The following is a 72089-nucleotide window of genomic DNA, read 5'->3' on the forward strand; positions in this document are numbered from 1 at the left end:
AATCTACTTTGACAACAACTTATAGGCAAGCTCAAATAAAGCTATCAGCTGAAATGCATGCTGACAACTTGACGTTGAAGAGTGATCAATTTAAATTGGTTGGATGAGCAACAAATCCATGTCCCTTGCAGAGGGGGGGGGGGAAATCAAGGATTATTTGTGAACGACTCAAAGAACCAGAGTGTAAGAAAAAAAGATGGAAATAAATTTAGAACCTTCTTCCCAGTAATGAGGGCAGATTAATTCAAAGCCATGTGTTGCCACTAAGGTCCTTAATTAACTGCTTCTGTGTGGAGACAAAGTTATGAGCTTGACTGCATTTTCCCCCTTCGTGTCCTGCCTTATTTTTCTGTTGATCTACACATTAAAACACAAGCTCTGTTCCAAGAAACATCTGAGAGAATTTAAAGAATGTAATATGAAATAATTCAGTAACAGGTGGAATTGTGGCTTTCAGATACAGAATGGGGACAGCCTTTTGTTCTCAGTCATGTCATTATTCTCACTTTAACTTCAAAAACATATGAAGACTTGGAGTTCTAAGACTTTACAGAGAGAGATAAAAAAAAAGACACACAAAGAATATGAAGATGGCCAAGCATTTCTTAGTTAGTAAGCCAGGCAGTTTAGGAACTAAAGCTTCAGTTTAAAACGTTTGGTTAACTGTATTGTTTTATTTCTTTCAATTTCTAATTAGCTCCTGACCATCTAGGCAAAAAAGTTCAATACAGTAAAGCAAATCACCAATGGTGGAGGAATTATATCAGACAAACTTTGTCCTAATCTTGGTGCTAATGACTGGTCTGATTAGTCTTTTCATTCACCTGCCTATCTCTACCCAGTTCTCATTGCCATTCATCTAATCCACCTGCTTCTGCTTCTATTTAACCAGTCTTCAACCAGTCTTCAGTGCCAGACTGTTCAAGCCTTTGGTGAGAGATCTCTCGCATATTTTAGTGTTTCTTATTGCCTGATTCTGACCCTTTCTGCCTCTGTACCTCTGGGCCTGCCTGTTCCTGTTTTGATCTGTATGACTGACCTGTCTCAGAACTCCTGCAGGATTCTGCCTGTGTACCAAACCTGGAACTGACTCCTGACACTGTCCTAGATTTCCCTTCGGTACCTCTTTGAATCTCTGATCTCCTGGCTCTGACTCTTAAGCACGTCCTCTATACCAGCTTTGGCTTCTCCTTCTGGATTCCTTCATCTGTAGGGTTCTGATCTTCTGTCTGTCCTTCGACCTCCCAAACTTCAGTATTTGGGACTCTCTGACCGGCGCCTGCCATGTCTTGATGGCAGCTGACTGGCTGGAACCAACCTCATCCTCTGGGCACGGACTGAACTATAAGACCAGGTTAGTGACTAGGGGTGTAAATCACATCCATCATGGCGATTCGATTCAGTATCGATTTCCTGACCCAACGATTCGATTATTTCCGATACTTAAGAATACACCACGATTCGATTCGATTCGATTAATCGATTAATCGGTTAATTTTTTTTTTATTATTATTATTTTTTTTTTTTTTTACACCTTACAGGCTAAACAAAGTTTCAAGTTTGAAATAAATCAATGAAAGCTGTAATATCATTATGCATTTTCTTTAGAAACAACAGCAAATAACAGAAGTAGAAAAGTTGCATCAAAAAATACTGCAAAAATACTGCACAATATCAGTGTAATGAGTTCAATGCAATACCTCGGCTCCAGAGAAACTGTCCAACATATTTTTTTAGAATGTAATAAATATATTCAGGAAAGAGAGATGTTGTGTAGAGAGTTAGACAGGAATAAAAATAAACTAGATATAAGGGAATTGTTTCAAAGGTCATCTGGGGATGTAGTTTTTGGGGGTATTTTTAATTTTCTAAGAAGAACGGGTATTTTAGGGAGAATATAATAGTTTGTCTGGTCCATACTCAATTCTGGAAGGTGGCGGTAATGCACCTATAAGTTGTTTGCCAACCGCCATTAAAAAAAAAGAAGAAGAAGAAGGCTCCAGAGTGTTGACGTCACCGCCCCTTGAGAGACGCTCCGCTGCTCCTCTCCCAGATTGTAGCTGACCGCAAACAGTGCACCAGACAGGAGGCCGGCTAGTTTTGTTTTTATGACCGAAATTGCGGAAAATAACTCGTGAAGTTTGACCCGCTAGAAGAGCGAGGTGCGCGAGAACGCTGGGAGCCTTTTTCCAGCTGAATCTCCGCTCTTTTTGCCCCATTGTCCCTCCGTCGTCGGACTAAACTCGCCCCCACTTCCTCATCGCCTCGGCCGTATCTAGACCCACAGTGTGTAGCTCAGACCACGCTTCAATACTGAGCATAATTTAAAAATATCTGTGTGAAGCTTGCTGCAACAAACTGCTGTAAGAGTATAACCAGGAAGCGCGGTAGGAGGGGAAAATAGGTTTAGCGGCACCGCAGCACGGGAGGAAGAATTACGCCCAGGAGCAAATGGATAAAAATAGACCGGAGGGGAAAAAAAAAACATTAATCGATAATCTTGTGGACGTGTCGATGCATCGGATCGTCGGCTTTTGGATCGATGCATCGATACAAAACGATTATTATTTACACCCCTATTAGTGACTCACACATTCATTATCATCGTCCACCAGATAGGTCACTAACCTCTATTCTCCTCCTGCAGAGGTCCCTGCCTTACGCTGTCGCTGTTCTCTACAGTTCTGTCTTTAATAAACATTTTGTGAAACCTAACTGTCTCTCTGCCTAGAAAACTGGGTCCTTATGTTTTGAGTTTGACAGGCTTAAGCCAATCCCAATACAACCCCTAGCCCTACTTTTAAGCCCCTAAATTTTGCACATTCCCATGAAGGTAGTGGTGTCCCAAATCCTCTTTGCATATATAACTAGTGCTGACTTGCCGGGGAAGGGCTGGAGACAATTTCACAGAAAACATGGTGGACAAGAAATTCATAGAGCAAATCACAGTTACTTCCCTTACTTTTGAAAGCCAAACAAAGCCGTTGGCATCTGGGTTTTGGGCTCACCCGATTCTCCCGGACAACAGAGGTTGAGGAAGTGTTGAGAAAGTAGAGAACGTGTTTTGGAACTCAGAAAGCAGCAACAGGGAATCAGTAGGTGAACACCGTAAGAGAGCACCAGAAACGGAAAGAAGCTGCCAGCTGTTCCCATCCCTCCACTAAGGAACCAAAGCAGGAGATTGGAGAAGCCTGCCGGGGAAACAGCACACCAGAGTGGTGAAAGAAGGCAGCGGCTGGTAGCTAGTTTTTTCAACTTCACTTTCATGTAATCTGTGAGAAATTACTTTAATTACGCTGCAGAATCCAGAAAAAAAGAATGGTGATTCATTTTTGTAGAGGAAGGTATTCATGCTGCAGCCCTGCCGCTATGGAGGCAGTGTAAATGCTCTCTTTGGTTATAATGAGTTCGTATTAACTATGAAGTTTGTTCTGATGCAGAACTGCAAGCAGAGTAACTTGAGGGTTTCTGGGATTAATTAATGCCCTGCCTGATTGCAGTCATTTGCACACAAGACACTTTATTTAATTGTATGATGAGATACTTTAGTCAACTGTTATAGTTAAATTTTTATTCACATTATCTTTTATGCAAATTGGATATATCTGCTCCTACCATTATTTTATTCTTACTTTCTTGACTTTGTCTGCATCTTTTTCTTATTTTTTCTTATTATATTGTACAGAATAATTTTCCTTTGCAGATTAATAAAATGATCTTCAGTCTTGATTTGACAAGTGAATACATTTTCACCAGTGCAGAGAGAACGTCTGCATAGTATAAGGAGAACAATGTTATAATAAGGTCATCGCTATATTTGATAAGAAAATGAGTGAAGATTTTTCAGTAGTTGTTGTTATTAATTATTTTCATTAAGAGAAAGGATTTCAGCCTCTTGTACTGCAACCACGACATGGAACTTAAACTTCATATTACCATCAGGTATTTATATAGTTATTATTTACATTGTTTTCATGCAGGTTGGAAATTACAACTTTTTTAATGTTTGCAATAGCTGCCCCTTTGTCCTCAAACTAAGAATGAGAAATCCAAAAATTCAGATGCAATTTTGGCCTTATGCCACTGGCTTTCTAATCGCTGCTGGACAGATTTAATAGTATATTTATTGTGTATATAACCTAAAATGGGTTTGCTTCTATTTACAGTCATGTGTGCCACTAGATGCTGTTTAATGTCTCAATAATCAAACAGAAGAACAGGAGTGACTTTGCTTTTGCTGTGCAGATGAAAAACCTGTGAACAAGTTATTTTTTTGGGGGGGGGGGGATTTCAAGCACTAGTGGCTTGTTTTTCGGACAGTAGGCTGACAGGAAAGTGGTATAAGAGAGAGAGCATGCCCAAAATGAGACACTTTTAAAAACAGGATGAGTAATCTGTATTTTCCTACCTCAAAGGCTGTTTGGCTCGACATGTCTTAACAACTGCTTCATAAATAAACTGATATCTGAAATTTACAGGACATTTTGGGATTTCACAACAATATAACAGTCGGTTCTTTGTTTAGATTTTAGGTAAATACATATATATTGAAAATCATGAAAGGTTTTTCTCTTAACTGTTTGATAACTGAGAATCTTTCATCAAACCGTGTAGAATATGTTTTTTATTTTTTTTCCACTGTTGCAAATGGAACACATTAATGCTCCCAATTGGATAGAACTGAAATGCATAAAGGAAACTGTTTGGTGAAAACTTATAGTTAGAATGAACATAGAAAACAGTAAAAACAGACATCAGAGTCAGAAAAAAAACTTATGACAACAAGAATAAAAGGGATTATGGAGAAACCCAGAGGGATCAGTATGTTAATGTTCAGGTAAGATAAACAAAGAATTATGTCTTTGTATAAAATGGCTAAGCGTGATCAAGACCTGTGCACAGACAATATATATCATGCTAAATACAATTTTCTGATGTGTGCTTTTACATGCAAATGAAAGTTTCACAGATGATTAACATCATATTCCTTTGCTTCTTTATTTAGCTTCCTTTTCTTTTTGTTTTTGCCTTGATCCTAACTTGATGGAGTGTTTAAAACCTATGGGTGAAAACATCTCTGAATGTATTTTTGCTTCCAGTTGCTAGTTTTGATCTGTGCAAAACTTGGTACCATCATAGTAAAAGTTTGACTTATAATGCAGTGTACCATGACAAGGTGCCTTTTTAATGTATTACCATAATTGTCATTCTTTTTATTTTATTTAGATGCTTACTTCCCCCGACAGAAACATTGAATCAGATCTCAGACTTATACTCCAATCAGCGTTAAATAGTAGAAACAGAAACATTCTACTTGGTTTAGACTAAAGCTGTAATGATTTGACACATCATTCAGGTTAAAAATAAACATTAATAACCTCTGCTATCTTTCTTTGAAAACATTTACATATCTACATATTTGAAGTCACAAATATTAAACCTAATTTTATTATCTTTATAGCTTTTGTTTGGCAGTCATTTTTTTTTTTTTAGCTTTGAAACTGTGTCATGTTAAAATCTTTTGTAATCTGTGTAATCCTTTGGATTAGTATGTTTAATTATTACTGCGTTAGACAGTTTTTTGTTTTTATAAAATCCAGATCTGTGTGTATATGTATCGTCCTGGAATTAAATGTAAACCCTTCCAGGGTGTACAGTTCCTCACCGCTGCACAATTGGAGATAGTTACCAGCCGTGTGTGATCATGCAAGGATGAAGGGTTTTAAAAGGTGGACAGTAGTCAATACTGGAAAATAGTCTTTTAAATATACTTGTCTATAATTTACTAAGCTTTCAAAGTGATATTTAATTTAAGTTTAGATCTAAAAATCTAAAAAGGTCTCTTTTAAAATATTTACATGTTGGTTATTTTTAAAGTCAGCCAATTATTTGCGATATAGTAACTAACTTAAACATATGGATTTCAAAAAGATAGGATGTTCTATTTTATCCTTGACCATGTTGCCCCAAACACACATTTTTTCAAATGTATTTTGCAGGTAGGGTTATACCTGATAACATCATGCGGGGCAACTTATGTTAGGTACCCAGTTTTGATACTGTACATTGGAAAGTTTGCCACAAAGTAAAAAACACACAAAACTATAGCCAAATGTACTTTATAAGTAACTGTACTCTACCTACTTTGCAATTTCCATATAATCTGTAAAACTCCCAGCATAAGTATAATAAAGCTATTTATATGCATAAATCAGGCGGAACACTATGGCGATAGCCGTAATGCTCCGCTTGTGAAAGCAAAATCTGTTGGGCTCTTTTTGACATCAACATTGCCAGACAGGACACTTAAAAAAAAAAGAAAAAAGTAACTCTATGTCAAATGACAAGCTCATTAGTTTTTATATCATCATCATTTAGTAGCAATATTTTTGCTCAATTAAATTTTTGATATGCTGTCCCAGCTGTTTTTGTTTATTATTTAACTTCTATCAAAAAACTGTCAATCACCTGTAATAGATAGTCTTTTGATAGATACAAGATAATTGTTTTTTTAAATGACACGTGTCAACTTTGATATTTAGACAGAATGTTAGCAGCTCATATGAGCTATTGTAGCTCATTATTGCTAATAAAAAAAAAAAAATAAAAAAAAAACAAAAAAAAAAACAACAAATATGGTCCCTTTCAGAATTGAGTTAACTTTTTTCTGCTTCCCTTATTGGCTCTATTGGCTCAGTCCATGATATAATTTAAATGATCCTTCTCATGCATAGAGCCTTTATAATCCATTATAAGTCAAAGATCCTTATGTTCTTAATGGAGCACATGTTTCTCAAACTGCAAGTTAATTAGTGGTTCCAAAGGTTTGAAAAGTAGAATGGGAGGCAGATATTTTACTTATCAGCCTCTCCTGTAGAATCAACTTCCTCCTTTAATCTGTGAGACAGACATGGTACCTACTTTTAGGGTAACTTTCTTTTCCCACCATAAATCTCATAGTGCCCTAGGTTATCAGGGGGTGCCTTTGTGCCATAAGCTTAGGCTGCTGCAGGACATAAAGACCACTTTGACCTTTCGGAAATATTAAATATAAATATTCTGCTTTATTCAACTTCTATGCTCCAATTCTGCATTATTTGTCATGTTAACATTTGACTCAATGGCATTTGATATTTTTTTTAGCTACATCTGACCTGGCATTTATTAGATCTGCTGAACCGCTCTGTAAGGAGTAATCATCTGGGTTGTCAACATTAATGTTATAGATAAGACTTGTTCCTGTCTTTTAGTGTTACGTCTTGTTTTTATCCCAGAGAAAAATCATTGTGGAGTTCCGTAAAAATTCAAAAAATATCCACTGGACTTGGTTTTCAAAGTTTTGAAGACGTTTCCCCACCTCTCCAGGAAGCTTTCTCAATTCAAATGTCTGGATCCGCAGTGAGTTTGAGTCTTATATGGACAAGGCCTTGTATTGCTTGGAAACATGCAATGGTAACCGATGAATGGGTCGTTTAGTTCCATCGTTAGCCTGTAATATCTGAACCTGTCTATGATTTCTAGGGGTTGGTCGTTAAAGGGGGGATTGCCATTAAGGGGGGGATTGTCTCCTGTAGTACCTGAAAACTGTCTATGATTGTTAAGGGTCGGTCGTTAAGGAGGTATTGTTCACCGGCTGGGGCGGGTAGGTCCCTCGTTCCTCTGTGATGGGGTGGGGGGTTTGGTGATATCTGGAAGAGATCATGTCTATGATTGAATTGTATGTTTTTGGAAGCTGGAATCTGAGTCCACCACCTCTGTTTAAAGTTGGTTTTTCTCTCTTAACATAGATGGCTTCCTTCACACCCCTCTCAAACCAAAGTCTCAAACGTCTTCAAATCTTGAAAACCAAGTCCAGTGGATATTTTTTGAATTTTTACGGAATGACTATGACCTGGATGACTGATAACCTTCATCAGCATACATCATTGTGGAGCTTTGCTGTAACTAACAGCATCTTCTCTCTTTAATTCTCATAAACTAAAAAATGGCCTCGAAGCTCATATTTTTTTTTGTGTCTTTCCCAGACAAAAGAAGCAAGTGTTAACAAATAGTAGCAAATGCTAGTTTAGCATTTACTTCATTTAGAGTCTATTATGCCCCATTTACACTAACTCTCTAAAACCAATCCGTGCAGACTTTGGACCGAGCTTGGATCAGTCAACCGTGTCGAGCTTGGTTCCTGACGACCATTTACACATCAGCTCCCAAGGTGGGAATTATGCAAATAAAAATGGCAGCGTCCATACGTTTCAGGAGCTTATGTGCCTGGATAGCATCCTCCACCCAAATTTCAGAGAGGGTCTCGCCATCATCCCAGGTCACATCAGGCACTTTTGATGCCATTTATTGTTAATATGCTGATAATAAGTTTGTGTTGTGAACAGGTGACAAGATCTGTGAACTGCAAAGCCGCACACATCGGATAACCTGCAAAATCAGTCATCCTACTGTAAAGAGGAGATGACGCGGTCTGCTCATATGCTCACAGAATCAAACCAAAGATGAACCGTACCGAGCCCTACTTTTGAACTAGTACTAAATTTTAGCGCGGTTCGGTTGTGTCCGGCATGGTCCAGCTTAGTTGCGTTCCATTTGCACTCAACACTTATCTCAGTTACCAAGCTTGGACTGTTCTCTAAAGGGTTCAAAAGGGTAGTGTAAATGGGGCTTTAAAGAAAGTACTCCTACATAAGTGCTTCTGTACTCTTTTTTTTTTTTATCTCTGCTCTGGAATTCACACTGTAACCAGTTCTGCTGGAGTTTTTCTCTCGACTATAATTATATGCAAGCTCGATAAGAGAGACTGCTGCATAGTCAACCAATTACTGTGTCCAGTATCATATTCATTTAGCAGAACTCAAGGGCCTGATGCAATCTGCAGGATTTCTTTTCATAGAAAACATTGGGAAAAAAAATCTATCGGAATGATTGAATTGAATTGACTAAAATGCATTTAGAAAACAAGCGCTGTGAATTGGTGATATATGAAAAAACTTAAATTGAACTGAAACCCCTGTAACAGGTAGAGAGTGAAGTATCAGGTCCTATTCTTCAGTCTATGGAGTCACTGCTGCCCATGTATATGATATGTTGTCATAAATTGTGGGATAAGGATTGGTGCTGTAAAATCGAGGCGGCATCTCTTTGTAATCCACACCTCTATTTTCTTGTCAAATCTTGGCACCTACATTACCCACAATGCATCTTGAGTGCTGACAGATCGACTGGGGATTCCTGTGTGCATGTGTGTGTGTTTGCAGTGGCTATGAGCCTGCCTGGCTCCCTCTTACTAACTCTTACACTTTTTTTTTTTATTTTCAAACAACTGACAACGACTCAGGGGACATTGCCTCTGGCGTTGTATCAGCTTTTCAACCGCTTCAGCCTTTTTTGCATATGTTGAGGTGTGACTGTATTCCTCTGCACTGTCAAATAACAGCAGAGAGCCAAATCTAAAAAAAACTTGCAATGTAGGAAAAAGAGGAAAAACAAATTTTAGTTTATTTAGCTTCACTTTTCATGATGCACTTCAACCGTATGCTGCATCAATAAATTTGTCAGAAAGCCTGTGGGATATGTCAGGCCTTCAAAGATGCACGCATGCATATGTAAACTACAATTATATCCAGATACCTTCATGAATAATTTAGCAGCATTAGTACAAGAACATGCATGCTCACAAGCGCATGCAGTGAAAAAAGCTTAGAATAAACTGTATATTGCATAATACTAACAGCTCTGAGCTCAGATTTTTACTTTAGTACACTATTTGTACTACAAACTGTGGATCTAGAAAATAAGTATAAATTAAGGGTTACAAAAAGCTGGATTTATAACAAATATTCATCCTTTCCAATACCCAAGCATGTGCACAGTGAAAACCAGATATTTATAAACCCTGTTCAGAACCATTTTTTCAAATCCCATTTAAAACAGAAGTTGAGGCAAAGGAGAGTCCTGAGTTTGTATAGACTGGTACTGCTGTAAGAAACCTGACCCCCTGAGATCAGCCATTATTGATCTCATTTTAAAATGCCTAAATAGTATGTGATGCATGTTTATAAATCCCTGTAATACAAATACACTTCATATTACTCAACGGTTTTAATAACATTATGAAGCAATGACTCAAAGATAAGCTGCAACAAAATTTAGATGTAGAATGTTTTTAAGAGACAATATAACAACATTTTCTTAGATTCTGGTCTTTTTCCGGTTATCAGTTTTATTTTAGTTAGTTATTTTAATAGCGGAAAATAATTGGACGGAGGAAGAGATGCGTGACACGGAGAAAGCGGGGCTGCAGAGGGGGCCTAACTATGAAGCTAAAGAGAGATCCCCACAGACCACCGCTTCCATCAATCCTGCTCTCCAACCTCTGCTTGTTGGAAAACAAAATGGACAATATCCAACTCAAACTCTTTTCAAAATAGGAGATATATAACTGCTGCACCATCATTATGACGGGGTCTTGGCTGTGTCCAGCAGTACCGCATTGTCCTGTTGGCCTTGGGGGGCTGATGCTATACCACATCAATAGAAACAAAGAGCTCTGTGTGAATGGAGGCTCCTCTGGGACTGTTCCCAGGCAATCTTCAGCATCTAGAGGGGAAGCACAGCCCTCTGCAGGTGAAAATGGGGAGAGCATTCTAGATGCTTCCCTGCCAAATGCTGAGACATCCCCAGCCGGCTCCTCCAGCTTCCACACCTTCTCCAGCATCATCTGTCGCTGCTAAACCTGCTGATGGCACCACTGCTGCTTCAACCACATCAGCCTCTTCAACCCAGTAGGCTACCACCCTCACAGCGTCGTCATCATCGTCCTCTTCCTCCCCTGAGCCAGGAGAAGCGAGTGCTTCAGGAGCTGGAGGCAGTAGTAGCAGCTCAACAACAACTGCTGCTTACCTTATAAAGGCTGCACTTTAAAAAATGAAATTGTCTTTTTGTCTACACTTGTGTAGTTGTGTGTCTAAGTCACTAATGGTACATTATTGATCAATTGCTATAGTTCATTTAATGCTGCATCTTTAAACAACCCAGAGCTCTATATTTAGAATCTGCACAGGAACAATGGAGGAGATAAGTCCATTTGCTCCCTCTTCCTTATAATGACCTGTTGGTGCATGTTAGAGTAAACCTGTATATCTGATAAAGGTTTTTGAGTATTTTCATTTGGCTGTGCTTTATTGGAGAAATCCATGTTTGTCAAAGAACACTACTGCCCCCTACTGGTTTGTGACCTCACGGTGCGGTATCGGCTGTTGAGCAAGTCCCAGTGAGCTATTTTCCAAGTCCTCTTGAAAACATTCTTCTTCGAAATGTTGGCTACATATTACGTGTTTTTTCTCTGTTCAGAAGTTCAATAGCAAATCCTCCCTCTTCAACGACCAGGATCAAAATAACCCGTCCATGGTGGATCATGAATTGGAAAGGTAAAATCAATTTTTTTTCTCTTTTACCCGATGTATTACAACATCCAACTGCCATGCATGTGGGCATTATTAGTTTAACTGTAGCTAATTTTCATGGTGAAGTCCTCTCAAAGTCATAAATAACTCAGTGATCGCAATGAAAATTATTGTTTTCATTTTTTTGACTGATTAATGCTAAATTCATTAAATCACCAGAAACATATTCATTTTATGTTTAGATAATGACGCATTGATCATACCTTGCTGACGGGACTTTTCCTTTAAACCCACAACAGTCGGCTTTTAGTGACAGTAGGAAAAGCTCGTTGACCCGCAAATGACTTGGTAGAGGTTAAAAACTCAGGGGGTAAAAGAAAGCTCAGCTCCGATTGACTTACAGTGCTAACACCAGGCCGTCTGATCCAACATGCCAAACAAATGATTGCAAAAAAAGTAAAGAACATTGACTTCACTCTTGCTCCCATCTATGTTGCTCTGCATTTTTTTTTTCAGATTTCTGTTGAACTGATGACATCATTGCCAAAGCATGATGGCGTCACCAGAAACGCAGCAGTGGGGGGGACAGAAGCCACGCAGCTTGCCAACAGGGGATGAAACCCAGCTTTCTTTTTTACCTAATGGGAAAACAGCCAAATGCCATTTGTTTGCAGGTCGACCCATGTTTGAAAAAACAATGTTGACTCGTTAATTTCAGTGGGAAAGCAACAGAAGTGAATAGTTGTAAATTACAATCGCCCGATTTTGTGTCGGGCCAATCTTCAGGTTTGACTCTTATTTTCAGCTTGGGTTATATCCCTTCCAGCAGTTCCTGTGGGCAAACTCTACTCTGAAGTAGGCTGTATTCACGTTTGGGTAATGAATAAAGCAGGCTGATATTCTGGGGCTGCCAAGGCTGCCTCCGCATCAACATTTCAGAGTTTGTTTGTTCTGATGTCAGTTTTATATTTTTGTTTACAACATATAGTAAATATTTCAGACAAACATGTTTTATGAGGTGCTTTGGTCAAAAATATTAAACAATTGCTCTTTCAAAGCTGTTTGTTTGCATCTCTTTATTATTTTTTGCAGCAGCTGGAGAAACCTATCTAAAGTACACTATAAATGTTATGTAATCATTGCTATTATTATTTTCATTCTTTCTCTTTATTAGCCCTATTTATTTTGCCCAAAAGCTTTTTTTTTTTGTTTTGTTTTATGATTTGATTGAGAAATCTTCGTAGATCACCTGCAACATGCCCACTTATTGCATGTGTAAAATATTCTTTTGCTAACACAAATTTTCCCTTGGTCCTTGGAATCATTGAAGATCACACTCATACTGTTTTGCATTTAAACCAAAAGGTTGTTTTTGATGTTGTCTGATTGGAGCACATCTCCCATGTGTTGATGTGTTTTTTGGAGCATACTGAAAATGGGACTTCTTCTACTTTTTTTCCAACAAAGGCTTCCTTCTCGACAGTCTTGCATAAAGATGTCATGGTCTGCAGCTGTTCTGTTTCTGTTAACTGTACCCATCTGTCTTCCATGTAGTTCCTTTTCATCTGAGGTTCCTTTTCTATTGAGGTTTTTTGTCGCTGCTGCCACTTCAGTAATTTGCAAGCAAACACATTGACAAAAGGAATACAGTTGGCAGTCATTCAGTTTAATAACATGAAGTTGCCAATAGCTGCTCAATAAAGTGCTCCGTTAATAGAATAAAACACAAACCAAAAAGGTTATGTATGAGTACTACACTTCTAAAGCAGTTTTTACTAGAATACCTTTTGTTTTCTGAGAAACAGCTTCTTTTAAGTAAAACTAGTATTTAGAGCCCTAGTTGAGCTGGATATTAGTGTAATCGGGTAAATCAAGATATCCAGCTGTCAGAGCTAAAAGAACGGTGACAGACAAAGATAATGAGAGTCTCCTTTAGCGTTTCTGGCTCTGTAGTGGAGACCACTCTATTGATTACAGCGCTGTGGGAGAGCATTGATTTTTATCTCAGAGTGAGTGAGTAAGGGGACTGATTCCACTCAGCACAGGGTGGGGCGCTTCAAATTCAACAGAAATGGAACAATTGAGCTTTAATAGGGTCATGCTTGAGAAAGTGAGTGAGTAAACTACTTTATTTTCCTTGTCGAGTCATAGAAGGCCTTTTTGTAAGCATGAATGTACTTTTTTTAGTTCTATTTCTTAAGTTGAACATTTTCATGCTACACATCTTTTTCTTCTTCCTGGAAACATCGTGTGTCATGAGTAAGAAGAACAGTTTTCAAATCAAATAATACATCAGTAGATCTTCTACATAAAAGCTTCACTCCTCTATCTCTGCGTGATAAATGATTCAATATGCACCTAGATGCATGCCCATCCCGCAAAAATTGGTTGAAAAGACATTGACAAGTCAACATGATTTACTTTGAGACAATGTCTAGATTTGGTTGAAAAGTGAAAGTTGAAAGGATGTTGAAAACTGTGTTTGCAAACGTCTTTTCAAAATCAGACCAACCAAATGCAGCCTTATTTTTTACAACTATTTCTCGACTAAATCAAGAGTATGACAGACTGACCGGACTTAAAAATTGGCCTAAAATTCAGTGTTCACGTCTGTTGTTTGGGGAACAGGTTACAACTAGATTCTAAATAACAGTTAATACTACTTTATTCTAAAGTTAATCTGTTGTAAATATTCTTAAAATATACAAGCAAACTCTTTGAAAGAGACAGTATATGTTTTTAAGAGACGTATCCCCAAGCATTGTTATGACAACAAATAAACAATTACCGTAAGTCCAGTGATTTTATTCTTAGACATGGACAAATACATAAATCTGGATAAAAAAAAAAAAAAACTGGTGCTTTTAGACCTGAGAAAGGTAATCTAAACCAAAGTTCTGTTCTATATTTAAACTTTCATATGTGGGTTATGACTAATGTGAAAGATCACAATCATTATTTATTTTACCTCACACGCACTAGGAGCTCAATACCAGTATGCATGTGCATTGACTGTGGTTTTATTCATCCTCCTCGTCTTCAGTTTTTTTGCAGGGCATATTTTTCTTGAGGAAAATCAACTGATCCACCTTTTCAAGTTTGAGTAGACTGCACTTTGTCAGTTTTTCTGCATGGCAACGGATCACGCTCTCTGTAACATTTGACTTCTTTACTGGCCTTGTCTCTTACAGATGCAGCTGCTATCCTCACTACAAACAACTGGTCTAAGACTGACATTTTCTTCTTTTTGACAAGAGGGTCAGCTTCTGAAATAGAAAACAATGACTGTGCCTTACTGGCTCTGTTAGTTATGCTTTAGTAGCTCCTTTTTAATATCTGAATTATAATCCCATGTATCTAGATCTGACTTTCAGAATAAATTACAACACATACTGTATAGAAAAGTTGTATTATCATTATTATTAAGTATTTGTTTTGCTGTTTCCCTTGTGTTGTTGTAGCATGGTAGTATTTTATAGCTGCAGAATAAGCTTAAGCCAGTGTTAACTTTTACTTGCTCACATAAACCGTCTGGCTTCTGGGTACATTAATGCTTATGTCTGATCTTGCAGGGCAGGTTCAGTCTGACATGGATTTGTTTCCATTTGGGCCTCTCTGGACTGGATCCCCTGTTCTCAATTCCTAGAAATAATAATAATAAAAAAAACAATAATAGTCTGTAGTGTACAACATCAATTACACTGTAACAGCAGTCATAATAAATGTAATGACAATAGCCTAAAAGGATGCAGTCTAACATTTTTTGAGTAAATGCTGTGTTGGGTGATTTACCTTGTTATGCTGGGATGTAGCTTAAGCTTGTGAATGTTCACTCAGCTGCATGGTCAGTTAGGGAGGGTAGAGTCTTGGAGGGAGGGCAGAGACAGTGGATCCAGTGCTGCTAGAGTGTAGAAGATATCATCTAGGCCTGTGTAGCACCTCTAAAAGACATTTCTGAATGCTTGTTTCATCTTTATCAGCAGCTAGAGTTTTGCAGAAAATCCAGTGCTCACGTTATTTAGAGGAGCAAGCATGTGATTTTTTAATGCCATCAACCCATTCCAAGTGCTGTGATAGCCTATCCAGAACCCTACAACTGATTTATCTGGGAATTCTTGGCTAGTTTACTATCAAATAAGGAGGCTGCAACCAATGTTACCAGATACTCCTTTGTTAAACCGGTTGCACCAGTTGCAACCAGATATCCATTTCCATTGGTTTATTGTTCACAACCTTAGGTACAACAGATGAAACCCTGATCATACATTCACGCAACAGTTGCTTTCTAGGGAGGAGAACCAGGAGAGCTGGATTGGTGAGTCTACAGAACGAGTTGCTAAGTTTCTCCAGTTGCATGGGCTTAACCTGAACAGTAAGCAAATGAAGCCTGCTACCTTGCTGACAATACACTCTAAAGGCTGATTTATACTCAGGAACCAGGTCGTCTGGATGTGTGTCGCAGTTAACACTAATATGCCTGCCCCTTCCGCAGACATGCTGGTGCACCTCTCCAAATTTGTAGGCGACTGCAGACAGTGCTGCAGACAGGAGGTCTCTGATTGGTCAATTCTACATCTGCTCTACACTATGCATATTTCCTGTTTGGTACCTCACTGGCTCGTTTGGTTTGTATGACCGCCATCATGGAAAAACGAGTTGTGAAGTTGGATCAGCTAGAAGAGCGAAGTGCGCGAGAGCGCTGGGACTCTTTCTCCACCTGGACCCCCGCTCTTTTTCGCCCTCATGTCCCTCCGTTGTCGCACAAACTTCCTCATCGCCTCGGCCTTATCTAGACCCACAGCTAGTTCATAATAATCAATAATCATAATAATAAAATTGGGCCTAAATCAAAAGTATAACCAGACCTTCAGGATCAACACCAGATAATCATGAGGTGTGTTAAAAACATAAAAGAGCTCTGCTAAATTAAGGAAGCAGGCTGAGGGGAACCAGTATGTACATTAATTAACACCTTACCAAGAGGAACGGCAACATCGCCAGGCAGAACAGGTTCCTGCAAAAAAGCAGAGGAAAATCTAGGCGGCATCTCTTTTTATTAAGCTGAATGCATCAACAGAATTTGTTTAGAAGTAAGTTTTATCTGATATTTACTCCAATCCTTGTTGGATGTTGCATCACATGACTGATTTCATTACATTTCATTTCATTGTGTGGGACATTCCTGATTGATATACTGGTGATTTTATTTTGGTTGAGGCTGATCCTGCCAACAATCACATGTTCCCATCTAATTTAATCTTTTTAGTCCTCCTTATTTGAATTCAGTTGCTTTCCCCTTTTCTAAAGCTGATTGTGTTGTACAAGATGACCAGAAGATTAGGAATATATTAAATAACTAGAACTGGAGTTTATAGTTGATTAACAGGTTTTTCAAATTGTGTGTAAAACACATTAATTATTATTAGTTGAATCATAACAAGTGTAATTTGCTTACTACACAGTGTTCTTAGTGGTTTACATGAAATATTGGACTCCTGGACCGGCTGATTAAATCTGTTGCCTTCAACAATTTAGTAATTGAGACTATGGCTACAGGCAGGGTTTTTAAATCAACAACCAAAGAAATCTGTCTCTGTTCATTTGGATGTTATTGAAAGAAGTGTGAATCAAGCCTGAGTTTTAAATCGCAAATTATAAATTTGCAAACACTAAACGCTACTGAAAATAAGCCAAAGTAGATAAATCATATAAGGGGAAAATAGGGTTAAAAGTCCGTTCAAGAGTGGGCATGTGCAAGTTTTGTCCTTTAAAATGGCAGCAGATAAATGTGAATAAACCCTGATGCAGTGATATTAAATTTAATTTGTATTTGTTTTACAGTAATAATATGAACAATAACTCGGGTATGCATTAAACTTTGATGTGATGAAGCGTGTGAAAGTGAAAGGGTTAGCTTAGCTAGACCCAGGAGGTCCGGCTCGGGCAGGTCCAGCTGAAACAAAGGAGAAGTTAGAGCGCTCTACAATGTTGCTGGACATGATGTAGCTGGGAGCTAACAATGCTCGCCGGTCCACTGTTGCAGTCCCTATAGACGCATATTTTAACACCAAGTTGTTTGTTCATTCGGCTCAGTGAGCAATAGCATTCAGTTCAGAACTTTTAAAACCATCAGCGGTTCAATCAGAAAGCTATAAAACAGAAGCAAGTTCATCCAAGCAAAACACCTATTGAGCATTTGATGAAAAGATGGATGTTATTGTTTTGGCTCGGTGGAATGGAAGGGACTTTTCGGCTCAGTTCGGTCCAGCTGGTGACCCCCGTCCTGGATTCAGTCCATTCGTCCCACAGCAGCTCCGAAAGAGATTTGTTTGAATCCGATGCAATATCAAAAGGCAAGTTTGCAGGGCTTAATTTTGTAACTCCCAGTAGCCTTAAATGGGATGTCTCCCTTTAGCAATTGTAATAAAAATGAAATAGAAAATGGAGGGCACATGTAATCATTAAAGACTATATGCAGAAGGAAATATTTTTTTCCTGGTTGAAATTTAGTACTTAAATCTATATTTTCTGTTTTATATTAACCTACAATTTATCACTGTTGTACTATCCTTAATAAACAGTTTGTGTTCTAACATCAGCCGTTTTATTCTGGCAATATGGGATGAAATAAAACCTGCTATAATCTGATCCCCCTGTCTAAATCAGACAAAAAAGGTCCCAGCTTTTTCATTTTTGGCTTATAAGCATCTTTTATGATGACAATTCATTCCTGAAACTTTGGAGTTGATTGACCTTTGTTTCTTAAAGTTACAAGGGGGGAACAAATTATAGCAGGCCACCTGCTGTAAAGGGCAATTTTGCAGGCAACTACCTACTATGTAGCATTGTCAGTTTGTTCTGCCCTGAAATAAATTGGCACTTTGAAACATATCTTTGTTGCTTGTATATAGAATTGCTTAGCAGAGTTTCATGATGCAAATGCATGTTAAGTTCTTCAACAGATGGTATTATTCTCCAGTGCAATAACATTTATGAAATGAAGGCTATAAGGGCATAATGTGAACCTTTAAAAAAATAAGTAACTAAATAGTTACTTTTCACAGTAACGCATTACCTTGTGGTGTAAGTAACTGAGTTAGTAACTAAGTTACTTTTAAAATGAAGTAACTAGTAACACAAACTAGTTACTGCTTTTCAGTAACTAGCACAACACTGTATATATATATATATATATATATATATATATATATATATATATATATATATATATATATATATATATATATATATATATATATATATATATATATATATAAATATATATATATATATATATATATATATATATATATATATATATATATATATATATATATATATATATATATATATATATATATAAAAGCTATTCATTCATTCGAATTTGGGCAGAGCCTATAAGTGCTATACATAGCATAGCATTGAGGATACATATTAGATATGCATACACTCACCGGCCACTTTATTAGGTACCCCATGCTAGTAACGGTTTGGACCCCCTTTTGCCTTCAGAACTGCCTCAATTCTTCATGGCATAGATTCAACAAGGTGCTGGAAGCATTCATCAGGATTTTGGTCCATACATCATGTCCATATTGACATGATGGCATCACTCAGTTGATGCAGATTTGTCGGCTGCACATCCATGATGCGAATCTCCCGTTCCACCACATCCCAAAGATGCTCTATTGGATTGAGATCTGGTGACTGTGGAGGCCATTTGAGTACAGTGAACTCATTGTCATGTTCAAGAAACCAGTCTGAGATGATTCCAACTTTATGACATGGCGCATTATCCTGCTGAAAGTAGCCATCAGAAGTTGGGTACATTGTGGTCATAAAGGGATGGACATGGTCAGCAACAATACTCAGGTAGGCTGTGGCGTTGCAACAATGCTCAATTGGTACCAAGGGGCCCAAAGAGTGCTAAGAAAATATTCCCCACACCATGACACCACCACCACCAGCCTGAACCGTTGATACAAGGCAGGATGGATCCATGCTTTCATGTTGTAGACGCCAAAATCTGACCCTACCATCCGAATGTCGCAGCAGAAATCGAGACTCATCAGACCAGGCAACGTTTTTCCAATCTTCTATTGTCCAATTTCGATGAGCTTGTGCAAATTGTAGCCTCAGTTTCCTGTTCTTAGCTGAAAGGAGTGGCACCCGGTGTGGTCTTCTGCTGCTGTAGCCCATCTGCCTCAAAGTTCGACGTACTATGAGTTCAGAGATGCTCTTCTGCCCACCTTGGTTGCAACTGGTGGTTATTTGAGTCACTGTTGCCCTTCTATCAGCTCGAACCAGTCTGGCCATTCTCCTCTGACCTCTGGCATCAACAAGGCATTTCCGCCCACAGAACTGCCGCTCACTGGATGTTTTTTCTTTTTCGGACCATCCTCTGTAAACCCTACAGATGGTTGTGCGTGAAAATCCCAGTAGATCAGCAGTTTCTGAAATACTCAGACCAGCCCTTCTGGCACCAACAATCATGCTACGTTCAAAGTCACTCAAATCACCTTTCTTCCCCATACTGATGCTCGGTTTGAACTGCAGGAGATTGTTTTGACCATGTCTACATGCCTAAATACACTGAGTTGCCGCCATGTGATTGGCTGCTTAGAAATTAAGTGTTAACGAGCAGTTGGACAGGTGTACCTAATAAAGTGGCTGGTGAGTGTATATGTACAGGTAGGTTAAAAATGAATTAAAATAATTGAATCTGCAGCTGTGTTGTATATGTTCAGTTTTGTTGTGCTACTGTATGTTTAAAGAAGTTACATCAGCATGGAATTTTATGCAGGGCTACTTTCTTGGCAAATTCTAGATCCTCAAACATCTAACCATTGCAAATTTGCTAAATACCGGCTAAGTGCTGTCACTGACCATATCTAATCCATTTATTACCACAAAGTACTGTCTTCTAATGGCTAATTCCAACAACATAGTCCACCACAGTCCTCCCAGCATTGTTCCAATTAAATAATCTTTGGGCGATGTGATGCCACAAAGAGTTAAGGCGGCTATCGTAAATTCCTTAAGAATGACTACCTTGTTCTTTGCTGAAATTGTTTAGCGCCTAGGTTTTTCTTTAGCACCGTGTTGGACAATTAAGAGGTATTTTGCAACATACTGAGTTGTGTTGTTGTTGGGGTGTTTAATGAATTAGAACAGTTTCTGTTCTTTTTCATTGATGTTCATTATTTGTGATAAGGATACTAGAAAGAAGGAGTCGATAGAGACAATAAAGAACAATTATAGTTTAAAGACAACCATTAAGCAGCACATGTGAAAAAGCAAGATGTATGAATATGAGAGCATGCGGGATGAGCCTGCGAACCCCCCTCAACATCATATAGTCCTAAATATTCCCAACATTGATCACAAAGATGGCAACCTAGGCACCTGTGGGCATCAGCCCATGCTGGCTATCACTGCAAAGCCTGTACACCAACTGCAAAGCTACCAGCCAGGTCTGTTTTTTTTTTTTTTGCAGATATATAGTGGATAGTGAACCCCATTAAGACACTTATTCTGAAAAAAAGTTGTAATTGGTATATTCAGTTCCAGCACAGAAACACCATCATACCTTAAGCAAAAACTGTTTTTTGAGTCCACGCCATATTGAACACACCCATTTGGAGTGTTTTCAAATCAATTCACAATGCAAATATAAGGGGTAAAAAAATATAATTTGGTAAAATAATATTTCATTGAATTACTTGCTTTATCAGAAATCAATATCATTTTGTTAATTAATTATTAGCTTTTTATGTTTGTTGGGAATGGAATGCTCAGGGATTGAAAGCCTTTTATCTTCTTTAGGCTTAGAGCTAGTAGCTAGGAGACACAAGGGAACTCAATACATGCAAACATTGGATACCATGCAGTCACCATTAGGTTGCCTTACACAACAGTAAACACAACACATGATCAAAAATCATCAAAAACCCAAATTGTTTAATTGTAATGCTTTCTCTAACTCTGACATACAGAGTACTGTTGATCTTTGTTTTGGAAAATTCAGGAATCTCCAAAGGTTATCATGTGAGGCCTGCAAGGGCAAAGGTATAGTTACGATATATAGTAACTATACGTTACTATATGTGTGCAAAATTAAAATTGTTCTTTATGGCTTTGCACAGTCTCAGTCCCCCACATTTTAACTATAATGGTCACTGTTCCCAAAAAAACAACTCAAGGTTCATTATAGGGATCAAAATGGACTGCAATTTTAGATTATTTTCTTACTTACTGTGTCCTGAGTTCTTATCAGCTGTAACTTTTTGCATTTGCACTCCAAAAAGTTTCTCAGCAGTAGCCTGAAGTCATGACTACAACCTTTTTATACGCATTTGTGCTTTTACAAATGGCCCAAGGACATCTCGAGAGGTTAGAACTGCACCGGCGGGTAAGCTAAGCTCCTGTACAACATAACAAAACAATAATAATGCACACAACACTTTTAAAAGTAACATTGTTTTGCCCCTGAGAAGTTATACCACCTTGTTCAGCTGGGCCTTAAATATCAACCGAAATCTCAGGGATGAATTTACGAGTGAGTCACGCAGATGGATGGATGGATTGATGGAAAGAGCAATGATAACAGGGAGAAATATATTCCGATGACCCTGGAGCAGATAAGCACAGCCCGTAGGCTATCAAATGATGACTGTCTGAGCCCCAAACCAACCCGCCTGCATGCTTAAGTGAGGTAAGAGCCGGAGAGAGTGAGTGAATCTAGGAAGAAAATGGGATGGAGGATTTGGAAGGCAGGCAGCTAACTGGATTAGAATGTGTAATAATACCAGCAAAGGTTAATGTTTACAGATTCAGAGGGGCTAATGAAGGCCAGTGCTCCCTAATAGGCAGGGCAGGTCAACTTCACTGGTTAATAGCCAAACTTAATGGCTTATGATTAGCGTCTAAGATCTTCTGTAATAGAGCGTGGCCCTCAGATTTATGAAGGAACAAGTGATCATTTAGCTCAATGGACATGCTAATAAGCAGGAAGGGTTTGCTAAACAGGCATCTCTGTTGCAAAGTGCAACAGTAACGATTAATAATCATTTGTTGCAGGGGTGGTTCTCTCGCTAGTATAACGGCTGGAGGCTGTGCTCACCAAATAAAAACAACTAATGATTTTTTATACCAAAATTCTTATTTTAAGCATGTATGTAGAACGCTTTATAGAGGCCATTTTGCTACTTAAACCTTTCCATATGTTGGCTTTTTAAAGCCACACATTTTAATGTACTTTTTTGTTATTTTACATGACAGACCAGTGCAAAGTAGCATATATTTTGGACATAAATAAAGCCCTTTTTAATCTGTTGTTCCTAAATAAACTTAAACTAACTGCTTTTATTGTTGCTCCACAGAATGTGGTAAGTTCTTATTTGACACTGTGTTTTTATCTGAATTTATCTACATTATTATTATTCAAGAGGTTTCCTGCTTAGTTAAGAGAGACCACCTTTAGTTTAGTCTTTGTATGAATCCAGTTGCTGTGTGAAGGACTCACAGTTTTGTCACAGAACATCTGAGACCAAAATCATCATGAAGACCAAGGAATTAACAAACATGTCAGAGATGAAGCTGCAATTCTCAGAGTACTGTTCTCTCCATCAATTAAAAATTGCATAATAATACAGGTCTGACAAGGTATAAAGGAAAATATTTATCAGAGCAGCAACTGAAAAAACCCATAGACGCTGTGGAGGAGCCCTGGACATCTGCAGCTCAGGTAGGAGAATCAGCAGTGCTATACTGGCAAGAATGCTCTTCACAAATCTTTATCTTTATAAAACGCCTCCTGCTCTTGAAAAAAGCTATAAAACTCATGTTTGCATTTTCCAGATGCTATACAAGGCATACAGCAGACATACAGCATGGAAAGAAGATGCTCTAGTCTGATATTTAAAACTGTCACACTTTGGCCAACATTATGACCATCCTTACAATGAGGCATGGTGATGAGAGCATCATGATATAGCTATACTTGTTTTTCATTAGAAAAAGATGAGCTGTTTTGTGTCTATGGAAACATTTACATATAAGCAGCTTTATACCTGGCAATTCTTAACTTTTACTGGTCCGGTTATAGTCTAGAACAGTTGTGTCCAAAATAGTCAGTGGTGCACACTATTTTTCATTTGGATTGAAATATATGTAGAGTCTTAAACAAATAAGAAAAATAATCAGATTGTTCCATTTATATGGACTTAAGAAAATCCAATAAAACGCCAGATAGGACTACAAATATGTCATGTAAATATTCCAAATGTCAAGTTAAAGTGCTTTGGATGCCGAAGGTTCTGGTTTTTCATTTGACTGAAATTGTAAAATATATTTTATTTTAACTTCCTCAACAATAGAAAAAGCATTTCAATTAAACAACAAAGGAGTGGATTTCTAAACAGTTAAACCCTGTAAATCATTGTAGATTTGAAAAACAAAACTCTTGCAGGTTTGGCTTGTAGCTATATAACTTTCTTTTGAGCAACAAGGAAATCACTCACTTTATTTTTGCGGACTTTATGAAATTGGCTCTTTCAAGTCTGTTCTTTTAATATTGTGTTGCCTTTGCAAAGGAAATATTAAAGCATATTTTTATTTTAATGTGTGTCTGCATCAACCATCTAAGTTGGCTAATCTAATTTAAGCCATTCTTAAATTCTGATCAATCATTGTGAGGACTGTAAATGGCCCAGGGCAGCAATTTGGACACCGTTTGTCTTGGCCAAAACCAAATTAAGAATCTGCAATCAGGCCTCAGAATACCTGTTTGGCTATTTACTAAACTAAAATATAATTCAAAGAAAAATGGGCAGATCGTCAGTTTTGGGGCGTAATGAGTTGATTGAGGCCTTTCCTAAGATATTTGCAGTTGGTGCCATGGCGAAATTAGATGGAAAAATAATTTTTCGGGGATGCAAATACACCCCATGCTTTCAATCATTTTCCTTCTGCTTAACAATAATGCATTGCTTTTTTTTTGTTGCTCTACCAGATAAAATCCTAAACAGAACATAATGAAGAGGGACAGTATAGAGATGTGAATACTTTTGCAAGGCACTGTAGATCACACAGCATTATCTTGTTTGGTTGGTGGTTGAATTTGTCAAACTTTCATTGATATTCCATTAAACTTAGCTAAGTACAAGTTTTATTTTTGGGTTAAAAATGTCCTGTTAAATAATGCTTCACATTCAAAAGATAATATGGCTTCTTTGGTTGTACAAAATTACTCATTACGGAAAATAAGCAAAAGAACATCCAGTAGTATTAGACAATGTAAAGTAATGTTATTAATCCTAATTCTCTTCTCCTAGCTCCATTCCCAACACTGACTCTTTAAAATAGCCCTTATTGCTCGGGGATCATATTTTTACTATCATCAAAGTGTAGCGGGTTTGAAGTTTTATTAATTCTGAGGCAGAATTTCTTGCTCAAAGCCATCGTTATTGTTATGAATGTATGTAATTACTTTGGCTCGGCGACAGTGCCTCCTCATTTCTCAGCCTGCGTATTAACAAGACTATTGTTGGACTTAATCAATGCGGCTCGCCTCTCTCAGGAAATATTGAGGGTTGGTCAAGATGAATAGGCCTGACATTCTCAATTCAGAAGCCATCAGAAAGTCATAAGTGTTAAGCAGTGTGAGAATGATTTCAGAAAAAGTTCTCCTCTTATCCCTGTGGTTCATTAGGTGTTTCCAGATCATTAAGTAAGCAATCCCCTTTCATGGTGAAGGATTCTGTATTAGTTTAACAGTATATAACATATCTATTCTCATTTTTAAGGTGTCTCTTTTCTTCCTTTGGGTTTTTGTTCATGTGATAGATCATTTAGCTGCCAGTGCTTTACATCTTTCAGCTTGATTAGTAGCCCCTCATTTACTAATCAGCGAAGCTCTACAATGAAGGAAACTTGTGTCTTTTCGCTCCTCAGTCACCAGTCGTCTCAGTTATCAAAGATAGAATATCAGCTCATTTTCAACATGAAAAGACAGAATAATTAGCTTGATGGGTCTTCTTTTGGAGGAAATCATAATTACCTTGCCTTCTTACTTCATTAAGAAGCAACATCCATTATGGTTAAACATTTGAATCATCTTCACTAAAAATAATTTATCTTTAAGTTCCAGACAGGGAGGTGACAGCATTTTACTTCCCCTTTTGGAGATGTTTTTGAAGGTATATTTAAGTTGTGTATGAATTCCCTAAATACAGTCGTTATATCATTCTCCATAAGCCACAAGGTTTTAAGCAGTAGATGATTCAAAACTATTCCTTTTTTTAATGTGTTTCTTAATTTTCTTAAGTTTTACCTATGATTTAAACATTTTAACACATGAGAAAGATTTGATCTAATCCAGTCCTTTGTAGCTCTCACTGTATGTTTAGGTCATTATCTTTGTGGATGGTGCATTCAAGATTATACATAGACTTAGCTACTACGACATACACCTATAAATTGAGTTTTGGTCTTATTTGATTAGAGTAACATCTTTCAACAAACATGTTTACCACTCTTTTTAGACACACATGAGCTGATCTCTGCAGGTCACTCAACATGTAGTTACATTGTCCAAACGCAACTTTAGGTCAGCAGTCTTAAACATGCCACTTTTCTTCCCTCCTACACTCTACTTCTCTTCTCCAATTTCACATTATTTGTTAGTTCAACTTGTAACTTTATGGTGTGGCTGTTCTTTGTCATCATAGTAGCTACATGCCTCCTGCCACTCTGTTTAACTGTGACACCATCCTGGAGACATCATTAGCTGGACTGCTGCCGTCAGCAACTTCATTATAGATGATAGAGTTAGGCCTGTTTCTCAGAGTTTAGTCGTTTTTTTTTCTCCTATAGAGAGTTATTGGCTCAGCTTTGACTGAGAATAACTAAATTTGCTTTTTGATATAAACCAGCCCAGAGTTTGTCTACTTATAGGTTTGTTTTCTAGAGAGAGCCACCTGTGGAGCTAGTTTACTTTGAATTTCACTAACATAGAAAGAAGTCCCAAATCAGTGTTCTTAGGTTCCATTTGTATGTCTGCTTCTACGTCTGCTATCTTGTTGAATCCCCAGTCAACCTGGACAGAAGGCCGCTCCCACTGAGTCTGGTTCTGCTTGAGGTTTCTTCCTGTTAAAAGGGAGTTTTCCTCTCCACTGTCACTGTATTCATGCTCAGTATGAGGGATTGCAGTAAATTATATCATGCAAGCAAATCTAAAATGTTGCTACACGCTCATCCAGGAGATGTGCATCCTGAAAAGTCAAGGGCATGATGCAATCAACTGGGTGTCCTTAGAAACCTGTTAGCCAGTCTGTCTGGGTGCTTTGATTGAATTATCTCTCTGAAGCACCTTCTGATGACGTGTTATGAATTGGTGCTATATAAATACAACTGAATTTAATTGAATGGGTGCTCTGCTGGGGTAAAGAAATGTAGTCCCCCTGATGAAGACCGCCATGTTACTGTATGTCAACCGATTTTTCATCATTGACCTGCGCATAAAGAAAGAATCGACAGATAGTTTATTCTAGAAGTTAACCAATGTATAAAAAACTTTTTAAGCAGTAACTTCAGGTATGCTTTAGATAAAGAAAACCGTAACATGTTTTTCTACACTGCCTGGTCAAAAAAAAAGTCGCCACCTGGATTCAACTAAGCAAATAGTTACGAGCTTCCTATTGGATAATTACTGCATGGGCGATTATCTTTCAGCTGGCAACAAGTTATTTAACCCCAACTGGTGCAATGACTTGCTTCACATTTCCTAAACAATCATGTCGAAAGACACATCCCATGGTCGTGGAAAAGATGTTAGTCTGTTTGAGAAGGGTCAAATCATTGGCATACATCAAGCAGAGAAAACATCTAAAGAGATTGCAGAAACTACTAAAATTAGGTTAGGAACTGTCCAACGCATTATTAAAAACTGGAAGGATAGTGGGGGCCCATCCTCTTCAAGGAAGAAATGTGGCCAGAAAAAAATCCTGAATGATCGTGATCGGCGATCACTTAAACGTTTGGTGAGATCAAATCAAAGAAAAACAACAGTAGAACTCAGGGCTCTATTTAATACTGAAAGTAAGAGCATTTCCACAAGCACAATGCGAAGGGAACTCAAGGGATTGGGACTGAACAGCTGTGTAGCCGTAAGAAAACCACTAATCAGTGAGACTAACCGGAAAAAAAGGCTTCAATTTACTAGGGAGCATAAAGATTGGACTGTGGAGCAATGGAAGAAGGTCATGTGGTCTGATGAGTCCAGATTTACACTGTTCCAGAGTGATGGGTGAATCAGAGTAAGAAGAGAGGCAGGTGAAGTGATGCACCCACCATGCCTAGTGCCTACTGTACAAGCCTGTGGGGGCGGTGTTATGATCTAGGGTTGCTGCAGTTGGTCAGGTCTAGGTTCAGCAACAGTATGCGCTCAAAGAATGAGGTCAACTGACTACCTGAATATACTGAATGACCAGGTTATTCCATCAATGGACTTTTTCTTCCTTGATGGCACAGGCATATTCCAAGATGACAATGCCAGAATTCACTGGGCTCAAATTGTGAAAGACTGGTTCAGGGAGCATGACACATCATTTTCACACATGGATTGGCCACCAGAGAGTCCAGACCTCAACCCCATCTTTGGGATGTGCTAGAGAGGCCTTTGCGCAGCGGTCAGACTCTACCATCATCAATGCAAGATCTTGGTGAAAAATTAATGCAACACTGGATGGAAATAAATCCTTTGACAATGCAGAAGCTTATCGAAACAATGCCACAACGAATGTGTGCCGTAATCAAAGCTAAAGGCGGTCGAAAAAAGTATTAAAGTGAGTGACCTTTTTTTTTTGGTGGTGACTTTTTTTTGGCCAGGCAGTGTACTTAGAAAAATGTTTAGTATTAGGTTAAAGGCCCACCTTACTAATCCTTGCATTTATGTTAACCTTAATGCTAAATATTGGTTTACATAACGCAATCTTTGGATATTAATCCTAACACAGTATGCTTGATCAAACCAGTGACTAAACTCTGCTGGGTATAAACAACCATTGTTTGCTTTCTGCATATTTACTGTATAATGAAAATACACATTCACAAAATAATATTAGATAAAGTATGCATGAGATTTAGAGGATTGCATTATAAATTACATAGTTGACATGACTGCTCTATTACCCATGAATTATGTTTATTCTGGCAGGCATATACAGACCCAAAATATGAAGATAGAACTGTCAGCTATAGTTATGCTTAGAATTTCATACCGCCTCATGAATTATCCCTTAATATGTGCAAAACACATTGTGTAACAAAACCTGTGAGTGAGTGACTGTTATGGTAATGATATAAATATTTAATCCTTACTTCATAAGTTGCTCTACTTAACAAACTGTGCTTATATTTGAGAGTAAAGCCAAAGCTGCATGTTGATGCCGTCTAAAGGAGATGTTTTAAAGGCGTTCTCAAAGACAGAATAATGAAATGACAGCCATTGATTTTCCTCTCTGACAGAGCTGACAAGGAAGGTGACAGCTGTTCCCTCTGCACTTTCCCCTCCCAGTGCATGTTCATCACACATTTGCCATCAGTAATAGCTTTGGGGATAGGTCATCTTGCTCATATGCTCGCAGTTTTGCTAAAGGTTTGGAATTTTTTCATGTATGTATGGCAATTTTGGAAAAATTAGATTCAGATTTGTACTCAGGTCTTTTAATGTTATGTTTACAACTTCTTTTAGTTGCTCTCTATATTTTAAATATATTTTACAATGCATATATGCTTTAAGTTAATGTTGCATTTTCCATCTATAATTTTGAAATGGTCGCTTCTGTATTTTTGCATACAGCTATACCAGGCACTTCCTGATTTTTTCTTCCTGATAATTTTCATGGCTTCACAGATTAAAGATTCAATAAAAGAAATCACACATACCTCATAAAAGTCACAGTTACAAACCTTTCTTAATGCTATATGGATATTGTAGCAATGATTACTCTTATTAACAATGATAACTGTTGCGTAGCCTGAAAGCTTCAACTAAAGCCTCCAACTTGATCTACTGTCAGATTCTTCAGATAAAACATATCCCACCTCTATGGGGCACTCATAGATCATGCAAAACCATTGAGGTTTTTAGCAAAAGATGGGCAAGCAACTACAAGATTTTTTCCCCAAGATTTTAGATTACATTTTACACCTTTCATCCCAATTAACACATCGTATACTGAAACAAAGAAAGAAAAAAGAGACAAATAGACTAGAGACTTCATAATTTGCCTCATTTATCTCTGGAAATGCATTTTTACCTTTATCAACATTTATGGAAAGATTAAAAAAACATGACAACAGGTTGTGGATATTAAACTTTTCTTGAGAGTTTTTGCACTTGATGCTACGACACAAAACACAATAAACAGGGATTAAAGAACACAAATCTAAAATTTTAAACACTTAGAAAGAAATATTGGTATAGCATAAAAATCGGCACACATTCAGGTCGGCAAACAATCTTTGTGATACAAACCATAATGTTCCTAGATCCAGATGTCCATTAGGGAGGAACACAATTGTGTGGATGTGAATTTTTATCAGATATTTCTCTTACCGCTTATTTTCTCTTAGTCTCAGAATAATTTCATAGTCTGTCATGGTGTTCACGTTTTGAATGAAAAAAAAAAAAAACACAAAATATTTCCACAACATTGCTATTTTTCTAAAATGTAGTAATTACACTTGAAAACAAACAATGGGATATTATGTTCATGGAGCATGAAAGCACAGGAAGGATGAAATTGCTTTTAGAAGCCTGGGAGCATGCATGCAAAGGGAGGAAGCTGAAAGAAGAAGACATAAAGACCAAAACAGAGTGGAAAATAAAAAGCGACCCGTGACAGTTAACTGGTGAGTGAGCAATAATGTGAGTTTTTTTCCGTGGAGGATTGGCGCCAAGGAGCAGGAGCTCTTGACAAATGGAGCCTTTAATTGACTCCAGCGACGTGGGACGTACGTCGACCAATCAAATGAACTGATGCACAACAACCAGGAGCTTTTGTTTTTACCAGACCAGCTGTAACTAGACTAGATATTGGGCCGATATGTTATTTCTCTGCTCTACATATGCTAATAAAGGTAGACACAGGAGTGTCTTCCACACCTTTGACTTTTACATTAATTAATTATCTAAATTCATTTTTGGCCTGGGTTTCTCCATGCATTTCTGAAATTACCAAGTAAAAACTAACAATACCACAATGTTTGAAAATTAGGTAAAAGAACTACAGGTTTATTAGTAGGATAGTAGAATGATACATCTTTGTCATAAGACAAGACTATGTGAACTATCAGTTCACAAGATATTTTAAGAGTTTTATAAAACTATAAAAGAATGTCTTCTACAAACAAAGAAAAGAAAAAAAGCATGGATGATGTATTGTGCGTGATTAAGTGTTAGGAAGAAGAGACCTTCAGCAGAACCCAGTTCACTACAGGCAGCCTTCTGTCATGATTGACTAGTGGTTTGAAAAGACACAGAAAAGAAACACAGAAGCACTGATCCTACAGTTCTAAAGTTAAGGAAATTTAAGAGTAAAAGCAAGCCATACCTCTTCCGGTGGTTTCATCTAGGAGAGAAAAAATTGCACTGTCAGGATGTTTGGAGCCGAGCGCCGATCACTGAAAAAAAAAAAAAAAAAAAAAGTATCTGCCGATAAACGATCACAGCATCAAATTCATAATTCTTCAACTATTGTCTAATGTAGCTACATAGATATTTCGTGATTAGCTATCAAAGGTTAAGGAGATTTTTATTATTATTATTATTCATTTCAGGAAATTACATACATTGGAACACACAGGTTGGTATTATTTTATCAATTTACACTTAGAAGTCATATTATACTTAACAAAAACAAAACAAAAAACAGGCCTGAAAAGGAGTGGGATGAAGTAAACTTATAAATCCCACCCCGATGCTCATTCATGGTAAACATATATATTTTCAGCAAATTTTGCTTTCTTCTTCCTTTTTTTTCTTCTTTCCTTTTTTTAACAACAACTTAGAACGAAAAATCGTACAAGTAAACACAGTTTAAAATAATAATAATGTTTTCGGTACTGAGAACAAAAAGGCAAAATCACAAATGTGTTACCCGAGCAGATAATTAATTACTACAAATTTTTGTTCTCCATCATACCCGAGACGAATAATACCAACAATGGTTAAAGAACTACAAGCACACATTGACATACACTAATATACATTTAAGACCCTCTCTGAACATACTGTGACCAAATCAACTGTTTGAATAGGATTTTAATTCTATGAATATTGTTGCATTGTTTATGTTGTGAACTCAGACTGTTCCAGAGTTTCATTCCACATACAGACACTCAAAAACTTTTTCGAAATGTTTAAACTTTGGGCAATTTAAACTCACCATAGCCTTTCAAATTATGAATCCTCTCTTGAACTTCACATTTCTTTTGTAAATTTGCTGGCAGTGTTTTGTAAAAAGCTTTGCTTTAGCGGGGGCCTGATCTTTAAAAAAACGTTCCTTTCAAAGAATGGTTCCAGTCTTTGATTTTAAGATCAACCAGGGAAAGCTTCTTTTAGTCAATTAAACAATTCATAAAAAATGAAGGTTGGGAGGTACAGCACTCATTATGGTTAAGAATATTTTAAATATATACACCTCACCAAAATTGTACTGGTGGGACTTGTCCTGAAGCACACCTATAAATTGTAGAAATATGTGTTGTAATATTTAAAAAATATATATAAATTGTAGAAACATATATTGTAATATAGACATATAACCAGTGGTGGAAGGTAACTATTCCAGTTGCTATTTTGAGTATCTGTACTTTACTTGAGTCATTCTTTTAGGGGTTACTTTTAACTTTCCATTACATTTCAAAGTCAAATATTTTACACTTTACTCGACTCCATTTAGAGGAAGCTGCTAGTTCCGTGTTACTTTTGACTTAGCTTAGCTTTTCAATCCTCTGTTACTGTTTTTCTATGTTGAAATGCAATTGCACCATGGCAGATAGCAGACGTTACTGAATTTGGAAACCACTGTTTTAGACATTTAATGACATTCCACTAATGTGAGAAACTTAGGACTGATATTAGTAGTTTATGATTTTATTAAAGAGTTATTTGCTGCCATGTAGCCAAGTTCTTCAGTAGGATGAGCTTTCAAATCAGAATTGTAGTTTCTTTGTGGTAATAGATTGAACTTTCAGCAGTCAAAGTGTTTGAAAAATCCTGTGTCATTTTGGTGTTTATAGATAAATAAATAATAATCAAAATAGCTGTCCTTACTTTTTAGTGGCATTTTTATGCTAAAGTACTTTACAGGTGGTGCAGAATCTGCAGCATGTAGTTCTATACATCAGTAAATAAGGTGGTTTCTGAAAGTTACAATGCTTTTTAAAATCATTCTAAAATTATATAGAAATCTAGTGATATTAAAAAATGTAATTTGTATTTTTTAATACTTAAGTACACTGCTCAAAAAAATTAAGGGAACACTTTGAAAACACATCAGATCCCAATGGGGCAAAAAATCATGCTGTTTATTTATACTGATATGCCCTGGGTGATGTGTTCGGAACAAAAAGATGCCACATCATTTGATGGAAATGAAAATTATCAACCTACAGGGGGCTGAATTCAAAGACACCCCAAAAATTACAGTTCAAAAAAGGATGCGGCAGGCTAGTCCATTTTGCTGAAATTTCATTGCAGCAACTCAAAATGGTATTCAATAATTTGTATGGCCCCATGTGCGTGTATACATGCCTGAAAATGTTGGGGCATGCTCCTAATGAGACGACGGATGGTGTCCTGGGGTATCTCCTCCCAGATCTTGTCCAGGGCATCACTGAGCTCCTTTACACTCTGAGGTGCAACCTGGCAGAGTTGGATGGATCGAAACATAATGTCCTAGAGGTGTTCTATTGGATTTAGTTCAGGCGAGCGTGGGGGCCAATCCGTGATATCAATTCTTTCATCCTCCAGGAACTGCATGTATACTCTCGCAACATGAGGCCGGGCATTGTGGTGCACCAGGAGGAACCCAGGACCCACTGCACCAGCATAGGGTCTGACAATGGGTTCAAGGATTTTATCCTGATACCTAATGGCAGTCAGGGTGCTGTTGTCTAGCCTGTATAATTCTGTGCGTCCCTCTATGGATATGCCTCCTCAGACCATCACTGACCTACCACCAAACCGGTCATGCTGAATGATGTTAGCATAACGTTCTCCACGGCTTTTCCAGACCCTTTCACGTCTGTCACATGTGCTCAGGGTGAACCTGCTCTCATCTGTGAAAAGCACAGGGTACCAGTGGCGGACTTGCCAATTCCGGTGTTCTGTGGCAAATGCCAATCGAGCTACACGGTGCCGGGCAGTGAGCACAGGGCCCACTAGAGGACGTCGGGCCCTCAGGCCACCCTCGTAAAGTCTGTTTCTGATTGTTTGGTCAGAGACATTCACACCATTGGCCTGCTGGAGGTCATTTTTTAGGGCTCTGGCAGTGCTCCTCCTGCTCCTCCTTGCACAAAGCAGCAGATACCGGTCCTGCTGATAGGTTGTAGACCTTCTACGGCCCTGTCCAGCTCTCCTGGAGTAACTGCCTGTCTCCTGGAATCTCCTCCATGCTCTTGAGATTGTGCTGGGAGACACAGCAAATCTTCTGGCAATGACACGTATTGATATGCCATCCTGGAGGAGTTGGACTGCCTGTGAAACGTCTGTAGGGTCCAGGTAGCGCCTCATGCTAACAGTAGTGACAGTGACCCTAGCTAATTGCAAAACTGGTGAAAATGAGTCAGAAAAAATGAGGAGGGGAAAAAATGTCGGTGGCCTCCACCTGTAAAACCATTCCTGTTTTGATGGTCGTCTGGTTGTTGCCCCTCTAGTGCACCTGTTGTTAATTTCATTAACACCAAAGCAGCTGAAACTGATTAACAACGCCCTCTGCTACTTACCTGACCAAATCAATATCCTAGAAGTTTAATTAAGTTAATGCTATACTCTGATTACAAAGTGTTCCTTTAATTTTTTTAGTTACGTATTTTCAGAAGTGAGTACTTCATTTCTTTATCTTGGGTAGAAGTTTGACTAAGTAACTTTTACTCCTAGTTGAGTAAAATTTTACTATGGTATTAATACTTTTACTTAAGTACTGTTGAGTACTTCGTCCACCAGTATATATGATGTTTAAACATAGGATGTTTAATTAAGAGACAAACGGATGTAAAGAGGTTAAAGTAGCCAAGGCTTGTTTTTAAGAAATGAATGAGGAATTTGGAAGGCTGTCAAAGAAAAAAAATGGAGTTCTGTTAATATATTCCATACACGCATGGTTTTGTAGTTTTGGGGCATTACTGGCTAGTGAGCAAAGTAATTGTAGAGAATTATACAGAAACAGAACACATCAGAGAACAGAGCAGAGCAGAGGGAACATTTAAACCAGCATTATGCAATCGCACTCACATTAGACGGTGAACACTCAAAGAATTATTCCCTCAAATTTATTTATTCATTTGCTTCAAAGAGGCAATTTAACGCATGACTTAATCCATCTTTGTGATGCCACTGAAACGCCTGCTGCACCAAGCGACAGGAGCTGCATATTTGGGCCACAGATAAAAATCCTCAGCCGGAAATACTGCACTGCTGCAGAAGAGCAGCGGAGTGGAGGAGCGGCGAGTAGGCGGAAGGTCACAGATGCTAAGCCTGGCAATCTCTCTTTCAATCTGCCATCGTATATTGGCCACTTTGGAGACAGGCACATTTTATTTGCACACGTGTGAGTAAAAATATAAGCGAGTATAAAGCTGGGCAGAGAACGAACAGCAGATTTTCTTGTGGGTGCTCAACCTGCACTGATCCACCAAAGAGCTTTGATAGGCCAGACGGTGCAATCATACTGCCAAAATCAAAGAAATGTTCGTAGTTTATCAGCCCTTGTTGTCATGGGGCCCAGTGGCACAGCTCGCAGTGGGCCGACTGTAATGGGCTGCTCAGACAACTTAGCTGGAACAGGATTAGCTTGTTGTGGCACCCAGTGAGAGAGAAAAGACACTGGCTTCACACAGCTAGAAAGCTTTCACTAGTGAGCAGAGCATCTGCGGGTATCGCTCTGAAGGTTCACTTAGAAACATGGAATTCAGATGATTGCTCCTCCTCAGCCTCTGCTTAAAAAAGGAAAAATAGAATACATTAATCTGATAACAAAAAAAACAGCAAATTATTTCTCATCACACAGACACCAGAGGTGATGGTGACGTTGAGGACGATGGCTTAAGTGGTAAAATGTTTTATAGTTATGAAGATCTGTCATAATGAATTCATCCTCGTGTCACAGCTCAGGAAGCGCTTACGTCAGCTGCTACATTAAGTAAACCCCAGTGCATGTGTGTCCTGTTTACCAGCATTTCTGGATTAAAAGTCCCCGACGCCTCTCTAATCCCCCCTTTTCTCATTTTACTCCACTAACCACTGTTGGACAAGTGGGACAGGCTTGTTTTGTAATATTTTGTCTAAACTCCTCATTTTAATGGGCTAATAAATTCTGTTCATGCTTGTGAGGGCCACTCTCTAGATGATTCTGCTTAGATGACCCAGTTTTTACTCTGACAGAGCTTTGTGAATCACTTCCTGCAAAGCCAGAGAAGACAGAACCAGTTGTACAAATACATATATAAGAAAAAAAAAATTAACATTCTGCCAGACTAATTACTTTCTTTCTAATTCTTACTGGGCCTTCAGGAAGGAACTGTAAAGTTTTCATTACTCCTTAAATGAGGAGTGGAGAATAAAAGTAGACTCAATTAGATGAGGTTCAAATTAACAGCTTCTGCTCTCCCTGAGTTAGACTAATCACCATGAGGCCGATAATAATGCAAACAAGCCAATGGTGTTTGATGGCTGTGCCAGAAAAACTTCATCTTCTTGGGATAGAGGGAAAAAAAATCTATTCTGTAATGACTCTTTTATGAAACTACCGTGTGATTAAAATTGTGCCTGTGCAGCAGAGAACACCAGCAGTTGTATGTACTATAAACACATTTGCTGAAGGTTTCATAGTTTAGTGCAGTGGTTCTCAAACTTTTTCTGTCATTCCCCACTTTGGACAAGGGGGGATTTTCAAGCCCCGCCTGTCCCCATCGCCCCAACACAATGCTTATGAAATATGCAACAATCTTAAAATGTTCCAATTTTATTGAAGTAACAAGTAGTATCTAAATACAAACTATCTACATCAAATAACAGCAAGCTCAAAAATAAAGAAAACAAAAATGCAGCTGTGTCAAAATTTGTATTAAGCTCAAAGATAGAAAAAAATTAAAGTGCCAATCTGCAATCTGTTAAAAAAAGAAAAGAAGTGAAATCCATCTGGCAAGACAGGTCTATTTATCCCTGCATTAGTGGCTGCAATTAGCCTGTTTCGCATTGCACAGTTTCTCAAAACGGAGTTGCAGGCTTGATACTACCACTCTCAGGTCATGCTCAATGTTCAGCTGAGATCTGTATTTTGTTTTCAGTGAAGCAACAGCTGAAAAGCCCATCTCACAGAGATATGATGTGGCAAAGGGAAGAAGAATGCACACAGCTCTCTGCCCGATGAGTGGATACTCCCTCTCCACTCCAAACCAGAATTCACTATGAGTCTGAGCATTAAACCTGAGCCTCAGGGTGGAGTCAGACATCATGTCAATAAACTGGTCCTCCTCAGCAGACCTAAAATCAGCAGGTGCTGCAGACAGAATAGAAAAAATAGACTTACTTTATTTTTCAATGCATAATAAACACAAAGAAATCAGTTTGACAACAATCCATTCCAGCTAGTAGCATACAACAGAAATAAATTAATGTATAATATATGAGTATAATATTCAATAAAATGTCAAAATACCAACCTGCTGCATTGAATGGATCCATAATAACCCAGGCATACTGAGCACTGTTGTTTGGGAATTATTTTTGAAACAATCCACTCAGGGAAGAGAGGTGCTGCTTAATACATGGGATCACTGTGGTGGCTCCAATAAGATAAAAATTGGATAAGATAAAATATTTCAAATTCAGTTATTTATGATCAACCTGCGCCGTCAATCCCGGCGCATGTGCGCTTTATTTGCAGTCTGCATGCTGTGTCTCTGACTGCAGCGCTGAGAGGGACTTCTGTGATAGCGGGGGAGAACGGGGTGGGGACAGAGGAGGCGCCCCACGGCAGCACCTGCCGCTGGAGGACAAGAAAAGGAACGATACGTGCTTTCACGTAAGAGTCTCCAAAAGTCCCTCGATTTGTCGCTAGTCGCTTTTTTGATAAAGAGTCGCTGGAGGGGTCTGAAATATAGCGACAAAGTCGCTGAGTTGGCAACACTGGGGCGCGAAAGTTTATTCCGTTACAAATAATATGCTGACGTCACGTCAATCATTATTTTGGCACTTCAGTTCCAGGTGAAATTTTTCTCATATCTACAGGTGCTGGTCATAAAATTAGAATATCATGAAAAAGTAGATTGATTTCAGTAATTCCATTTAAAAAGTGAAACTTGTATATTATATTCATACATTACATACAAACTCATATATTTCAGATGTTTATTTTGTTTAATTTTGATGATTACAAATGACAACAAATGAAAATCTCAAATTCATCATATCAGAAAATTAGAATATTACTGAAGACCAATAAAAACAAAGGATTTATAGAAATGTTGGCCAACTGAAAAGTATGAACATGAAAAGTATGAGCATGTACAGCACTCAGTATTTAGTTGGGCCTCCTTTGGCCTGTATTACTGCAGCAATGCGGCGTGGCATGGAGTCGATCAGTCTGTGGCACTGCTCAGGTGTTATGATAGCCCAGGTTGCTCTAATAGTGGCTTTTAGCTCTTCTGAATTGTTGGGTCTGGTGTATTGCATCTTCTTCTTCACAATACCCCATAGATTTTCTATGGGGTTAAGGTCAGGAGAGTTTGCTGGCCAATTAAGAACAGGGATACCATGGTCCTTCAACCAGGTACTGGTAGCTTTGGCACTGTGTGCAGGTGCCAAGTCCTGTTGGAAAATGAAATCTGCATCTCCAAAAAGTTGGTCAGCTGCAGGAAGCATGAAGTGCTCTAAAACTTCCTGGTATGTGGCTGCGTTGACCCTGGACCTCAGAAAACACAATGGACCAACACCAGCAGATGACATGGCACCCCAAACCATCACTGACTGTGGAAACTTTACACTGGACTTCAAGCAACGTGGATGAAGTGCCTCTCTTCTTTTCCTCCAGACTCTGGGACCTTGATTTCCAAAGGAAATGCAAAATTTACTTTCATCAGAGAACATGACTTTGGACCACTCACCAGCAGTCCAGTCCTGTTTCTCTTTAGCCCAGGCAAGACGCTTCTGACGCTGTCTGTGGTTCAAGAGTGGCTTGACACAAGGAATGCGACAGCAGAAACCCATGTCTTTCATACGTCTGTGTGTGGTGGTTCTTGAAGCACTCACTCCAGCTGCAGTCCACTCTTTGTGAATCTCCCCCACATTTTTGAAGGGGTTTTGTTTCACAATCCTCTCCAGGGTGCGGTTATCTCTCTTGCTTGTACACTTTTTTCGACCACATCTTTTCCTTCCCTTCGCCTCTCTATTAATGTGCTTGGACACTGAGCTCTGTGAACAGCCAGCCTCTTTAGCGATGACCTTTTGTGTCTTGCCCTCCTTGTGCAAGGTGTCGATGGTCGTCTTTTGGACAACTGTCAAGTCAGCAGTCTTCCCCATGATTGTGTAGCCTATAGAACTAGACTGAAAGACCATTTAAAGGCTTTTGCAGGTGGTTTGAGTTAATTAGCTGATTAGAGTGTGGCACCAGGGGCCATCAATTTTGAACCTTTTCACAATATTCTAATTTTCTGATATGATGAATTTGAGATTTTCATTTGTTGTCATTTGTAATCATCAAAATTAAACAAAATAAACATCTGAAATATATGAGTTTGTATGTAATGTATGAATATAATATACAAGTTTCACTTTTTAAATGGAATTACTGAAATCAATCTACTTTTTCATGATATTCTAATTTTATGACCAGCACCTGTAATGTTCTTTTAATTAGACTGCATGTAGACTAGTAATGATTACTTTGTGAGTTTGATTGGTCTAAAAAGCGGCAACATACAGCTATAAGGACAGTTTGCTCTCACGCGTTCTACATTTATAGTCACACACACACACACACCGGAACTTGGCGCGCCCCACCTGTCACGTCTCAATTCCCCACCAGTGGGTCGCGCCACACACTTTGAGAACCGCGGGTTTAGTGTAACTAGATAAAAAAAAAGTGTTTTGTATCATATGAAAATTGTGTTTTTTTTTTGTTTTTTTGGAAAAGAGGTATTTAGTCTTTTTATAACTTGTTTCTTTAAACAAAAAAAACACCAACTATTGTGTCCTGAATGAACTAAGTGACAAACAGCTCATTATAATTCAGTAAAATATAATTTTGTCAGGATTTTCTGTGTTTTTTAGTTGTTATAGTTTGTATCGATGAATATTAAATTAGGTATAGTCTAAAACAGAAGTCACGTATTAGCTGACCGCGATCCGGATCCGGATCCGGACCCGGACCAGGACCCGCCTGCTGGCTAATCCGGACCCAACCTGAATTAAACCTGATTTTTAATTGGTGACCCCTGATCTGAAACATCATTCTGCCTCACTTTTCATCCTCTAATGCTCCACTACTGCTAGCCTATCAGTCCTGTGCATGCCTCCACTATGCTCAAATATCATCTAGGTCTCCACTTTAAAATACTCTATGTTCCACCAAAGGCTTTCCACTCCATCAAACTGAAACCCACCTCCTCCCAATCTCCACCATCATCCTCGTTTTCATCTGACTTCTTCCGTCCTCCATCCTTTATTCCACCATCAGTGACACACCAATCCCAACTCATCTGTTTGTTGCTTGTCTGGAGGTTTGAAAAAAAGGTTGCATCATTCATTAATTAATCATTACTAATCATGAGCCAAACGTAGGACAACAAGTAGTATTCTCTAGATATAGTAGTACGGCTAGGATAGAGATTTTATAGCTACGGCAGACAAAGTTCCTTTCTAATGCAAATAACCTGATTATCAGTCAAATCAATTGGTCAGATGCTGTCGATTTAGACGTCTAAAATGTCTACTTGGGTAAAGCATATTCATACTTCTGCAAAAAATGTGTTATTTTTTGGTCATTTCTGCAGCATACTATTAGAAAAAAAGGCTAAGTGGTGAAGCTGTGAAGGAGGAACAAAAGTAATGCTTTGTTTATGCTTGTTTTTGTCAATAACATCAACATGTTCGAGGGAAATGATTGAAAGCTGCCTAAAAGCTAGAATCTGAGTTAAAAGTTTATCAAAAATGAAATAAATAAAACCTCCTATCAAGCTTCTTTGAATTATGTACCATTTCTTTATACATTGAACTTTTTGCCAATGTTATTTACGAAGAGTGAAATCATTATTATGCTCTGATTGCCTTCTAATGATATGGTATATTTCTTTACAACCTCAAGCCAAGGGTAACTAATGTGCTCATTAGTTCATTGCTTTATTCGATCTCCAAGTCTACACTGATCTACAAACTGAATGTCTGCATTGCCAACTGACTCGCTTCAGCTTTTTTCCTCATCAAGCCTCAAGGACAGTAGCTGCTGCTCTTGCTGCACGGCTCTTTGTAACAGCTCCCTTTTTCCTTTGCTCCTCTAATGAATTATCATGCTGTTTGTCATCACTTCCACCTTTGGTGAAAACCAACCCGCCTCATCTACCCCAGCAGAGCAGTAAAGTTGGCTTTGAGGAATGCACATGGCAGCCAGGTTGCTTGCACACTACCCCCACCGTCCGTGTGCAGTAAAAATTTAATGGACCCAAACATGCCGTACATCCATTTTAGCAACTGAGGGGGAAGCAAATTGCATTCACCCTCCCTGCGCCTGGTCTCCGAAGAGGGCTGGAAGCTACAGTGAAACACACTTTCTTGTTGCTGACATGACGCACGGTGCAGCAGCACACTGGCCTAATAACAGCCGGGTACATCGCTGGCAGATAACTGTTGTCTGATTTAATGGAGCTTTGTGGTTGTTACAGTACCTTCTTTCCTGTTTCGATTTATAGAAAAGGGAAAACACAAACACTCTGACTTACAATTTCTTCATTGCAGATTTGTGGAAAAAGGAATTTAGCATCCAGACAATCAACAAAAAATATCAGTTTTGACAGAAAAGTTGAAGCCAATTTCTTATCTCCAGCAGCAAAAAGACTCCAGGGATCTGCAGCATATTGGTAATGTCCAAACTCCCTGTGTTTGCTCTTGTTTTTTCACTGGAAAGACTCAGATGTTAATTTTGGATCACAATTTCTTACTGGATCCATTTGGTTAAGTATCAAAGAACTCTGCAGACAGAGGCTCAACAAACTTTTACAGCTTGTGGTCAGGCGGATTGATGTTTTCTTCCGAAGCAATGTTACACTCATGACTCTCTGAAGACTGATGAGAGTTTGCGCTATATATTTCCTCCCGCTAATGTCTCCCCTGACTAGCTGAGCGTCACAGGAGGAGTAGAAAGAATGAGGCAAGAAGTACACCGAAGCACTCTCACAAATCCCTTCCAGCTGTATTAACAGCAACACGGTTCAGTAACAGTGAAGGGCTAAGTAAGCAGATCTTAGAGCCAGCTGATTGCTTCTCGTGTCATGACGAAATACGTTTTCTCTGGGGAAAAAACTATGTTTATGGAAATGCACGCAGATCTGATCGGCCTCATAGCTTTACCAATGAACGTCATTTCATCCGAAGCAATGAAGCGAATAATCCAAAGCCTTTCCAGGGAGTTTTAAACTGTACTTTAACAGAAAAAGGCAACATTTCTTTTCATTTTTGTGTATAGGAAAACACTGTTGCCTTGCAGAAAGAGGTTGCTGGGATAAAATCCCACCCTGAGTTATTCTTGCATTTGCTTGCCTGTTTTTTTTTGCTGGATAGTTTCTCTTTACTATAAAACTTCCCTTTAGCTGTCTGTCCTGTGTGTTTCTGAGTTACCCTTGGATGCTGCTTGTCACCTGTCATCCAAACACTGCAGGAGACAGTTGCTATTATTTTCTATCTATCATTCATAGTTATATATTGGATAGAAGATAAATTTGGAAAACAGTTTATTTTGCCTGGATTTATTATCAAGTATTATTAGGTTATTCATTTAATTATTTTGTATTTTTTCATAGTAAAATTGGTGTAATGAGCTACTAAAGTCTCAAGCAGCCTTTTTACTAGGTATTTTATTTTATTCCAGGATAATTTCTTGGTTGACTACTTTTCAGTCTTGAGCGTACATTTTATTTACATTAGTACATTATTACAGTTTTAGGGTACTTTACCCATTTTGCTTGAGAGTTTCAGACCATTGAACAAATGTATTTTGCTAAAAAAAGGTATTTAAATCATTTTGCAGTATAAAAGTTTCAAATATTCGAATACAATCAGTATCCCATGTTAAAGCTTAATGATGGATTCCCTTAAATCCATGAATATAAAAAAGTACAGTGTACTAATAGTATTTTCATTTTAAAAAGCTGCAAATGACTTTGATATACAGTACAGACCAAAGGTTTGAACACACCTTCTCATTGAAGGAGTTTTCTTTATTTTCGTGACCATGAGACACTGAAGGCATCAAAAATATGAATAAACACATGTGGAAATATATACTGAACAAAAAAATAAAACAACTGAAAATACAGTATGTCTTATATTCTAGGTTCTTTAAAGGGGTCATAGAATGCAGTTTAGTTCACATTTGTGAATCCAAACAAACCAAACAAGGCAACATCCCCGAATTGACGTCAATTCGGGCATGTTGCCTTGTTTGGTTCTGGCCTGTACTTTTGTCACGCCCCAAAATTGACATATAGACCAGCCCACTGGTTCACTGGCCCAAGAACATGAATAGAGGAAGATGTAAGACACCACTTTAGCTGTTTAGCCTAAGGTTGTGTTTACTTCTACAAGAATTACAAAGCAGGCAGTTTCTCTATTGAAAATGAACCAGAACCACGGGCGTAAATGCAGTGTTCCAGGCTGCACAGTCTTCCCAAGGATCTGAATCTGTTTATTTGCTCTAAGCATTTTACCGAAGACAGCTTTCAAAATCTTGGACAGTTCAAAGCAGGATTTGCTAAACTTCTTTTACTGAAACGAGGGGCTGTTCCGACCGTGTGGCCATTACAACCGCAAGCTGGAAGTATGATTCTGTCTCAAAGCTGTTGATTGCAATGCCAGGTAAGGCAGGCAGGGGGAAGCAAGGGGCCGCCTATGTCCAGGCTACCGTCACTCGGTCAGGTTCAGTCACTCTGTCCCCCGCTGGCTCCCTGCCCCCATCTGCCGGCGTTCCCTGACCGGCCCCGGAGCTGACGGCTCTATTCTGCTGAAGGACAAGTCCAGGAAAAAGAGAATGTCTGCTTACCTTACCATATCAACAATTTGATGTTTTAGTGAGTGAGTGCTTGTTGCTATGATGCATCTTTGCTCAGCAGCTTTGCTCGTTGCAAACCAACCAATCAGCGCAAAGCTCATCCAAATATTCATGAGCATACCATAAAAGGAAGAAAACCTGTTATTTCATTCTAGGGCTTTTAACCAGGCTTGCATTAGGGCTCAAATAAAAGCAAATATGCCATTTTCTGTCCAACCAATTTTACACACCCTATTCAGAGACCTTAAAGCTACAGTGTGTAATTTTCAGCGACATCTAACGTCCAGACTGCAGACCGCAGCAACATGAACATCTCCCCCCCACCGCTTCTCCCCCCCAACAGTACAGCGAGCGTTACGGGACAAAATGTTACGGGAGCGTTAAGGGAACAAAACAGTCTTGAAGGAGTTCCCAGAGATGCTTAGCACTTGTGGCCCTTTTGCCTTCACCTTGCGGTTCAGCTTACCCCAAACCATCTCAGTTGGGTTCAGGTCCGGTGATTGGGGAGGCAAGGTCATCTGACGCAGCACCTTATCACTCCCCTTCTTGGTTAAATAGTCCTTACACAGCCTGGAGGTGTGTTTGGGGTCACCAGCCATGCTTGTTCGGTATGCCTTCAATTTTGAATAAATCCACAATAGTGTCACCAGCAAAGCACCCCCACACTATCACACCTCCTTCTCCATGCTTCACAGTGGGAACCAGCCATGCACAGTCCATCTGTTCACCTTTTCTGTGTTGCACAGACACAATAGTTGGAACCAAAGATCTCAAATTTGGACTCATCAGACCAAAGCACAGATTTCCACTACTCTGATGTCCATTCCTTGTGTTCTTTAGCTCAAGCAAGTCTTTTATGTTTCTTGCCTGTCATTAGCAGTGGTTTCCTAGCAGCTATTTTACCATGAAGGCCTGATTCACCCAGTCTCCCCTTAACATTTGATCTGGTGATGAGTCTGCTGCTAGAACTATGTGGCTTTGACCTGGTCTCTAATCTGAGCTGGTGTTAAACAGTGATTTCTGACGTTGGTGACTCGGATGAACATATACTCTGCAGCAGAGGTGACTCTTGGTCTTCCTTTCATGGGGCGATCCTCATATCAGCCAGTTTCTTTGTAGTGCTTAATGGTTTTTACAACTGCACTTGGGGACACTTTCAATGTTTTGCCCATTTTTTGGACAGACTAACCTTCATTTCTTAAAGAAATGATGGCCACTCTTTTTTCTTTACTTAGCTGCTTTTTTCTTGCCATAATACAAATTCCAACAGTATATTCAGTAGGACCATCAGCTGTGTATCCACCTGACTTCTGCAACACAACTGATGGTTCCAACCCCATTTATAAGGCAAGAAATCCCACTTATTAAACCTTACAGGGGAAACCTGTGAAAACCATTTCAGGTGACTACCACTTGAAGCTCATCAATAATTCCACATGTGTTAATTCATATTTTTGATGCCTACAGTGTGAATCTTCAATTTTCATAGCCATGAAAATAAAGAAAACTCTTTGAGATTGTATCTCCAAACTTAAATGATGCATAGATAGTTTTGGGTGTGGACAAAAAAAAAATATTCAGGAATGAAGGTTTATTGAGACTAGATAATAAACAAAGCTGGCATGCTAAAGTGAGACTTTAAAGGAAAAGCAGTGGTTGTCTGGTCACCTTTGGTTGGATGTGCATTTGCAACTGACCTGCAAAAATGAAATCTTTGGGAATCCCATTAAAATGCAATATGTAGATATACAGCATGCTGAGGGAGGGAGGGTCAAGGGTAAAGCATTAGCGATGAATACATTGCTTCTCTCACAGTCCCCATCCATCATGTTCCACAAAGAGGTGCTTCTCTAAACACATGCATTGCAGAAGCTGTGGGGCGGGCGGATGAGCTGCCCCCGGCAGGCCTGGACAGAGGCAGGGGGTAATACAGAAATAGAAAAAATATGTATTGTACCTCAGACTGCTTGCTAAGTCACATTATCTCCCTGATGTCTTTTCAATGTCACACCTCATGCTTTCGCCCATTCCCTCTTTCTGAGAGCAGAGCTCTATCTTTCAAACATACAGCAGAGATGCGTGAGTCCACGCATGCTTGCCTACAAATGCTCCATGTGAATACTTCAAACAAAAGAAACCCTTGCGAATAACAGGTGAGATAGTGAGTGTGAAAATAGGTACAGATGGACAAGTGAAGTATTAATATTTAAAAGCCTCTGGCTACATCATGGTAGCTAGATTTATCTTTATGTGTTTTACTATTCAGACACTCCCAATGGGATTTTTGATCAGAATAGATACAAAGACTACTAAAAAGATGCTCTTATGTTAGTTTACATTTTTTGCCTTCATGCTTAATGGCATATATTTACAAACCGACCCTTTTACTTTTTAGTATAAATGTTTTAGGGGAAAGGGTTTGCTGACTGAAGTGCCCAGGTTAGATGTTTTTCTTTTGTTAATTAAATCTTGTTTTTGGAAAATGTGTGTTCATTTTAGTCTGTATATTTGTGCAAGGCTTGCATTTTTAGACAGTGTGTATGCAAATGTACTCCTTTTCTTTGTAGAATCATGTCTAACCATACAGGTTCCCATGAAAAGAAAAAAGCAGCTGACAGCCGTTTGGCTTTTGATATCTGATAATCAGGTGACGCCCAGCTTTATTTCCCATTTCTGTATAATTTACATTGGCTTTTTTAATAGTTTTCCATAGCAGAACCAATATATTGTTGCACAAAGTTAACAAATTCCTAAAAATATTTATTGTTGAATTCCACATTGGAGCTCTAGGGTCTGGTCAATATGGAACCTGCAAAAATGTGAGAGGAAGAAAGGGAGTAGAGGGAGTAAGGAAGGAAAGGGTAAGGAGGATGGAAACAAAAAACAAAGGGAAGGAGGTGATGGAAGGAGTGAAGGAGAACAAAAGAAAGAGAGAAAGGATAAATAGAACAGTGACAGACTAAAAGAATAAAGTGGAGCGAGGTAGGAAGGAAGGAAGGAAGGAAGGAAGGAAGGAAGAAATGTAAGAACTTTGGGAGAAACAAAATAAGGGACAGAAAAAAGAAACTGAACAAGATAAGAAGAAAGGTGGGGATGAATGATTAACAAGCCAAAAGAAAAGACTTATTAGGGGTTAAGATATTAAGCAGGAAAGGATGTAAAAGAGAGAGGCATTCAAGAAAAGAAAAAAAAAGTGTGGAAATGAGGGATGGAGGCAAAAGACAATAAGATAGGAGGAGGATATAAGGAAGATAAGAAGAGGGGAAAAGGTGTATAGTTTGATAGATGGACAAACGGATAGGTGGAAGAATTGATTCAAAATTTGGATAATACAGGAAACAGACTAGCAATAATTTTCCATACACTTTTCATGCATGTCCAGACCTAAGAAAAGACCTACAGTAGAGTTCAGACTTCTTTCGATTCAATGAACCCTCGCTATATTTACCTTTGTTCATCTTATTACATGAATATATGGACTTCTTATCTGCTCACAGACTGTCAGCTTCATCCACATACATTGCTTCTGTCGGAATTTTTACAGGCCTGCTTCTTCCAAAAGAAAACAGTAAATAAAACACCTTAAATATCCTATATTGATGGGTTATACAGTCTCAAGAGAACCACACCTAACAATGCTGCTATTCCAAAACTTCTACTTTCTCATTTTTCTTTCTCTGTGGAATTGGCTTACTCTGAAACCTGCTCACTCAACGGTGGAGTCAGTGCTTTAAGAGAACAAGAAAATCCCTGTAGCTATTGAGTTTAAGGACAGCATTAAACGCATGGTCAGTCAGGAGAGCAGAGCTCATTCCAAACATTTACACTCAGCACAAACACATGAGAAGATAAAAAAAAAAAAAAAAATCTCACCTGGACGCACTCACTTTAATTCTTCTCCACCAGAAAGCTGTGTGATTTGATAAAGTACTTGGTAAGACCCGAGGCTGACCTTTTAGTCTGTGCTTAACGGTGCTGCTCCATAAGCTGCCCGTTGCAGGTCACCAGGCAACGGAAAATCTTACTGATGTTGCTTTACTGGTAAATGTGCACAAAGACTCCTGTTACCGTTGATCTGTTTATCCAATTAAATTCAGTTACTGGTGCAGGTTTGATGTAAAGATGCATCAAGAAATGTGCTGGTGGCCATTGATAGCTCTAATGCATCTAGAATCATCACTTTGATCAACCCTGACTGGTAACTGGTAAGTTGTAACTAAAATTCTATTGCTTTTCCAGAAAGAAAACACATCCTACTGAGGCCAAGAATAATTTAGGTGTTGAAAATCATTAAAACAAATGCATAAATAAGAATCTTACTCTCAATTTACACTGCCTCCATTTCCAAGCCCAGAGTAGTTGCAAGGAGCACATGCATATAGAAGAACAAAAGCCAGTGCTGATCACTGAAGTCGGACCAAAATATCTCCTCCTACAGATTTGATGAAGGGTAACACAGCTTCACTTTTCTTTTCAGGCATCCAGATATTTTAAAAAAATTTATTTTAGAATAGGGCTGCTCAGTGGCACAATGGGTAGCACTGCTGCCTTGCAACAAGAAGGTTCTGGGTTCCTTGCCCGGGGTCTTTCTGCATGGAGTTTGCATGTTCTCCCTTAGCATGCATGGGTTCTCTCTGGGTACTCTGGTTTCCTCCCACAGTCCAAAAACATGACTGTTAGGTCAATTGGCTTCTTTAAATTCTCCTTATATGTGTGCGTGAATAGTTGTTTGTCTCTGTGCTGCCCTGCGATGGACTGGCGACCTGTCCAGGGTGTACCCCACCTCTTGCCCATTGACAGCTGGAGAAAGGCAGCAGCACCCCTCGTGACCCCATTTGGGAGTAAGCGTGATAGAAAATGGATGGATGGATGGATATTTTAAAATAGTTTTAATGTTATATCGTGATTAGTTAATATTTACAGCCCATTATTTAATCTAATGTGTGCAATTGCTAATAGACACACAAATACACATATAAATATATACTTGTGAATGTATTGATATAGTAAAAGTCTTTAGGTAAATCAGGTCATCTTTATTCAATTATTTTGAAAATCTGATTGTTGTGATCTTTCAGTTTCCTGTTGAAGCTCTTTAATTTCTCTATATTTTCTGTGGTCCAGCTCCGGGGTCTGACAAAAATGATATAAAATTGAAAATCACCCACAAGTCATCCACTCACTAGTGCCACTGTACTGATGCTGTATAAATGATCTTGTTGATTATAATCTCTGCATATTTGATTTGGAGTCCACAGTTGAACACAGCTTAAAATAATGAATATTTGAGGGGAAAGGTCTGAATTTGTCCAGCAAGGTTGGTAGAATTTATGAACGCAAGAGAGAGTCACAGTTTACGTGTTTAAGTGTGTTCTTCAAATCTTTCAGCAGCTGTCTAACATGAAACATGCAGGATATGAACAGATCTGGAAATCTTAGATTTAAGGAAACTGTGCTACTAAGAAATTCTGTTTTATAAATCACTGCCAACCACACCACATTAATAAATACAAGATGCAAAAGGCATGTCAACTCTAAAAGACGGTGACCTGCATGTGTCATACTTTTCTCATTAATCCATTAATTTCCAAATTTTGGTCCAATTACAGCTCTCTCTCCAAGTCCTAAATACTTTGTTACAGAAGTATTATGGTTTCTTATTTTGACAAAGCAAAACACAATTCTGCTGCATTCCATTTTATTTCAAAAACAGACTTCTATTATTCTAAGAAGTTGCCATACCTGCAATTATTCTTTAATTTATTGTTAAAAGTGTGTTTAAAATTATGAAATCAGCTGCGTATTTACAGTTACAGCTTAATTTAAATGACCTGAAGCATATAATTATTGGATAGTACGCTTTATTCTTCCTATAACCATTACTTTCCTGGTTTTCACACTTGAACGATATGCAAACTGTTCTTTGTAGAGCAGGAACTACAATTTTTCCTCAACTTAAGTAGCAAAAAAGATAATTTAACCCCTTAACAAGCATCTTTTTATAGCTTTTGCAAAAACGTTTTGCATACCAACAATGCCATTGGCCAGTAAAATAAAAAATTCTAATAAATCAGTTTGGAACATTTGGTCAAAATTTTGCTAAATTGTTCCAAATGGGCCTTTGACATAAAAAAGGGTCATATTTTCACAATGCTGATGACTAGAGATCTGAAATGTTACACACACAAGTGTAGTAAATGGGGGAGATCAACTATGAATTATACAAAAGATATAACATAATAAAATTTGCATTTTTTATTTGGGGGAAATAAGTGTTTTTTGGACATGTTTGAGGTCACACCATCCATATTTCCAGAAATTGGAAAGTCTTAGCTTTTAAAGGAGATGTATCACAAACATGTGGGGTTTATGGTGCATTAACTATCTGACCATTAAAAAAAACCCCGAATTTATATGTTTTGATTAACTCAAATTTTTATTGAAGTCATTTTTTTTCTCAATTTTTTCCAATTTTGAATCACAAAAGTCCACTCCTAGTTCTACCTTGAGGTGTTAATCTTCTCAATGGGAGGATATTACATCTATACTCACTGTAACCTGACGTTTTGACCTTTTTTTCAGCATCCAGCTTCACAAACAGCTCTCTCAAAAGGCGGTGCTTAATATTGATGATAGGTCAGCTCAACACAGTCACTCTGAGTTGTCCTTCAGCCCAGACTAATACAATCTGTGACAACGTGTGGGAAGATGATCAGGTCGTGATATGTTGTCTGCAGTGTGGGATGTGCTATTGTGACACAGAGTTATTGAGTCGTTGTGAGTGACAAAATGTGCTCTCGACCTTATGATGACTACATGCGTGATGGCTCTGGCAGAAGTGTCATTTGTTCTACTTGATGATTCAGCCTGGCTATATTATGAGGGGCTGATACATTGGAATGATCTAGATCTAACATTTTTTAGAAACTTTAAGCATGAAGCTTTAAGCATGTACTGCCATAATGTTAAATGCTGTGGTCAAAAGAGTTCCTATAAACCAGTGGTTCCCAAAGATTTTCTTCTGGGGCCCCCTTTGGATTACAATACAAATTAAAATGGAGTGAAAACATGAACAGCTCCCTGAGTTTTTTTTCTTTGCAAAAATTACTTTAATCCTCCCATCTTTTCAGTGGCTGTGGTGAGCCTGCTTGTTGCTGCAGATCTTCTCAAATCTGGGTTGCAGTTGTGACACTGCAACCCTGAGTTCATTTTCAATGTCCAGCTTCGATCTGTATTTGGTCTTGATTGAGGCCACAGCAGAAAAACCTATTTCACATAGGTAGGACGTGGCAAAAGGAAGAAGTGTGGCCAGTGCTCTTTCCTAACAGAGGGTAATCTTTCTCCACTCCTATCCAAAATGCAGCCAGTGTCTTTGAGCTAAACTGCAGCCTCATTGTGGAATCGGAGGTGATATCAATGAACTGCTCCTCTTCTGATGTGCTGAAGTCGGCAGGTGGTGTTGCACTGAAGGGATCACGGATCCAGTCATATTCCTTGGAATCCTGCACCAGGAAATATTTTTGGAAATGTTTCTGAAAGGCACAGATGTGTGCTTCCATGCATGAGATCACTGTTTTCTGCAGCTTGTTGCCTTCAGTGAAGGATTTCAGGTTCTCAAATGAGTCCACATGTTCATCCTTCACCAGCTGCTCCCACATCTCTAGTTTTCTGATAAATGATGTGACTTTATCTGCCAGATGTGGAAGGTGTGTGTTTGGGCCTTGCATCTGCAAATTCAGTCCATTGAGTTTCAGAAACATGTCACTGAGATATGCAAGTTTCATGAGGAACTTGTTACAGTTAAATTTGTGGGCAAGATCACTGCCTTCCTCCTCCAAAAAGATGCGGATCTCATCTCGCAGTTCAAAAACCCTGGACAGCACCTTCCCACACGACAGCCATCGGGACTCGCTGTGAAATAGAACAGCTGTGTGGTTGGAGCCCATTTCCTCGCACAGTGCTGAAAAAATTCGGGCATTGACAGGTCGTGTTTTAATGTACTATAGTTGACTGCGGCGATGACGCCGTTCATTACTTCATTCAGCACGGGACTCAGCTGTTTAGACGCCAGTGCTTCGCGGTGTATCATGCAGTGTGTCCACTGCGCATTGGGAGAGACGCGCTTAATGAGCGCTTGCAGACCTCCTCGTTTCCCAGCCATGGCCTGCGCGCCGTCTGTGCAAATCCCCACACAGTTCTCCCATTTCAGATCGGCCTCTTTCAAGTAAGAGTCAATGATTTTAAAGAGTTCTTCTGCAGTGGCTCTGCCAGAAATTTGTTTGCAGAAAAACAATTCCTCCTGCATTTCATTTTCATCTATGAATAAGTTATGAGTAAGCAGTCTTTGTTACTGTCAGTGGCTTCATCCATCTGGAGAGCAAAGCGGCCGTCACGCACCTTATCATTAAGCTGCTCCTCTATGTCCTTTGACATATCATAAATGCGCCTGCCGATGGTATTATTGGACAGAGGAATAGCCCGCAGTTTGCTGGCAGCTGAATCATCAATCATAGTTGAAACCATGTCCATAGCACAGGGAAGTATTAGTTCCTTCGCAACTGTGTGCGGATTTTTACACTGTGCAACTCGGTAGGCAACTTTATATGAAGCGAGCTGAGCATTTGCCGACAAGGATGCAGCTTTCGTAAAGAAAGATTGCTGAGACCGGCAGTTTTTGAGTTTTTGTCTGAAAAAGTCAACTGACTTGTCTTTGTGCTCTGGATGTATGGTCTCTAAGTGTCATCTTAGCTTGTTGGGCTTCAGACTGTCACAAGCTAGCACTTTAAGACAGACAACACACTGTGGTCTCTCCTCATTACCCACCGTTGTACAGGTGAAGCCAAAGGAAAGATATGCTTCGTCATATTTTCTACTCTTTGTCTTTGAAGAAAGCTCGTTTGGAAGCATATTTTGCAGTGGTTTATCTTCTGCCTTACATTTAGGGAGCCCCGTCAAAAAACTGTCCATTATGCTCAGTCAAGCAAGCACTGTTTTTTTTTCTTTTTTTTATTCTTCATTCATCCATACCACTTCCCGTGCCCCGCCTGCAATGACATTGCACCCCCACAAGGGGGCGCGCGGTGGGGCGCGCCCCACACTTCTTCTCCCAGCAGTTTATACTATAAACTGCTGGGAGAAGAAAAGTCATGTTGTTTGGATTTTACTTGGTAAGGAAACAACCAGAAATAAATATTTTATTCCTGTGCTCTTTTTGAAGACCTTCTGCAACTCCGAAAACCAACTGTTTTTTTTACAGTCAACATCAAACAGCATCAAAAGCAGAATCTAGATCCAGAAAATAGAATCTCTCTTTGAATCATCAAACTCAATCAAACTCAGCAACCTGCCTTTATAATTGGTGAGTCTTATAGGACTGAGCTTCACAAATGAAGCTGAATATAGGATATTACCTTTGGCTTCTTAGCAGTAATTATGGGTTCTTGAGGCTAGCCTAAGGCAGCAAAAGTTTTCACGTCTGATGGATATTCTGCTGATAATGTTCCTGGAAAAGGAAAAACATGCAGTATGCATAGAGTATTCAATTCAAATTCAATTCAAAAATACTTTATTAATCCCATAGGGAAATTCAGTGTTGGAGTAACTCATTTTTAAACAGGCATTGCAGGAGTTTAAAGCTGCTGGCAGGAAGGATCTTCTGTAGCGGTCTGTCTTGCAGCAGATCAGGAGAAGCCCCTGACTGAAGACACTTGGTTGTTGTTTAAAAATTTTCTGAAAAGGATGCTCACTGTTGTCCATAATTTTTTTCACTTTATCAAGAATTCTTCTTATACACATAAACAAGGTTCAAGCAGTGTGTTGCCTAAAGCAGGGGTCCCCAACCACCAGGCCGCGGACCGGTCCGTCGGTCATTTGGTACCGGGCCGCACAGAAAAAAGTATATATAGATATATATATGTAATTTATCGACGTTCAGAGTCTGAGTGATGTTTTATTTTGAAAAATATAAAAAAATTGCGGTATTCTTCGTGTGTCATTGTCTCTGATTACGCCTAGATGGGACCGGCTTGTTGTTTTATTTTTATGCTGTTTGTATTTGATTTTATGCCAGTCGTATCATTTAACTTGATTGTCCCCCCCCCCCGCCGGTCCGTGAAAATATTGTCTGACTTATAGCGGTCCGTGGTGCAAAAAAGGTTGGGGACCGCTGGCCTATAGAACAAGCAGTCAATGCTGCTGATATCCACCATTGGTTAAAAAAATAAAGCATATTGATGTATGTTCCTAATAAAATACAGTAGCTCCAAGATAACCCAGAAGCAGTTGTTAAACTGTGTTGCATTTCCCCTACCAGAGGGTCGTTATCCCACGGATATAACCACTTAAACTGGGTTGCGTAGCAGGGCAATGACTGGACATATGACTACATAAAAACAATCTTTTAAGAACGATGGAATACAATTTATATAAAGAGGTGTTGGCATCTGAGACCTCTTATCATAGTAGGATACAAAATTCTGTTTTGATACTATATAATAAACTATTGCTGCTGTTCTATACTTTATATTTATCTTATCACTGTTACCTGTCATGTCCCGCACTTTATGTCAGTTTTTAAATGTCAGTCTTGTATATTACTTGTATATTTGTATATTTCTAGAGAGTAAACATAATTTCATTTCCCTTGTATGTCTTGTACATATGAAGAAAGTGACAATAAAAGCTGACTTGACTTGACTTGACTTGACTTGATATAGCCTTCATTAGTCCATATCAGAATAGGAAGTAGAAACACGGTTCAGTTCTGGTTAAGTTTGTTGCTTGTGTGAGAAGTCTCAGCTTAAATTTTTAAGTCTTTAAGTGCTGGGTAGCCACCCAGGGCCTATTTATAACTGGTTTGTTGGTTGGTTCTTTTAATTTACAGAAATTGACACTATTATGTCCCTCACTGTAGTTCACTATAAACCAAACCCCTAAAGAATGGTTTTGTAACCAGTTCCAATGTCAAGGACTTTTTCCACTATGTTTTTGATATTTACCAGACTGGGGCGTCGTGTATTGAGACCTTTTAACCTACTTCATGTTGTCAGATGGCCTCCATATAGGAATTTTTTAGCTCAGGAGGTGTTGCAGTTTTTAGGCCAGTACTTGGATTTTCATTTTTAATATAAGCTTTACTAAATGTAGTTACCTTCTTCAAAGGCATGAGTTTGTTTGGATATGTTTCATCTTGATAAATGACACATCACTTGAAAACTGCATTTTGAATTTCCTCCAGTTATCTTTGATATTAACATATGTTTCATGAAACGTTTAAGTGTGACAAAAAGAAAACAAGAAATCTGTAGGGGACAAATACTATTTTTCAACATTCTTCTTCCTTTTTATCTGTCTGATGCTGCAGATGACACACTCAGCACACAGCTTTATACCGATTTGTGTTTGTTTCATATTTAAAAGAAATCAACACAATCAGTCATTAGAGGCTAAAATAGCTCCAAAGTCCAAAGGTGATAATTCTCTGCGGATTTCTCAACTCAGAGCTACAGTCACACAATTTATACATAAAATTGCTCTTAGTGAAAATGGGGTTTCAGAGAACACACAGTAATTATTAATTCCTGACCTTGTTAAAACCATGCTGTACTTTGACATCAACCTTTAATGGAAAAGCCACACACAGACTTTTCATTATCTTCTTTTTTTTTTTTTTATCTAAGTCATTTTTTTCCCCAGTAACATAATGTGAGCTCGCTGTAAATTTATTTCTGGACTCCGTTCACAGAAGGAATGACTGAATGACCCTCTTTCTCAAATGTCAACCAAGAAAGATCTTCTTTCATGCTGTTAAGGAGCAGCAGTTGAAGGATGAAGGCAGAGCTTTTTGAGACCTGTTTCCATGATAAGGGTCCTTCTTAAGCAGAGCTGAGATGTAAGACTATGTTAGGGTAAAAATATGATCTGGGAGCCGATAAGTAGTTTCTCATTGATAGAAAAAAAAATAATTTTTTTTATAAATGTGCTAAATATTCTGTTATTAACGATCTGGTCTTAAGTATTATTTTCCTTTTTAGTTTAAGTTCAGTTAACGGGCTGAATCTAGTGAAGCGATATTTTATAACATTAAAGAAGATAATTTCTTTGTTGCCATGGTGCCTTGAAAATGTTTCAAACTCATTAAATATTTTCGCTTTTTCTTATGAAGCTTGTATGGCTCCAGGTGCAAAAAGGTCGGCAAAGGCAGCATGGAAAATAATAAAAGCTAAATTAAAAAGACTAACAAATAGAACATTGTTTTTTTTTTTGGTGAACATAGATACAAGACATGGAAACGGTTTGCACCAATAAAGGTGAAAGAAAACTGACAAGTATAAAAGTGGTGGTGGGCAGGAAACAACAAAGGCTGATAACAAGGTGAACTGAATTGCATGATTACGTGGCAGAGAAAACAGGAATGACAACTGCTGAACGTGATCCGACTTCTTACACTGACATGAAAAGAAAACAACAAAAACAAATATTATACTGGAGCAGAATGAACCACAAATATCCAAACAAGTAAAACATGATAGGATAGAAGTAAATTAGAGAAGAATCAGAATCAGAATCAGAAATACTTTAATAATCCCAGAGGGAAATTACTTTTGTTACACGGGACTAGAGAATTAAGTAGCAGGAATGAAAAACACCTACTGTAACGAAATGAACATAAAAACATAAACTATATGGCAAAACATAAATAGATAAACTAATAACTGTTATGGTTCTTCCCTTTTGGGGCAGTTTTAAGATTCACCTCTGCCCTCCGGTCTCTGCATTTGGGTCCTCTACCAACCTCCATACAAATCGTGACAATAACCGGCTTAGACCAAAACTGAAAATTCCACAATTCAAGAATTAGGACCTTTCAAGAAAACCTTAAAAAAAAATTTTTATTATCAAAAGAAAATTAAGCTAAACAATACTTGCTGTGAAGACAAACCACTAGCTTTGTGACCTATAGTTGATACATATGACTTATTTTAATTGATTCCTCAGGCCATTACACAGCACCGCGCTTGACACTATCAATGCTACAAGCGGGACCCCCGCCTATGTAAGCTGGGAGAAGATGCACCATCGTTGGCCAGCAGGTCATGTGACGTGGAAGAATGTGTTGCTTTACGGCCGCAGGCTCTTATATATTCATGGAGTTAAGGCTTTTGCACTACTATTTTTCCGCCAGCTCGACTACTGGTCATGGCTGAGTCGAGGAAACAGTTTACACTTTCTGAGGAGATTAAAAAGGGAAAAGGTGAAAGGGATCATGTCTGAGGAAAAACAAGAGTCGATCTTGGAAAGGAGTTTTTTCTTTGGTGCAGGCTGAAAGAAAGCTAGATATAAAACCGATTCTCTTTCCTCAACTTTATTATTAGACTGGTAAGTTAACAGTTAAGTCATATATCTTTATTTTACCAAAATACGGGCAGTTACAGGACTAGGGCCCCTAGCGGGCAAAAGTTACAAAGCGTGCCTTTAACCTCTCAAAACCCATTTTAAAGCATTAACAACTAATAACTCAGAATGCATGAAAATTACACTGGTAAAATGTTTACCAATATAGACATGTTAGACATCGTTACAAGGCTTAGATTCTCTACAATTCAACCACCTAGTTAATTTTATGGACACAGCGAGCACCAAAGCACAATTATAGCAGCATGTCAAAATGTAGCATGACAAAGCAGCCACAACAAGCAAGCATGTCTTTATTACTGCTGTTCAAAAAAGACTTATTATTCTTGAGAATTAAAAAAAAAAAACTTAGTCATGTTTGAACTGATGCAGCTTGGGCTTGATGCAGCTTGGGTGTTTTACTTACCCAATTTTCATGTTTATGTTCAGAAACTAGAAGCTGTTAGCTTTTAAATAAGGTATCACACAGGTAATTTGGGCTTACAGTTCCTCAGTTATTTGCTTTTCCATTTGGTTATGCAAAATATGCAAATTCCCCTGAAATAAGGTGGATATTAAGAGGTTAAAGACTAAAATAAAAAAGCAGAGGGTAAAAAAAAAAATTATACACAATAAAAGAAAAAACCCATCACTAACTCCAAATCATGAATATTATTATTATACAACTAGAAACTTGAATGTATTTCATCCTGTCTTAAAAGCACATATGTCAACAGTTTTCCCTACATATTTAGGCCGGTATGTGCAGCTTTTAATGAACTGCAATAGAAACTTACAATTCACACTTTCGAAAAGGCCATCTTTGTAGAGTGAATGGACAATAGTTTACATGTTGAGAAAATCCCTTTCTTTAGTAGTACAGTAGATACCTGCAGATCCCCCAGAGTAACATCAGCTTACTTCCCTATTTTGCACCGAGTGGCACAGAACTCCAGTTGTTTGTATAAATACTGCACAATCCTACATAAATGATGCCACAGTGACTTAAATAATGCACCAATTAATATAACCCTGTACTCCCTGAACTGATGAAGATTTTCTCACCTTGCAATTACAGATGGAAGTACATAATGTTTGAAGGGCTTCTTAAATAATTCAGCTAAATAATTATCTGGCCACTTGGAGAACATGTAGAGCATTACTATTTCATTTCCAGAGAGCAGCTTATACTTAGAGATGGCCTAAAAGAAGATAATAAGAGTAAAACTATCTTAATCTTAATAAAGTGTACAAATGACTGAATGTAATAGAATTTTAAAACTTTCAAAATGTTTGGATGTTTCATTTACACGACCTTTTCTACCACAGGTTTCATTCATGTGAACATCAAGGTAATACCTGCAGAAATCTCTTATTTAAAACCTCTATTCATGTTACCCTGTGATTCCATTATTCTCAGCCTCATTAACCTGTACTCGTGTTTCTAACACTGTTCTCCTTTTTCAGGCCACGGATGTCCTTCAGGTGAATTATAAAACCAAATGAGGTCCAGAAGAGCACTCATCTAAATTCTCTCCACTTAAAAGCGACAATGTTGAATCACAAGCAGAGCATCTATCGAGTGAAAGCAACCAAGCCTCTTCTTTCACATCCTCTGTGTGTTTTTTCAAGGATTTATTGACCTGCGTCCTTAGAGACATCAGCTACAAATCCCTTTCCTGAAATAATAATAGTTTTTGACATTTTAAAAATGTAAAACTTTGTGGAAGATCTTAACTGCATTTTTTGCGATTTTGAAATGTCGTGCCTGAGGATACCTTTTTTTTTTTTTAGCCTCAACAGGATGTTGGTTTACAGGATAGAGTGACACAATCAATTTGCGGAGCAAGTGACACAATCTGCGCCTACATAAATCATATCAGCACAGCCAACCCCCCTAGGCACCTGCTGAGGCAGCAGTTTTGTGGCTCACCTCCAGAATGCAAGGTGCCAATCAGCAGAGAGTGACAGGCGGCAGACGCAGGAGAGCAGGTGTTCCTGCACTGGCACGCCAGTGACTCAGGTTGGAGGATTTACCTTCAAAAAGGCAGCTGTAATGACTTCAAGATGAACTCTTTAAACGTTTACACAGATGGCTTAATGCTGTTCATGGCTAGAGAGATAGCCACATGCCTTTCATTTGATGGAACATGTTTCATAACAATTTAGTGAAATTCAAACATGGTTTTAGAAATTATACAGCTGTGCAGTGGCTCTCCAGGAAGAACTTTATAATGAGCATTGAATTTAATTCATCTTTTACTCTCACACTGAAAACAAAGTTGGTTTGATAAGTTTATATATGGAAACACTGAAAAAACTTACTTACTTATTTACTTATTTTAGTAAAATGTTATTTAATAAGACATAATTTAATCATCTAATTATTTACAGATAGGCGTAGTTATTAGCAATTAGTTATTAGTATTTGCAGGCTGTTAAGGCATACTTTAGGACTACAGCTACTGGGTGTCTCACAAAACGTTTTAAGGGGTACATATGCAACCTGATGTAGGTATAGGAGCTACAGAAGGTGTTTTGATATATATGCCAAGCCAGCAAGGCGCGTGATAACGCTGCCTCGGAAGTGAAAAAATAAATGTAGAAAAGAGGCTGGTTAACAAAAAAACAAACCAAGGAGTGAGAAAAGAGACATACAAAAAGGTCGTCCAGACAAATAACATAGAACAAAAGAAAGGCTATTTTGGTTTCTATCTTTAAAACTCAGCTTAAAACCTAATGTTATTGTTTAGCTTTCACTAGTAGCAAGATGTAGTAGGTGACGCTGTTTTTGTGGATTATGTTTCTATTTATCTATTATCTCTTTTTAAATTTTTTTGGTCTGTAGCTATTCACAACACTTTTTTTAGTACTTTATAGATAAAGTTTTATTGTATTTTTGTGGTTCCATATTGGCAAGTTGGTGTCAAAAGGCAAGTTCTATTTGGGTCATTCAGTGGGTGCAAACCTTCTTCCAAACCTACTGTCAGTTTGTACACTCACAAAAATATTTCAGCCAAATTTGAAGATTTAATTAGGTTTATGACAACAAATTCCCATTTTAAGTTAATTTGTTTACCTTTAGGCATTTATAAACAAACGGTATGTATTTGAAATAAAAACAGTATTCATTCTGAGTGTCTATACTTTAGAGGTATTACTTTCATTAATACCTCAATACCTCCCTTTAATTAGTTTTACGACAACAAATTCCCATTTTAAGTTCATTTGCTTACCTGTAGGCATTTATAAATAAACTGTATGTATTTAAAATAAATACACTCAGTATTCCTTCTGAGTGTCTACACTTTAGAGGTATTACTTTCATTAATACCTCAATAAACTTGTGTTGAACTGATGAACAAACTGCTATGTAATAAAATTACATAAAATTTTAATATTATTTATCTAAAAAAAGTGAAATTTAAATTGTTTTTTTTATGCTGGTTTCATTTGTCGTGCAATATTCTACTTTCAAGTGTTAATAACCACATGGAAGTTTTCACCTGGATTTTACTCTTTGAAAAGCCTTAATATCACTTAAGTATGAAGGACCAACTCTGCCATATTTAAAAATAAATACAGAAATAAATAAATGCTCAATAAATGTATAAGCATACAATTAATTGCCAACAAAAAAGTGAGACATAAATGTATATAACTGTTAATTAGCTTCTTTATTTATTTGCCTTTGTAATATTTACCTTATTTATTTTTCTGTCCTTTATAATCTTCAACTTTATTTTTTAATTACTTATATTTTTAAGTATTTATTTATGTGCATGTTATTATATTTTTGTCTGTTTTATTCTTCCTTTGTATTTTTTTACCTTAGTTATTTCTTCGCCGCTGTTTATTTCTCTCTGCCCTTTTTACATTTCTCTATGCATTTCTATCTCATTATGCAAATGAGGAGGGGGTGTGTCCTAGAGAGTCAACTTCTGCTCATTGGTTGGCTTGGCGGCCCATCTTCTTAACTCACAGAGCTCAGAGTACTAAGTTAAATGTTCTTCATACTAAGGTAAATGTCCTTCATACTTAAGATCCTCTTTAATTCAAAAGAAATCCCTCTTTGAATTAAATTGGAGGAAGCATTTTAACATTAATATGTGTAATGAAATAGACCTGTTATACCCCCCCCCCCCCCCCCCCCCCCTTTGGACTTCTTTATGAGTTTATTTTTTCAAGTTATTTATGTCATTCTGTTTTGTTGGTTATTGGTTTCTTTTCCATTCTGTGTTAGATTTAAGCTGTGTTGCATTTTTTAGTTATTCTCTGCTGCCCCCTTGTGTCGGTCTCCTTTCCTGTAGCTCCCTTCTAGTTACTTCTATCCACACCTGCTCCATATAAACTCATCAGTCCATTCTTTGTTCTGTCCCCCACATATGTGCCTTGTCTGCAGTTCCTCATTGCTGGTTTCTTGTTGTTACTAGGCTTGTGTGTTTTTCCCTAATGTCTCCTGGTTTTTGGTTTCCTGTGTTTTGGATCTTGGATTTTGTTTCTGTTGCCTTTTTCATTAAATCAGCAAAACTTATATCTGCCGTTCGGTCTTCAACCAAACTCCACCCACAGTTGAGAAGACCAGGATCATTTTGGTCAATCAATATAGTTTTATAGTCATAGTTTTTTAAGTAAGTATTTCTTAGCCACATCAGATTATTAGAAGCATATGGCAGTTTATTATATTTTTAATATCCAATTTCAAATATTTTGATTTTCAAGACATGCATGAAGTTATTACTTAATTTACAAATGTAAACAGTTTTAGATATTTATTCTCTCTCAGAAGTGGGACTTTTTTTTTGTCATTTTTTAATTAAATAACTAAATCTACATAATCTTAACTGCACAAGTTAAAAGTGCTGTGGCTCTCTTTCATGTACTGGAGATAAGCAGTGCTCTTTCTTTCCAATTGGAAATCTATCAATCCATGCTGCCAGTGTATTCAGGCATCACTGTTTCCGATAAACTGCATATATAAAGATACAAGCATATTTAGATGTATTTTAAACCAATATGATTCTCTAGATGGCAAAAAATGTGTCAATTTCTCAAAGTCAACATTTACTTGCATAGCAGAGTCCCATATTTCCTCTATCAGCCTATTTCCCTATCTGTTTACATTGGATTAGCATTATTCATGACTGTCCTCTCCAACTGGCTGGAGGTGCACCTCAAGGTTTTCCGGTCGGATAATGACATAATAAAAATTTAAAACTTCCTTATCTCACTTCTTCACAGCAATAATTTGCTCTGCTAGAGATTCTGTGTCACACCATCATGTCCATGAGCTGAAATCCTGTGACTAAGGTCCTGAATGAGAGGGAAGCAAAACTTTGACACAGAGTAAGATACACTGGATTTTTAAATTGCCTACAAAATGAAATCTCTTTTCCAACAATTAAATATTTGTTTGAGGCTTCAGGATCCTTTCAATTATCTGGTTTACTCACAACTTAAACAGACATCAAATCCAACTAACCATACACAGCAAGAAAATGTGACTGCCTCTCAATAGATAGTTACAAGTATGGACACAGCAGTTTATGGTCTGAAATGGTTCTGTGTTGAAATAACACACTATGGGAGCTGGTCAGAAGTTGAAACTTTTAAACTGAGTAAAAGGAAAAGAACAAGTGGTTTTTCACTTATTTTCTTACAAAACATTTGGAACATGTGGTATGCTTATGTTTTTAGTCCCTTTTAAGCCTATTGCTCTAAAGCAAATCCAGAGCAACCAGATGCAATAAAATGTTACTTACATACGGTAGGAAACAGAGTCTTTAATGAAGTCACAAAGTATAAATCTAGATTGAGGCATCTGAGCTTTGATGGAGAACATTAACGAATAAATTGCATCAAATACACCACGAATCATAAAAAACAGGTTAGAGATAAAGGTAATGAGACATTTAAAGTGGTGTGGAAAGATTAAACAATATTCAAATATGTCTGAGATTTATCAGTCTCACTTTTTTATCCCAAATGGAAGTATGGCTCAACTGTTGTCCTTCATTGCTGTTCATCTAAATATACAGAGGTTCACAGTTTTAGGTTCCAGAATCTGTTTATGGGAAGGCTATAATCCACAAATCAGGTCTACATCAGAGAGTATTGACTTAAAAGCCATTGCTTAATTAATTAGATCTTTTTAAAAGTCTGCCACTGGCTATGTAGTGGTAATCATACAGTAGCATGTGGATGAAGGGACTCTGGTCAGCTGAAGTCACAATTTCTGTGTTTGGCCTGATATAACGTGATGTGTTTGAAGGAAAAAAAGCAGATTGATTGTGAACACATCATCCCTACAGTGAAACACAAGATTTAGAGATGCTTTTTGGGACAGGGAAACTGGTCACATTTGATCTCTGGGGCAATTCTTGAAAAAATATTTTTTGAGGGGAACAAAATATTTAAGATTAAAAAAAAAAGGACCCTGTCAAAGTCCACATATTTAAACTCTCTGCATTTGGCTTAGCAGGAGGATTTCAAAAGGTTATTCTACAAAGTATAAAGAGAAAAATCAAATGTGTGCCACACTTCATAAGTTTTTTATTTGGAAAAAAACGTAAACAAAAACAAACATATATCATCCATTCTTCTTTCGCCTATTCATCGAGGTCAGAGTGGGGCCGGTGCCTATCTGCAGCAGTCTATGGGCGAAAGGCGTGGTACACAATGGGAAGGTCACTAGTTCATTGCATGGCAACACTAAGACATACACAGTCATAGAGGTCAAACCATACAGCACAGTGGCAATGTTGTTGATGTATATGTTTTTCTTTTGAGTATTAGAGAAGATCTATATTTTGGTCTAGGAGTGTCTAAAAAGCGGCAGGGTCCCTATGCAGCAAAGTCCTTTCAAAAAAGCAACTGCAGTTGATATAGGAAGGAACTTTGCTTTGAATTTTTTTTTTATAAAAGTCCAGATTTTGCTTCCATCTTCTAGATTAAATTTACATGATTTGAGACAGAGTGGCCCCTAAACTTTTCCATTTTTTGTCAGATTATGACCACAAACATAAAAACATTCCAATAGAAACCTACGTGAAAAACCAACACAAATTAGTATACATTTGTGAAGTAAAAGGAAATAATACATTTTCAAATTTTATTTTACAAATAAGTTAAAAAAAAATGAGTGTGCAAAAGTATTCAGCTCCTTTTCAGTGAGAGCAACAATTGCCTCCAGAAGTCGATCACTGCTACTGATTAATTAGAAACCAACTGTGTGTAATCTAATCTCAATCCAAATACAGCAGCTCTGTGATGGCCTCGGATGCTGGTTAGGAGAATATTGGGGAGCAAACAGCATCATGTCATCCTAGGAAGACACTGGATACAGCTGTGGAGAAGTGTTAAGCAGACTTACGCTAAAAACAGATCCCTATCTGTAGCATCTCATGTAGCACTGCTCAGTTTATAATCCAGAAAATGAAAATAGTATGACACAACTAAACCTACAAAGACGAGGCTGTCCATTTACAGTCCGAACAAGTGGAGGACCAATCAGAAATGCAGCCAGTGATAGTAAAAGTGACAAGAAGAAAGCTAGTATTAAAAGAAAACTGGAAGAACCCCACTGTGTTGATTGACAGAAGCCATTTTGGGGACAGAACAAATTAGAAGGTGCTTTGGTCAGATGAGATTAAAATAATCTTTTGTGACCACAATGCAAAACAGAATGCGTGTTACTGTTGGGATCTGGAGAAGTTCCACCTTTCTCCAGCAGAGTTTGCCGTGGATCCTCCTGAGCTGAGCCTTCGACACACCTGAGGCTCATCTCATCATCAGAGGATCCTGCAGTATATAACCGGCCTTCAGACCTTGCCTCAACGCCGCAGTGTTTATCCAGTTTGGTTAGCACCTGAGCCTAGCATCCTTCGTTGTTTCTGTTCCCTGGTTGGATTCTAATCCCTCTTGTCTCTGCTTACAGGAATCCAGTTTTCCCTTGTAAGCTCTGGATGAGCTTAACCTGCCGAGCCTGCCCTCTGAGCCAAACCTGAAGACTCTTCTCTGGATTCTCATGCTGCTCTGGGCTAAGAGCTAGAAACCCAAAGTCAAGGTCTGCCCTCACTCTAGAAGCAAGACGCTGAAGCGGTTACTGAACTCTGCTGAACTAAATAATCTCTGGACCCAACAGTTCCTCTCTCAAAGCCAAACCCGGACTCCTCAAGGTATCAGAAAGTCTCAAACTCAAAACTCATCTGCTCCCAAGCTAACTGAACTGTCATCCTCACAGACTCCAGTGAACCTGCCCCCAGGCCTGAACCAGTTCCTGTGTTAAATCCATGTGCTTGTGCTTAATAAAACTTGTGAAACTTTTCATCTGTTTCCGTGGTGTTCTGCATACTTGGCTTTTCTGAAACCCATCATGACACTTACGAGATCTTGAGGCATGGCTGCTGCACTTGCAGAATTAATATGATAGGCAGCCAAAACTGGTTTCTGGGATTTAATGACTGGTTGAATGTAGATCTATTTCTGCTTCTTGCACTGTCGTTCACCGTTATCATTGGCAGATGTTAGGCTTTTACATATTATTAGATGTAACTGTAGCTCTATAATCAAAGTGATGCAATAAAAGAAATATGTCATGTTTCTCACATATCAATCAGTGTCTGTTATTCAATCAAAAGCTGTGACAGCTATAGCATTTAAACTCAAGCAGTGAAATGAAAGTTATAAATAATGAGTTTGCATCAGCGGAAGATACCAACTAGGCCATCCTATCAACAGAGATGACAATTCTGTGCTACCACAAGGCACTAACCTGCCAATCATCCTACTGTATCCTGTCTCTACCCTCTCTGTCTTTCACACACACACACAAACACCTGTCCGCCTGCCACTCTACCATGACAGTTTGGTTTGAAACGCAGTCCCTGTCAGAGCAGTGGCAGCAGCGCGTACAGAAAGCAGTGGGAGAAAAACAAAAGGTTGAAACAACGGTTTGATGGTTTCCTTTTCCCCTACAGACCCCCCCTACAATGATTGCAATGTTTTACAAACGAGGTGAGGACCAGGGAGAGGCAGCGGGGTCCATCATCGGTGCCTTGTGTTACCGCAGCTGATGTGCTGTTGCTGTGTTGTTTCTCTCCAGGTATATTATGAAAGGTATTCCTGAGAAATATGCCATGCATTATTTATGTTATTCTCAATAGCACGGTGTAGGTAATACGTAACTGCCTTTCCATCAAAGCCAGTAGCACAAATCATTACCAATCAGCACACATAAAAGTCCAGGTGTTCTGTTATTCAGACATTTCAGTTTAGCTTAATCTATTTAGTTAATTTTATTTAACTTATTTATTTATTTAAAGAATTTAAAAACACTACAGTAATTACCTTTTTCAGATCCCCACAATAATGGACAGTAAAGAAGAAGCGCTGATAAGTGAATATTCAGAAACAAAAGTTTATTTTTAATGTCCCATCAACTTTGACCAATGCTCTAATGACACTGACAAAATAACAGCCCCACAGCAGGATAGTGCCACCACAACTCTTGAGAGTTGGATCAGTGTATTAAAAATTAAAGACTCACATTGTCTCCTTCAGAGATGTATTGTGATTGTAGGCAAATAGCTCTGTCTTTATCTCAGCTGATGATAAAAAGATATTGACTTGCCTGTGCGTTCAGCTAAAAAGTTCAATACATTGCTAATTTTGTTTTCTAAAGCTGAGCGTTTTACTTTTTTCATCCTCATCTCAGACCATAATGATGTTTCATCCACTTTGGACACTGGCAATGGTGTTTCAACAGGCTCAATACGTAATGATTTTTGTTTCTTCTTCCAAATGAAGTTGATGTTGTTTGCTTCTTTCTGACCTTGGAAAACTGATAAAACATCAGTATTTGCAACTTCTTTTTTTAGAAATGTCAAAAGGTTTTTTAAAGCTTGTGTGAATTTAATTTTGAATTCAAGTCATTATCTGTCATTTAATACACATTGATCCAAGAGGTTTCTCAAAACTTCAAGAGCATTCAGCCTGAAATAAATGGCATTAAAATAACTCAAAAGCATCTGAAATAGATCATTCCTGCTAAAAAGATTTTACCTTTATAAAATTCCCTCAATATCTGGAGCTTAAATTGCATTTTTATTTGCTTTAAAAAAAATGGTTCCATAGATATAGTGTAAAGGTTTAACATGCATTTTTAAAAGAAAATAAAACCCTGATTAAGCTGAACTCTGAAAGGGTTTGACTCACTACTGAAAAGGATGGAGCATCAGAGCTAGGCTAACCATCAGCTTTGGATGAAGAGTAGCAGTGACAGTGGACATAAAAAATGGCTGTCAGGCTTGAAATGCCTGACAGGCTGCCTTGAAACCTGAAGGCTACATTAATAAAAATCACACACTGTATAGTGTTTCAAGGGACAGACTTCACAACAGACTTCACAAAAATATCTTTCAGAGTTTAATATTGGGAGATCTCAAGGCTTGACATTACTTTACATCTCTACTGTTAAAATATTAATGCCTGTCCCATGGTATATTTGTTTAAATTGGAGAAAGCTAAAGTAGTTTATGTGATTGTTATTGTTTTGCAAGGTTGCTGTAAATATCTGACATGAGTGTTGTCTTGTCAATTTATCACAGTCGGTACATAAATGGTTAACAACTGGAGCTGTAATGCATGTTTCTGTCTCCATGAATCAGGGGTTTAGGGTGTGGTGGGCAGGACCTGTTTGAGTTTAGAAGGTCTGATTTTGCCACTTCAAACAAAAAAGTGCAATCAGAAAATAAAATTTAGAGTTTATGTTTAGTATCATATATATTTAGTATCTAGTAGTTCATACATACTCTATTAGAACGTGTACTTATTTACCAGGTCTACATAATGACATATACTGTAGGGCATTGAAGAAACTAATTACTAATTACTCTATAATTTTAAAATCTGTATAAAATATTTCAATTATGTAAATGAGTTGTCATTCATTATTATACCGCAGGACATTAGATGAATTGTAAATATCTTCTGCATTGGCAGAACCCACTTACTCTGCTCCCAATGCCTAACCCAAATATTCTTATCCTCTTTGTTATTTTTAATTTCAGTTTGCTGACCACCTTAACAGTCAGTGGATCTGTCAACAAGTAGCCTCAAGACATTTACTGCCATAACTACATTAGTCAAAGCAACATGCTCCAGCTGAAATCCCAAAAATAAGTAGCCAACACTTAAGGCTGATTTATACTACGAAAATAGGCTTTCTGCATATGTGTCGCAGTGAACAAAAAGACATCTCCACCCCCTCCGCAGACACTCGGCTGCACCTCTCCCAAATTGTAGGTGACCACAGGCAGGAGGCGGCCTGTTTTGTTTGTATGACCGCAATTGTGGAAAACAACTCTTGAATTTGGACCAGCTAGAAGATCTAGGTGCGCGAAGACACTGGAACCCTTTTTCCACCTGGATCCCAGCTCTTTTCCGACCTCATGTCCCTCTATTGTTGGACAAATATCCCCCACTTCCTTTTTCGCCTTGGCCATATCTAGACCCACAGCGTATAGCACAGACCATGCAAACCATGCAAAAATTTATGAGACTACACTATCATTTCCCCCTCATATTGAACGTAGGAACAGTTGCATCGTCTTCTTCCTCGTTACAGATATTGTTAATCTTAACATCTGTCTTGACCAACAACTTGTAAGTACTAACTAAAAAGCTGGATGTTGTTTATCCTACTTAAATAGCAACCTGTCATTACTCTTCATTTACAGCATTCGCTGCTCTGGTAATGTCACAGCCATCCTGATGTAGCCACACACATCTGCTTACTAAGCAAGAGCAAAGGAAGGTTTCCAACTGAAGGTGTGGCCCTTTGTTTAAGACCTGTGGTTTCAAAACCAGCTTGAGTTTTAGTCTGTGAGGCAGACATCCTGTCTACCTTTAAAGACTAGATTTAAAAATCTTCCTTTTGATAAAGCTTATGGCTCGAGCAGCTTAGTTTATTCTGAGCTATATCTGTAGTTATGCTCCTGTAGGCTTAGGTCACAGGAGGACAGGAATACTACTTTTCTTTTGCTTTCCATTTTTATATTGATTTGCTGTTATGTTAGCTGTTAATTTTTTTCTTTGTTTTTGGTATTCATTGAAACAATATCTGGATTTTTGTCTACTTTAAAAGTGACATCTTCCGTGTGGCTATCATCAATATATATATATATTTTATTTAGTCCACTTTTATCTTAACAGGAAGAGTCCCATTAAGATTAAAAACCTTAAGGCAGCAAAAGTCCTGTTACAATTACACAACAACAAAAACATCAACACACAATTTATTAAAAACATTTACATTTTAAGGAAGATTTTCTAACTTTTTCAATCTAGACTAAAAAATATTCAATGTTATAAATTCAGTTTATTTCCTATGTTTTTGAAGAAAAGTGAACAAAAGCAATTTTCCCCAACTCTCTGCAGAAAAATGGCATGGAGAGCAATAAACAATCCTTTGAATACAAAGAGTAAGACTTCTATGAGTGATCAAAATACGGATGAAAGAAGAAAACAGCCCAGGCAATGTCAATAAGCATGGCCTTATTAAATGTATTCTAAATAAGAAAATTTTGATTAAATCATTGGTTTTCATGGTTTTATCATGGGATTCTATACTCTGATTTTGCAAACTTTTATTGGATAGAATTAATGAATTTGTATAAAACAAGTGACTGGTTTTAGACAAGGTAACAGTCCAGTCACTCACCTGTTTTCAGCTGTGCTCTATATGTGTAAGTGTATAAAAATGATAATAACACATAATAAATCTTATATTCAGTTGTCTTAGAGTTGTGTTTGTCATGACAGAAACTTGGCTACAACAGTTAAAATTTATTTGTTTCGTTTTATTTAAACCAAGTAATGCTAGACATTCCTACAGATGTAATTGTGGTTTTACGAACCTTGGATCCAACCGAAAGAAACAGGTTACAGAGAAAAGAAAGAAAACATGTTAGTTAAATCTGATTTACAGATTAATTAAACTTTATGCTTTTTTTGTTTCAAATTAAAATACTTATTTTTTGAATAAATGCTCTTTATATATATAAAGATGATGGACTAGAGCAGATATATATACATATACACTATATTGCCAAAAGTATTTGCTCACCTGCCTTGACTCACATATGAGCTTAAGTGACATCCCGTTCCTAATCCATAGGGTTCAATATGACGTCGGTCCACCCTTTGCAGCTAGAACAGCTTCAACTCTTCTGGGAAGGCTGTCCACAAGGTTTAGGAGTGTGTTTATGGGAATTTTTGACCATTCTTCCAGAAGCGCATTTGTGAGGTCGCACACTGATGTTGGACGAGAAGGCCTGGCTCTCAGTCTCCGCTCTAATTCATCCCAAAGGTGTTCTATCGGGTTGAGGTCAGGACTCTGTGCAGGCCAGTCAAGTTCATCCACACCAGACTCTGTCATCCATGTCTTTATGGACCTTGCTTTGTGCACTGGTGCACAGTCATGTTGGAAGAGGAAGGGGCCAGCTCCAAACTGTTCCCACAAAGTTGGGAGCATGGAATTGTCCAAAATGTCTTGGTATGCTGAAGCATTCAGAGTTCCTTTCCTTGGAACTAAGGGGCCAAGCCCAGCTCCTGAAAAACAACCCCACACCATAATCCCCCCTCCACCAAACTTTACACTTGGCACAATGCAGTCAGACAAGTACCGTTCTCCTGGCAACCGCCAAACCCAGACCCGTCCATCAGATTGCCAGATGGAGAAGCGCGATTCGTCACTCCAGAGAACGCGTCTCCACTGCTCTAGAGTCCAGTGGCGGCGTGCTTTACACCACCGCATCCGACGCTTTGCATTGCACTTGATGATGTATGGCTTGGATGCAGCTGCTCGACCATGGGAACCCATTCCATGAAGCTCTCTGCGCACTGTTCTTGAGCTAATCTGAAGGCCACATGAAGTTTGGAGGTCTGTAGTGATTGACTCTGCAGAAAGTTGGCGACCTCTTCGCACTATGCGCGTCAGCATCCGCTGACCCCGCTCCGTCAGTTTACGTGGCCTACCACTTCGTGGCTGAGTTGCTGTCGTTCCCAAACACTTCCATTTTCTTATAATACAGCTGACAGTTGACTGTGGAATATTTAGGAGCGAGGAAATTTCACGACTGGATTTGTTGCACAGGTGGCATCCTATCACAGTTCCACGCTGGAATTCACTGAGCTCCTGAGAGCGACCCATTCTTTCACAAATGTTTGTAAAAACAGTCTGCATGCCTAGGTGCTTGAATTTATACACCTGTGGCCATGGAAGTGATTGGAACACCTGATTCCAATAATTTGGATGGGTGAGCAAATACTTTTGGCAATATAGTGTATATATATATATATATATATATATATACAGGTGCTGGTCATAAAATTAGAATATCATGAAAAAGTAGATTGATTTCAGTAATTCCATTTAAAAAGTGAAACTTGTATATTATATTCATACATTACATACAAACTCATATATTTCAGATGTTTATTTTGTTTAATTTTGATGATTACAAATGACAACAAATGAAAATCTCAAATTCATCATATCAGAAAATTAGAATATTGTGAAAAGGTTCAAAATTGATGGCCCCTGGTGCCACACTCTAATCAGCTAATTAACTCAAACCACCTGCAAAAGCCTTTAAATGGTCTTTCAGTCTAGTTCTATAGGCTACACAATCATGGGGAAGACTGCTGACTTGACAGTTGTCCAAAAGACGACCATCGACAC

Source organism: Cyprinodon tularosa, unplaced genomic scaffold (assembly GCF_016077235.1).
Source record: "Cyprinodon tularosa strain WSP-4 unplaced genomic scaffold, ASM1607723v1 ctg64, whole genome shotgun sequence".
Classification (NCBI taxonomy): Eukaryota; Metazoa; Chordata; class Actinopteri; order Cyprinodontiformes; family Cyprinodontidae; genus Cyprinodon; species Cyprinodon tularosa.